The 71,873-nt window shown below is 44.9% G+C and overlaps 1 protein-coding gene, 3 long non-coding RNA genes, 1 other non-coding gene and 1 pseudogene across 10 annotated transcripts; 2 read left to right on the top strand and 4 right to left on the bottom strand.

The window, feature by feature from the left end:
- Positions 1-4,053: 4,053 nt before the first annotated feature.
- Positions 4,054-4,180, bottom strand: LOC111590050 (small nucleolar RNA snoR83). The gene has a single exon (XR_004852340.1). It is a non-coding gene; the product is annotated as a small nucleolar RNA snoR83 (small nucleolar RNA).
- Positions 4,181-17,482: 13,302 nt separating this feature from the next.
- Positions 17,483-19,716, top strand: LOC103634904 (transcription factor MYB1R1). 2 transcript variants are annotated; one of them, XM_020542823.2, is made up of 3 exons: positions 17,483-18,450; positions 18,571-18,845; positions 18,967-19,716. In XM_020542823.2, exons 1-3 carry the CDS (start codon positions 18,048-18,050, stop codon positions 19,408-19,410), a joined length of 1,122 nt encoding a protein of 373 aa, XP_020398412.1. In that variant the 5' UTR covers positions 17,483-18,047; the 3' UTR covers positions 19,411-19,716. The 2 variants fall into 2 exon arrangements, with proteins under 2 accessions (XP_020398412.1, XP_008655699.1); XM_008657477.3 differs by having other exon boundaries at positions 18,649-18,845.
- A 9,157-nt stretch (positions 19,717-28,873) lies between these two features.
- On the bottom strand, positions 28,874-29,687 carry LOC103634906 (pyrophosphate--fructose 6-phosphate 1-phosphotransferase subunit alpha-like; annotated as a pseudogene).
- A 4,525-nt stretch (positions 29,688-34,212) lies between these two features.
- Positions 34,213-45,452, top strand: LOC103634908 (uncharacterized). Of its 3 annotated transcripts, XR_556994.3 has the most exons (7): positions 34,213-34,351; positions 34,704-34,798; positions 43,081-43,205; positions 43,853-43,988; positions 44,233-44,271; positions 44,385-44,498; positions 44,580-45,452. It is a non-coding gene; the product is annotated as an uncharacterized lncRNA (long non-coding RNA). The 3 variants fall into 3 exon arrangements; XR_556997.3 differs by having other exon boundaries at positions 43,081-43,988; positions 44,361-44,498; XR_556993.3 differs by having other exon boundaries at positions 43,081-43,988.
- Positions 45,453-48,027: 2,575 nt separating this feature from the next.
- LOC103634910 (uncharacterized) lies at positions 48,028-52,909 on the bottom strand. 3 transcript variants are annotated; one of them, XR_002264412.2, is made up of 9 exons: positions 51,489-52,909; positions 51,338-51,394; positions 49,774-50,737; positions 49,529-49,680; positions 49,015-49,415; positions 48,876-48,923; positions 48,636-48,693; positions 48,441-48,528; positions 48,028-48,285 (listed from the first exon to the last, which is right to left on the bottom strand). It is a non-coding gene; the product is annotated as an uncharacterized lncRNA (long non-coding RNA). The 3 variants fall into 3 exon arrangements; XR_002264414.1 differs by having other exon boundaries at positions 48,876-48,935; XR_002264413.1 differs by lacking the exon at positions 48,441-48,528.
- Positions 52,910-53,569: 660 nt separating this feature from the next.
- On the bottom strand, positions 53,570-54,019 carry LOC109941985 (uncharacterized). Its single transcript, XR_002264516.2, has 2 exons — positions 53,981-54,019; positions 53,570-53,885 (listed from the first exon to the last, which is right to left on the bottom strand). It is a non-coding gene; the product is annotated as an uncharacterized lncRNA (long non-coding RNA).
- Positions 54,020-71,873: the final 17,854 nt, after the last annotated feature.

Below are 71,873 nucleotides of genomic sequence, written 5' to 3' on the forward strand. Positions count from 1 at the left end.
ACCTGGGAAAACAGTGCTACCACAAGGGTGGTATAGGACGCCCTTGGCTAACTAATTAGAAAAGCTAGTGGAGGACTACCTTACCCGAAAGGGGCAAGGGTAGTAGGGGAGTGGTCAGTGTAGGGAGGTCCTTGGGTTGATTTTGCTGCGATGACGGTCAGGCGAGGGATTCCTGCACTGGAGCTTCCTAGAAACTGTAGCGGGTTTTCTGAAGCTAGTGGAACTTTGTAAAGGCCTCGTAGTGTTACCCTGCCTTGCCTCCTCGTAGTGTATGGGATTGGTCGTCTCTTGGCAGATGGGTAACATGACTTGTGGGTAAAGATGTGCAACCTCTACAGAGTGTAAAACTGGTATACTAGTCGTGCTCACGGTCATGAGCAGCTCGGACACTCACATGATTAACTTATGAAACTAAAATTCAATTTGTCATGTGCATTGCATCGCAGGTGTTGTTATTACTTTTGTTCTACTACTTAATTGGGTTGGTATTTACTTATACTTAGTAATTACTAATAAAATTTTGATCAACTTTAAAAGCAATGCTCAGCTTCAACCATCCTCTTTGGTAAGCCTTACACTTCACGAGAGCTCCCACCTTTGGCGAGTTCATGCACATTATTCCCCATAACTTGTTGAGCTATGAACATATGTGAGCTCACTCTTGCTGCCTCACACCCCCCCACAGGTCAAGATCAGGTACCACAGGATGAGGCGCATGGAGGATGTTGTGATGAGTTCATGAGTAGGGATGGCAATGGGTTTAAAACCCGCGGGTACAGAGATTACAAACCCGTACCCGCGAGATTAATGTTAAACTCGTACCCGCACCTGCTACCCCGCGACGGGTAGCGTATGTTACCCAAACCCGCTACCCGCGGGCATAATACCCACAAGTTGTCATATTATATATATGTACACGCGCGGGCACAATACACCCATGAGTCGTTATATTATATATATACACACACGCGCGGGTATGCGGGTTTGTGAGCACGGGTACAACATTTTCATACCCACGAGAAAAAAAAAACCCGTCGGGTTAAGAATCAAACCCGTACCCACGAGTACAAACTTACACCCAAACCCGCACCTATAGGGTTTTTACCTGCGGGCACGCGGGTAAAATGTGCTCGTTGCCATCCCTATTCGTGAGAGGTCTAGGTCGTCGTCTCCCAGTCAACTTTGGGTTGTTGGATCATTGTATCCTTATGATGTAATTATTTATTTATTTTGTACATAACTCCTATTATATAGTAAAGATGTGACATTCGTTTCTATACCACTATTCATTATATGTGTGAGACTTGGTCCCAGCACACCTGATGTTTATGTTCGTGCCCGGATCTTGGTGCCCCGAAACCCGGGTGTGACAGTGGTACACTGGTGACCGATGTTATGTTTCTACCACCAAGCCATGGGAATCATGACTTAACACACCTTCTTTATCTGTTGCACAGCACCCAACATACAGGTTGCAAGCACTCCAACCTTGAGATGAGGGAAGAAATATGTTACAAACACAATTAATCGACTATACAATGTTGCTTTGCAAACCTGCCAGCAACAACTGGTAAGCTTAACCTCACCTACTGTCAAGTCAGGGTGTGTTGGGATAACTTCGACTGTCAGCACATAGAGACTATAGTGGCTAGTGGTTTAAAATTCATCCTTTTCGGGCAAGTTTGGTAACTCTATTTTTCTAAATAATTCCTATTTTTTCAAGGGAAAAATGAACTAATTCTCCTTAGAAAAAATGAAAATCTTTTGGAAAAATGGGGTTCCCAAACTAGCCCTTCGGAAGGAGTTGGGGTCTTCAGTCTTGGCATGTGTTGGAGCGAAAGCCATCCCCCCCTCGATTGGTTTGCTTTAACATAAATTGGACATATTCTATCACAGACATAGGAGAGGAAGGGTACTTCGACCGTTATCGAAGCTGAGGTCTCTGTCCAAAAACCGTCGAAGGCTTTGAGGCGAAGGGGTCTACCATTTAAAGCAGGGGCGCCTCATGACTTTGCTCGGTGACGCCGCCAACTTGGGCGATTCCGAACCACAGCCTTGGCAAGGATCAAAGACCCGATGTACAAGAAAGAAGAGTGTCACGCACAGGCGAGGACCGCGTCGTCCGATGGCGTGGCCCATGCAGCGTCGAGCTGACCATTCGGGCCCATTTGTAAGCCCCACCCTAGGATAGGGTTTACTGTGGATTTAATCAAGCTATACTTAACATCAATGTAATGACTTGTAATGACCCCATAGGGGGGGAATATTCCGGGGCTGTAGCAGGTAACCGTGGGCATAATTGTATTTAGAAGGGCAAGCACACCCACCTGGTTACCTATAAATACTTTCATATTGTATATTGATGGGACACACTTGACAAGACGCTATAGTTTCCTGCCTACTGTTTTGTTGAGCATCTAAATACTCCCTTATAGTGTTTGGGCTCGCTTGGCAACGTGTCAACCAGTTCCAACATTTGGCACCCATTGTTCGTGCTTCGACAAAGCAATCCCACGATGGCTCCCAAGAAAGCGACTTCCAAGGCCACCACCTCTAGACGACGTAGCGAAGACAACCATCGCGGAGAAGAAAGGCAAGGCAGCCCTTGTCGGCGAAGCTCCCCGAGAAGCACCCGGAAACGATGGAGCAGTCAACAGTAAGCACCCTCACACAGAGAACCCACCCACCTCGAAGGCACCGTTCGCACGTGCAGCTCTGAAGACCTCCCTCTAAACCCTCTACTAGGTTTTACCCCCGGAGGCTGACGATATCATGGAGGATGGCGAGGTCCTAGGCATCTCAGCTGAAGACCATCTAAAATTACGAGCACTTTGCATAAAAAACAACCACATGCAAAAATAGAAGGAGATACTCGCGGCCATTCGCCAGTGCATCAACATGCAAGCCAAACTCGGGCAGATGATCCTAGAAAAAGAGAGAAAACCAGAGAGCTGGAGCAACAAATTGCATAAATACAGGGCGAGGACCCCGCGCTCAACATAAACCCTCGTTACCCCCCCCCCCACATGCCAATCTTCGCTCCAACTGCCTTCCAAGGGTTAAATTAACTTGATGAACGAAGCCCTCTTGCAACACAGCTACATGCCTCCCCTTGGCAGCAAAATTTCAGAGCAAGCGCTTACCCAAAATACAATGACAGTGCAGACCTAACACTAGTTTCCTACTTTTCATTTTTGTCCATTTTGCAAAAAAAAACTAACTCAGCACTCACCATTTTTGTGAGTCGTCAAGTGACTTGTACCGATACCTTCCATACCATATCGCTAGAAAACACCAACACGAAATACTCCCATTGCACTAGATAAAGAAAACGAGCAACTGTCTTAGCTATAAAAAAGAGCATATTTACTTTTCAACTTATATCTTTCTTAACATTTTAGTTAAGATAAAATATGATATATAAAATTTGATATCAAATATGTGCACCATACATCCACTTTATTTTAAAATTATTTATTTGAAAAGGATCCACTTAAATTTTAAATTTATCTTTGGAGCGTCTTAACAAAGCATTAGTATTTTTATTTATTTTGTTATTGTATAAAAAATAGTACACATCAGTTTTTTTGTTGGAAAAAGATTGTTTATTATTTATTTAAATTATGAGTTCATTAGTTCATCGTTTCGTTCAGTTAAATTATGGGTTATGCAGCAACCGTCATCGGCTAGCGAGTTCAGGAGAAGGCCAATACGACGGACACGAAAAAGAAATCGAGAGACAACGGGCCTGTTTGTTCAGCTTTTTTCTGACCAGCTTTTCTGAAAATCTAGCTGTGGGAGAATCTGGCTGTGAGGAGAATCTGAGTATCATTACGATTACGTGTGGAGGAAGATAAAGTTATTCATAGGGCTCAAGATCTAGAAAGTGACGGATTCCTACTATCACAACGACTCAACTGATTATGTGTTTATGTTGATTTTGGATGGTTTTTGCCCCAACGAATTTTATAGAAGCTGTCTGAAAAGCTGAGCGTTTGGCAGTCCGCAGCAGCTTTTGGTGGCCAGAAGCCGAAACAAACAGGCCCAACAAGTGCTTGTCTGGCGAGTTACTAAATGAAGCGCCTCCAGGGGGAGAAGGCGTGTCAGCGAAACTCCCAGGGGACATCGATGTCGGCCTCCCATGAATCGGAAAGAACAGCTAATAGAGTCAATCCGGGATTATGAAGGCCATCGACGCAAATCAGCAGCGAAACTCTTAGCACGGGGCGCAGACCAAACAATATAGCAAATTTCTCATATGCGGAGATCCGCACAGCTCCGCCTCAAAGCACGACCAGATGAATCCGAGGCGCGGGCCGACGGTCGCCTCCAAAACGACACTCTAGGCCTCGCGTGTATCAGACGAGCACGGGTTGAGAAAGGAGTTCGCCTGGGATTGTCGATGGCGACACACGACCCAAGGTCCCAACCCAAATCACCAGGAGCGGGAAAGAAGAGATCTGCGGCTCCGCTCAGTGCTCACATCAAAGAACTGTTCAGGGAGCCCATCTGCCGTCTTCGCAGCGGGACATGACGCGGCGGAGCAGACGGAGACCCAGAACCTGCAACGGTTTTCTCTACGCCGGCAACGGAACCGAGGTGGCACGGGCGGGAAGCCGCCATCCGGTTCTCTCAGCGGCGACGGCTTCCTGGACCTCGTCCACGAAATCTGGGGCACGTATTCGAACGAAGAGGAAAAAATAAAACACTGAGCCATGGCGAGGAACGCAGAAGAATCGAAACGCAACGGAAAAGCGTGGAAATCATGGCGATGGCGCCAGGAGGGACGGCCGGAGGTCCGGAGCCCGCCGAGGTAGCTAGGGTCGAAGCGGCGGCGGCGATGGGCGTGCCGCGTGCCTGCCTCATATAATAAGAAGGCAGTGCGGAATGATGGGCTGGGCTCATGTCGTCCTCTTGACGGGCTGAGCTATTTTGTGTCGCCGTCCTGTTTCCTTTGTGGGCCTAGACGTCCGAGGGTCGCTCGGTTTCGGGCTGCTCGTTTCCGCAGGGGCCGTGGCCGGGGCCGCCAGCAAAAGTCGTCGTGGGCTTTTAGATAGATACATGGAGATGGAGTACCGTCTTCGTTGGACGCCGGGCAGGCTGGGCGGAACGCGAACGACGGCGACCCGTGGTCTGGTCGAAGCTCCGGCGGCCTCCGGCCACCGGCCAGGGCGTGCTGAGTCTGACCACGTTTCCCGGATGTCTTCCGCCCTGGCATTTGGCCGTAGCAGGGAGCCGATCGAGGACACCATATGTTACACGCGGCTTCCTTCCCTCCCCTCCCCTCGGGTCCGCGTTTCGGTCTTGGTTCAGACGGACCTGCGCTTCCCCACATCTGGCCAATTGGCCACCGGTCCCGGTACCCCCACCAACATCCAAAGCACGCGTTCCTTGTGCCGGCCGGCGGCGGCGGCGGCCATGAGCTGTGCTGGCACCACCGCGCGCCGGGCCAACCGGTCGGACACGTACGCACCGTGGTGTGGTCCCTCCGGCACCTTATTATTGATCGATCAGCAGCAGGCAGCAGGCAGCAGCACAGCGGCCACTGAACATGCATGCATGTTCTTCGTTCGTCTGTCTAGACTACTAGAGTCGATACATACTTTCACCTCGGCACGCAGACGCAGGACGGGTCTTCTCTTCCACCGTTCGTCCATGTTCAGACATGCCCCTTTCAGACCGTATGATTTTCCTTGGGTTTTTTTTCGATTTCCATGACAGCGCCAAACCCTGGTCGCAGCTTTGGAACGTCCGGTCAGTCATGGATTGCCGGCAGTTCCGACCCGTTTCGTCTCCTCTGAATCTGAAAGAGAACGTTCTCTCTGTCAGACTGTCACGTCCGGCATCCACCAGGATTTCTTCCAGTCCACGGGACAAGCAGCTCGACGTCTTTGTCCCCCCCTGCGCGCGCGGGCTAGCTCAGTGGCTGCCGCTCGCTCGCCACACCGTCGGTCGCATGCCATACATGTGTGCGTGCACGCTGCCGCGCTCTCGAAATGTCCCACGTCCTTCGCTAGTTCGCTTGTCGTTGGTTTCGAGACAGTGACGTTGCCGGAGAAAAAAAAAACTAGAGCTAGCTCGCCGACGGATGGTGGTGCCGTGAGCCAAGGGTTTCTTTTTAAGCCGTGGGTGGTCCTCCTGACCTGACCGTGAACGCAATTATAATTCGGCCAGAACTCCGGTGACGATATTTTGAGCCCTCATTACCGGATGGCCAGCGCATGCAGCATCGTTTTCGTTTCGTCTCACTTCCTCCATCTCGTTCTCTCTGCGTGCCGGTGCCGCTGCCGCATGGTTTTCCTCGGCTGTTTCCAAGCAAGCAACGCATGCATGCATGCACGCACGCGCGCTGGGCATTGCCACGGCCCACGGTCCATGGACGACGATCCAACAGTGCGTTTGGAGGGAGATGCGTATGGGGTGACGAACGACGAGCTGCTCCTGCTCGGTGGCGCGGGGCGGTCGCTCAAACATCGCATTCCAGGCTCAGAAATCCTAAGGAATCAGCTCAAATCAAGTTTATTTTATAGAAACCAGCTCAGTTTCTTAAGTACTACACAAAAAGCTCTTCAAAATTGTAACCCTCCCAGGGCATATGAACTAATAAGGCCTTGTTCGGTTATTCCCAATACACATGGATTGGATGGATTAGAAAAAATTCTTAAGAAATTTGACTTGTTTGAAATTTAAACTCATCCAATCTCACTCAATCCACATAGATTGAGAGCTAACCGAACAAGCTCTAAAACGGTTTTTCCTAAAGCAAGTTTCCCGCCAACTATAGCTGCTCAATCCGCTAAAATTTGCCAAACTCACAGGCACCGAACGGACGCAAAATACTGTACAAAAGAAAATAGAAGCTGTTAGATTAAAGCCGCAGCTAACAAGATCATGGCGATCGAAAGGAATAAAAAGGGAACGACGGAAAGGAGCAAGGGGTGGGGGCAGTAGATGGGGACGTGGCACGTGCAGCAGGCGTGGTGCTTGCTACTAGCTACCCGAACAGATGCTCCGGCTCAAAGCGCAGTGGATGGATGATACGGTTCTCCTCTCCTTTATTTATTTACCCAAAAGAACGGATAGGATAGGGTAGGATAGGATTTAGGGAGCAAGAGATTCTTCAGTATTACTGGGCAGAACCAGACCGCAGGCAGGCAGGCGTGCTTCAGAACCCCACAGAAAAGACGACGCAGCAGTATTCTGTTGCTGGATACCTATCTGAACTGTACTGGTTTTGTTTTCTGGTTGGTTCGGTTCCTTCGCGATCAATCAATCCACCAGGAGGAGACATGTAACAGTTGGATCCTGATGCCCCCCTCCCTACTGCCCCGGCTTTCCTCTCTCTTTTCGCCAGAATAATCGCCGCAGGCGAGGAGACATATAGCTGAGGCAGAACTTGTAATTGGATATGGTTTGTTTTCCAAGAGCGGGGAGGCTAAGATAGGCAGTTGCCATGGAGGTGCCACTAGAAGAGCTTGACATGGACGAATCGGTTGGATATGCCTTTGATACCATGTAAAAATCAGTGTAAGCACTACAGTAAAAGAGAAAACGTTCGACGGCCAGATTATGTCCGACGCCCCCTAGGCCACCGTCGGACATACGACCAAAGGCGGCCGTCGAAAATAATAGTAAACAGCCGACGGCTGTCAGGCCGGCCGTCGGACATAACCTTATCTCCGACGGCTCGTCTAACAGCCGTCGGACATAAGCTTATGTCTGACGGTCTCTCCTGGACACCGTCGGAAATAAGGAGTTTTAACCGACGGCCCCCGAGCGCGCATCGTTTCATTCTACCGCGCGCAGCCAACCATATGCACGCAAGCCGCCGCCGTCGCCGCCGCCGTGACGCCATCGCCGTGTCTCCGCCGCCGCCAGGCTCCACCGCCCAAGCACAGCCCGTGCCCGTCGACCTCCCTTCCCGCCCCGACGCGCAGCCCGAGCACGACGCCACCGAAGCCACCCCGACGCCACCGGAGCCGCCCCGACGCAGCCCGCGGCCGCCGGAGCCCTCTGCCCCCGTCCCCAACGCCACCGGCGCCCGCCCCGACCCCGCCGGAGCTCGCTTCACCGGTTCATCGTCCGGCAAAGTGAGTAATTTTAAAAATTTTAGTATAATTTTATGTATAAATATATATTGTTTGCTAGTAGCAATGTTTAGTTTTGTTATGTCCGACGGCTTAATTTAATTATGCAATTAAATTATCTTGTTTTAATTTATTTATTAGTGGCTATATAATTTAAACTTTTAATTTCCGAGGGTAATTATTAAGCCCTCGGAAATAAGGTTGTTTTATTTGATTTAGGGTCCCGTGAAATGATTTTTTGTAGTGCTATTGTATTAGTTTGGTTAATTAGTGGCTATTGTATTAGTGTGATTAATTAGTAATCATAACTAATTAAGTTAACGTCTCGTATCTAGTATGGTTAACGATGATTCTAGTTATTCATAGTGTATCGTAGTGTCAACAAACCAAACCTAGGCGTCACTCGTTTCGGCCCAACACACGTTACATGCGACGCATGTGAGGTATGTTGGGCCGGAATTGTCCCTTTATTAGATAGCCTCGGGGTGACCGACAGAGTCCGTGTTTATGACAAAGGCATGTGCTCCTGCTTAGTTTCGGCAGCATAACCCCTCTGTTCTCCAATTGCACCATTTTTAGGCTTGCGATTGGAGAACAGCGGGGTTATGCTGCCGAAATTTCGCACGACCACATGTCTTGTCATAAACACGGGCTCGTCGGTCACGCCTGGGTGGGTTTAGGACCTATCCTTTCCTACAGATGTAGGGGCGTGATTTCTTCGTAAAAACGGATGGTATGTGCATTACTTATCTAATTAAGTTAACGTCTCGTATCTAGTATGGAGGAGAATCGTCGATGGATGTATGAAGGTTGGAAGAAAAGAGGTGCTCTATCAAGTGAGTGGGTTGCCAAGACAGATGCTTTTCTCGACCATGCTTTTGCTCGGTCAGAGACTGGAACCGATGTTAGGTGCCCTTGTATCAAGTGTCGGAACATTAATTTCCTTGACAGGAGGACTATGTCGATACATATTTGCAAGAACGGTTATATGCCAGGCTATGAGGTGTGGGTGCACCACGGTGAGGATCCACCTCCTCGTATTGTATCGGAAGTTCAGTCACATGAAGAGGAGGACTACGATAGGATGGAAGAGATGCTTGATGATGTACGCCATGAGCTTCTAACAGTCGATTGGGAGAACCCCGGTCAACCCACCGAGTTTGAGGATCCAGCTACACCTTAGGTTCAGAAGTTCTTTGAGCTCCTTAAAGCTGCCGAAGAGCCGTTGCATGAGCACACAAAAGTGACCGTCCTTGTATTTGTGACTCGACTTATGGCTATTAAGTCTAAGTTTGCATTCTCAAACAACTGTTACAAGGAGCTTTTGAACTTGATCAGTGATGTACTTCCGAAGAATCACAAGATGCCAAAGGACATGTATCAGTCTAAAAAGTTGTTATCTGGGCTCGGTATGGACTACGAAAAAATCGATGTCTGTGAAAATAATTGTATGCTTTTCTGGAAGGAGACCGCGGGTGAGAAGGAGTGTACTGTATGTGGTGAGCGTAGATTCGTTGAGGTTGAAAACGACGATGGTTTGACCGTGACTACGAAGATTGCACGTAAGCAGCTTCGTTACATGCCTCTTATACCTCGGTTGAAACGTTTGTTCATCTCCAAGAATACAGCCAGACACATGAGGTGGCACAAAGAAGGGGTACATGAGAATCCAAATGTCATGGTGCACCCAGCTGATACAGATGCATGGAATGCACTAGATGCTTTTGATTCCAGCTTTGCTGATGAAGTGCGGAATGTTCGCTTCGGTTTGGCAACAGATGGTTTCTCGCCATTCAATCTAACTGCAACGTCCTACTCATGTTGGCCCATCTTTGTTGTTCCATACAACCTTCCACCAGCTCTTTGCATGAAATATGAATTTATTTTCTTGTGTCTTGTAATACCTGGTCTGGATCATCCTGGAACAAAGATCGATGTGATGATGAGACCCCTGATTGAAGAATTGAAAATTTTGTGGGAAGGAGTCGAGGCGTACGATTGTTACAAGAAACAGAAGTTCAACCTGAGAGCCGCGTTTTTATGGTCTATTCATGATTTTATGGCTTATGGTATCTTTGCTGGCTGGAGTTGTCATGGGATTTTGACATGTCCGATATGCGTTGAAGACACTTCATGCTTTCGACTAAAGTTTGGTGGAAAGATATGTTACTTCGATTGCCATAGATGTTTTTTTGCCAGAGGATCACCCATTCAGGTTCGATATAAACGCTTTTAAAAAGGACACGATTGTGACGAGGGGACCACCCAAGCGTCTAAGTGGTCCAGAGATTCTCGCGAGACTTAATGATTTGAAACTAAACAAACATGGAAATCGTTTTGAAGGTTATGGAACCGAGCATAATTGGACTCACAAATGTGGTCTATGGGAACTCCCTTATATGAAAGCCTTGATTCTAATGCATAACATTGATGTCATGCACCAGGAACGAAATATGGGTGAAAGCATTATCAGCACTTGCATGAATATCACTGACAAAACAAAAGACAACCCTAAGGCAAGAAAAGACTTGGCCTTAATCTGTAGAAGACCAACTGTGGAGATAGGAGAGAATCAGAAGAAGCCACGTGCTCCTTTCAGTATTAAACCTAAAAGGAAGAAACAATTGATGAAATGGTTGAAAAACTTAAAGTTCCCAGATGGTTACGCCGCGGGCTTTAGAAGGTCTGTGAATTTGAAGACGGGCAAGTTTTCTGGGTTGAAGAGTCATGACTACCACATAATAATTGAAAGACTCCTTCCTGTTATGTTTCGTGGTTTTGTAAAAAATGATGTTTGGAAAGCATTAGCGGAGCTAAGCTACTTTTATAGACATCTTTGTGCCAAAGAAATAAAGAAAGAGATGATGGAGAAGCTTGAGCAACAAATATCGATTTTGGTATGCAAACTTGAAAAAAATATTTCCACCAGGTTTCTTCAATCCGATGAAACATCTACTTGTTCACCTACCATACGAAGCTAAGGTAGGAGGTCCTGTGCAATATAGATGGATGTATCACATCGAAAGGACACTAAAGAAGCTACGTGCAATGGTTGGTAATAAGAGACGAGTTGAAGGGTGCATCGCTGAAGAATTCAAATACAAAGAGATAGCATCGTTCACAGGCCTGTACTTTACAGAGGAACACAATGTCAATGCCCATACGTTGCGGTATCATGTCGACGAGCCCCTATCAGTGATATTGAAATTTTTCAATGGAGGGGCAAAACTGTAGGACCCAGCACAACATACTGTTTCAGCAACGACGAATGGAAGACTACTTTACTCTACATGTATAACAACATGGAAGAGATGAGTCAGTTTCTCCTGTAAGTGTAAACTTTATTTTAGTCATTGCCGCTAGAATTTTTGTTGTGAGACTAAAAGGTTTGTTTCCTTGTACTAACAGGGAATTTGATTCTCAAAATTGCATCTCTGGCTGTGAACGTGACTAGATTCGTCGAGAGGGAAAAGATGGGGGACTTAATTTCTTGTGTTGGTTTTGAGATTATGTAGATAAAAATGACAATATACACCTAGACCTTCGACAATTATCCCTAGGAGCAGTAACTGGCAGACGTTGTGGTCGATATGATGTCAATGGTTTTAGATTCCGTTCCACAAGGTTCGAAGATGATCATCCTCTAGCAGCCACGACAAATTCCGGAGTTGTAACTAGAGCTGTCGATGATGAAGGGAAGGTGACTAATTATTATGGAGTCATTAATGATATAATCGAGTACAAGTTTTTTGGAGATAAACAACTCAAAGTGGTGTTCTTCGATTGTGATTGGTTTTCTCCAAACTCAACGCGAGAAAATCAATATGGCATGGTGGAAGTCAAACACAACGATAGATTAAAAGGCCACGACACTATAATCCTTGCCCACCAATGCGAGCAGGTGTATTATATGACATATCCATCTAAGAAAAAGGGTTTGGTTGATTGGAGGGTAGTGTACAAAGTTAATCCTCGTGAACGACTATATGCTCCTGGTGATGCTGGTTATGTTGAAAGTCAAATCGAGCACGAAGTGGGGGCTGCTGAGATTTTCCAAGACGAAGAACTTACAAGCACGTTTAATGTACAAACTGAAATGTTGGAAGAATCTTTATTAGGTGATCAAAATGATGTAGAGGTTCCTCCAAAACGAAAACGAGTGACGAGAAAGAAGAAAGCTACTTGGCGTCCATTAAATCGACGAAAGCAACTAGATCCTGATTTTGATTACGATTACGATTGACGAGTATGGAACATGATTTTATTGCATATTTTATGATTTTGTTGCATATTTTATTGTCGATTTATGTACTAACTTGTTGTTGTTAAAATAGGATATCAAAGAAAATGAAGTCTTTTGCTCGTAGTTTGCTTGGGTCGAGGAGTAGCTCGAGGAGCAGCTCGAGGGGTGAGGATTCAGTTTTTCAGGGCACAGGTTCTACCATGAGCAGACGGAGAGCGCTGGCAGAACATTTGCCTCCACAAGATGTAAGTTAGTTGTTAAATTACATTATTTGAGTTACTTAATATTGTATGATGTAAGGTATTTGTTTCATAGGATGCTGAAATTGAGGAACCAGTGGTAGAGGATCATGCAAGAGATGATGTTGAAGATGATGGTGGAGATAATGTGGGAGATGATGCTGGAGACGATGCTGGTGGGGATTCTGGGGCTGGTGGAGATTCCGCAGCTGGGTCTGGAACTTCTCGAGTTAGGAGAACGAGGAAGCTGCATTTTGTTGGACCACCTCCAGAGCTTCCACCCGAATCTCGGGTTTTGATAAAGCCTAGTGGAAAGTGAGTGACATGTCTTTGCTTAAATGTTCTTGAAAGTTATGTTTTAATTTCCACATTGTTTATACTATTTGCAGGACTTGGATCGACGACTCGTTCACAGGCACAGGACACTACAGGCAAGTGAACATGGTCCTTGGTAATCTTGTTCGTCTGCACTGGCCTGGTGTTGTGACTTTGCCTACTGGCGAGTCTGTCCCCGCCACCACTTGGGAGCATTATCGCTATGGTGTGTGTAGAACGTTTGGCAACACACATGCACTAGTTTGGGATGCATTCTGGGTATGAATTATTTATACTATTTTAGTTATTCCATACATGTTTGCTTTTATGATAACACTAATTTTTTTGCAGAAACGGTACAAGTTGTCGGACGATGGATCATATGATATGAACGCTCGTTACGTGTTTGAGTATAACGCGAACGATGTCGTTGCAGATGCAATGTACTATGCACGAATTCAGGCTATAAAGGCATGGTACAGAGCAAATGCTGATGATCGACCGATGCCAAATACCAAGGCCGAGTGGTCATCAATTTACTTGACGGAGGAGCAATACCTAGAGGTAAACAGGTTCTTGCCTCTCATATCGCACGAAGTCATGTATTTGCTTGCTTTATTTAAAAAATTTCATGTAGGTGTCGGTGCCGTGGATGGCCACCCGATCAGAGGGTTATCGGTCATTCTGCAGATGGTGGGCTTCCCCTGAGTTTCGTGCCATTTCCGAAAGGAACAGGGGAAACCGTGGGACTGAGTCGTTCCACAACTACGGCGGTGATGGTCATGTGCGCTTGGCTAAGCGAATGGTAAGTCACAGTTTGTTGTAACTTTTGAATTACATAGAAATGTGTCATTGTAACTTTTATGTACAGGAAGTCAAATCCGGCCGTACGCCCACAGATGTGGAGGTGTATATGCAAGGGCATAGGGGTTCTAATCCTCAGAATCCTGATGTGTTATGCACTCAGACGGCCACCGACCGTCTAGTGAGTTTTTGATACTCTATTATGTGTTTGATATTGTTTGCAAGGGCATAGGGGTTATGCACTTATATTTGATATTGTTTGCCTCCAGGCTTCGTATGGGCAGGAGATGGTTCAACGCTATGGGCAGGAGTACGATTGGAGGAGCCAGCCAATCGACCCTCAGGCAGCATATGCTAGCGGAGGAGGACAAGCCCACGGACGGTGAGATTATTTGATTTGGATTACAAAATTGTCATCATATGCTTGCGATTCAACTGAGGCATGAGTTACTATACTAAGTGCATGGTTCACCTCTTGTAGGTTGGGTATTTTTGATTCTACGATTGATTCCAGAGAGCTGAGACGCCATGGACGATAGTCCACATCGTCGTCTTCACAGTCGTCCCGTTCACGATCATCCGCCCATGAGATAGAGCTTGCAGTGTTGCGTCAACAGGCAGAGTACCATCAATCAGTCTTGAGGGAACAATTGGAGTACCAGAGGCAACAATCTGAGTACCAGAGGCAACAAGCCGAGTACCAGAAGAAGAGGGACGAGTATTATGCAAACCTTCAGGCCCAAAATCAAGCTCTTCTCTCGGTAAGCTGAAGTAACATTTTGTAGCTTATTTTGCAAAACACTTGATGTGTATCTTATTTGCTCAACAATGACTTGTATATAATTTGTAGCAACTAGCCCAACAAGCGGGCGTCCCGATACCGACATATGGGATGCCGCCTCCGGACTTTGCACTGCCAATGCCAATGATGGCGCCTCCACCTCCGCCTCCGCCTCCGTCACAATTCCCTATGGTATGTACACATATGCGTGTGTGACATGTTCATAGATGTCTTATATGTTTAAATGAACAACTGAGTGGTTACTATTTCATGTGCTTGTGTTATAGGGATTTCAGACACCACCCGCTTCAGTTGCCGCACCTGGTGATGGGTCTGGTCAAGACGACACAACACATTCGTGGGTGAACAACCTTTTCAACACGCAGAGTCCAGCCGGAGGAGGTGGCTACTCGAACCATCCAGGCGATGGATATGATTGATGTGCCGTGATGTTAATTTATGAAACACTTTGCAACACTTGTTTGTGAGACACAATGTCAGTTTGCAACAACCGTCGGACCTATATGTTGATGTTAAATTTGTGAATGTTAATATTTATGTGAGAATATTTGTGATTGTGAATACTTATTTGAATGTGTATATTTGTGATTGTGAATGTGTATATGTGCATGAAATCTGTTTTTGTTTTGTAAATGTCAGATTTTTTTTAAAAACAGAATTTTGTGTAAATTCTGTAATTTATTATGTCCGACGGCCTAGTGGTAGCCGTCGGATATAAGGCTTGGTTATGTCCGACGGCATAGTAGTAGCTGTCGGACATAAGCCTTGGTTATGTCCGACGGCATAGTAGTAGCCGTCGGACATAAGCCTTTGTTATGTCTGACGGCTTAGTGGTAGCCGTCGGACATAAGCCTGTGGGCCCCACAGGCTGACCGGTAAAACGGTTGTTGTACGTTATGTCCGACGGGCAGATGCGGCCGTCGGAGATAGCTTATGTCCGACGGCTGCCGTCGGACATTACTCTATTTCTGACGAATTATCTCTGACGGCTTAAAGCTGTCGGAGATAGAATAATGCCGTCGGACATAAGCTATCTCCGACGGTTTGAACCTTATGTCCGACGGCTTTGGCCGTCGGACGTTGTTTCGTTTACTGTAGTGAAGTGTTCTTACCTTAGGAGGCCGTATGAACATATTAATGAGGCCAAGAAACAGCCCATGACATGGAATTACATGGAAGGGGATATAATCTGTGATTGATTGATCGTACTGTCCTACAATACAAGATATTGACACACCATTACTAATAACTACATCTGGACACTATCAATTAATCACACTTGTCTGATGGTTTACATAAGAGAGGAACGTTTCTGACATGTTTGACATGTATCTTTTTAGGCTATTGGCTTTTAGGTGTTGGTTTTTTTTTCACTACTGGTTTTTATAATTGAACCTGGTTTTTCAGCACATCAAAATCCAAAAAAATAAACTTTCTCTCAACCTGTTGTTTTAGTTTATTTTCTTGAAAGCTGGCTTTTTTAAAAAACTAGGCCGATAGCTAGACTCTTTGTTCTAGCTTTTGAATCTTAATCCAACTCTAACCAAACAAGTCCTTGCGTATTTTCTTTTATGCGAGGAGGCAATTGTTCCTCAAACATCACCCAGGAAAAAAAAACATCTTTCTCAAATATTACACACATATTGCTGGTGTGCACCACCAACGGGACCCAAAAGGCATCTTCAGCTAACGTGAAATAGACAAGGATGTCTCATACAAGGTTTTTTTTTTCTTTCTTTCTTTCTTTCTAGTACAGTCGATTGTCAAACACCTACCTAGCCAAAGTTTTTATTCGAGCAGTGCTGCTCGTGCCACCGCAAACCATTGGAAGGGCTTCGCTTTCATGGGTACTAGTACGTACTACAGCATCATGCATGATGCTTGGGGAAAACAAAAAAAAAAAAAAAACTGAATGTGTGACCCAAGAGGCGCAAGTGGCGACGTTTTGCCGTCCATAGCAAATCAAAGGCCTCCGATCTCGTTCAGCAGCTGCGGTTAGTGAAGCACAGCGTGTAAACAAAAGAAAAAGTCTGAGAGACTCTGACCTTTTTTTTTTTTCCTCGCTGAATCAATTCATAATAAACAAATAACATTGAATGTTAACACATATGTAGTACAAAACCGGTAGGGATTTTCTAAAGCTATATATATACACACACACATTTGATAAGTCTTCCACAAGGTACAAAAAGTACTAGATATCTCCCTGCTGTGGTTGTTGCGGCGATGACCATTTTTTTCGACGGTGTGTACCTTGGCACACCTAACCTTGAGAACAATGCTTGCTTGCACACCAAGGGCTCCTCCCCTTGACTTGTCTACTGTTCTCGTTCGGCCAATGCTGGTAATCTTTGGTACAGCAGAAGCCAGACGTACGAGTACGACTGCCGACTGCGTGATGACAACATCGATCCTCACCGAACGCCAGCCTCATTACATTTAATTTGTCGTTTTGCTGATCGCGTTGCATTTTTTTTCCTTCTATCGTGTCTCTGTTCATTCAGTTTCTTATCGTTGAACTAGAATATTTTCTATCGTAGTCTCTGCATCAGCAACAGCCCAACACGCTGTAATCGCGCTTCAAGTAGAACAGCTAGCTGCATCGACCTAAAATTGGGGGGCACCTTTCATCCAGTCAAGTAACAGCAGAAGACCAGCAGGTAATGCCATAATGACACTGCTAATTACCATGCCCGGACGGCCGGACCAATTTGTGGTGTACACGTTTTACCTTGCTGCACGTCATGATACAATTAGTATATAATATACATAGTGGATAGATAGATTATAGATAGTAGATAGATAGATAGATAGATAGATAAGAGAATAGCGGCTGCTCTGTCTATCTATTTTTCTTTTTATATACGTGCCACTGCCACAATAATGGTAAGCAGAGAAACCTGCGCGCAGCCTTTTTTTTTCCCTCCCCATCCCATCCGGTTGACCCTGTCGGAATAAAAAAAATCAGTGGCGAAGATGCACGCAAAGATTGCAACCAGATTCCTGATGTGAGCCACACAATAATAAACATGTGTACAGGCGGACAGCGACTGCAATATTATTGGAGCGGGAGCGGGAGCTCAGCAACACCAGCACAACGCCCAGAGACCCCAGGGGGCTGGGACTGGGACGGCGGCTTGCAGATTCCTGCGGATTCTTAAGTAGGCGCAGTTGTTAATTAATCTGGGTTGAATTGTCAAACGCCATGATGGGGGACGGACGATGCCAACGCGTCGCCGTCATGGGGGGGCGTCCAGGTGTGCGCTCCCCAGCGATTCGCTAATCGCTAGTCCTATAGGCAGCCGGCAGGCCACATCTTTTTCTTCCTCCCCAGTCCCCAGTCCCCCATTCCCATATTAAGCAGAGCCGAGGCGAGCACCCCCACCCACCGAGATGCAATGCAATGCAAACATCCTCCCTCTTCTCCTGCTCCTCACAGACATCTTATCCTAGCTCCCGGTCGAAGGCCGTAGGTAGGATTCCCTTCTATTCCTCGCCCGCTTCCTCCTCCGGCAGCCGGACCTAGCTAGCTAGCTTTCTTGCCGTTCGCCGCCCATATGGCTAGGAAGTGCTCTAGCTGTGGGAACAACGGCCACAACTCCAGGACCTGCGGCGGGCACAGCAGGACCGCGGCGGCCTTCGAGAACAACGGCGGCGGCGTGAGGCTGTTCGGGGTGCAGCTGCACGTGGGGTCCTCGTCGCCCGTAGCCGTAGCCATGAAGAGGTGCTTCAGCATGGAGTGCCTGTCGCCGCCGCCGCCGCTGCCGCCGCCGCCCGCCGCGCCGGCGTACTACGCGGCCGCTCTCGCCGCCGCCAACAGCAGCTCGCCGTCGGCGTCGGCGTCGGCGTCCTCGTCCTCGTCGCTCGTCTCGGTGGAGGAGGCACAGGCACCCGAGAAGATGGCCAGCGGGTACCTCTCCGACGGGCTCGTGGGCAGGGCGCAGGCGGAGAGGAAGAAGGGTGAGTTCCGCCGCGGAATTCGCGAACCCTATATATAGCTGTCTCACTCGTTTACTTGTAATTATTCATCAGACGATTAATTATACTAGAATAATTAATTAATTAATACTCCTATTTCAGAAGCTTGTTTGAGCTACGTAAATAATCTATCTAAAAAAAAGGTCTTCTTCTCTGGGTTTTCCGACCGGCCATCACCAGGCGTTCCGTGGACGGAGGACGAGCACCGGCGGTTCCTGGCGGGCCTGGAGAAGCTCGGCAAGGGCGACTGGAGAGGCATCTCCCGGCACTTCGTCACGACGCGGACGCCGACGCAGGTGGCCAGCCACGCCCAGAAGTACTTCCTCCGGCAGAGCAGCCTGGCGCACAAGAAGCGCAGGTCCAGCCTCTTCGACGTGGTACGTCCGATCCAACGCCATGCCCATGCTCGCTCCGTTTCCGTTCAACACCCATCCATCCACCCCGCCCTCTGCCGCTAGACTGGCGTGTCTGAAGCGACCGGGGGTCTTCCGTTTTCAGGTGGAGAACGCAGCTGAGAGGGCGACGACGACGAGCTCCAGGGAGCGCCCGAGGCTCACGGTCACGGATGCGATAATCGCGACCGCCTCTGCTGCAGCACCCGGAACAACGACGGCAGCACTCCCGGCCCTGTCGCTCGGCATCCGACGGCCAGCGAGGCCTGAGTACCACGCCGCGCTGCCTCCGAACAGCCTGTCCCTGCAGCTGCCGCGGTGCTCGGCGGCAATGGGTAGCGCGTCGCCGTCGCCGAGCCTGGCGCTGGCGCTGGCGGGGCCGAAACACAAGCACCCTTCGCCTTCGTCCCTGACGGCGGCAAAGGCTAGTAGTAGTGGCCAGGCACCGGACCTGGAGCTGAAGATCTCGACCGGCCGGCAGAGCGAGCACCAGGTCCAGACGGGCTCGCCGCCGAGGACGCCCTTTCTGGGCACCATCAGGGTCACGTAACCGGAAAGACGGCGGCGGCGGTTAGTCGGGAATGACCTGCTGGTAAAAGAAGAGCTTGGCCGGGGTGGGAAAACTGAAAAGGAGGAGCTTTTGGCAGTGGTGTTGGTGTGTGTGTGTTGCTGCCCCTGCCAGTGGCAGCCGAGACGACGATGCGGTCGTTTATCACGTGGGTGTGGTGTTGTACATCATCCATCAGAAAGATGGAAACTTTACTTTAGTGGCCTAATTAGAACTCTATAAACTTTACTGTCCTAATTTAGCATTCGTTTGTTTCTTGCAAATAAAGAACGCCGTTGCCATTCGCTACTCTGCCGTCTCGTCTCGCTCGACCTCTTCATGATGTTGCTGACACAGTGGTCGATGGTTAGAGCTCCATGTTCAGCTCAGTTGCTTGTCTCTATTATTAATAATATTAGTAGTACTAATGATAATATAAAAGATTGGTTTGCAGGTGGATAGTTACAAGGATACGCAACCTGCAACCATCCATGCCTGCCAAGTGCCAAGAGCTCCTGTAATCCTGTTCCTACACGATGCTTGATGCGAAGGCGAAATATCCTCTGCAACTGGCGCTTGTAATAATTCGTTGAACTTGAACCTTTGTTAGGTACAGGTTCGGTTTCCAGCGACGAGGATATCTACGGTCCCAAAGCAAAGACACGTCGAACAGGATCTGCGTGCTGCCGTTAATGCTGTAACCGACCAGGAGCAGCAGTAACAGCTGGAGGTTAGTGGTGGTGGGCATAAACTAGCATGTGCCCAGCACGACCAAATTAACCCTGGACCACATCTCACGATCAATGGCTGATGCAAATAATTATCTATATGCTGTATTGCTGTATCGCATACATAATATAATGTTATAAATATATTAATATATACCTAATTCTTTCTATATATTAACATATATTTAGAACATTTGAGAATATGATAAATACGTATGTGCAAAAAAAACTAAAATAAAATATGTCTTTAATATAAGTGTTTATTATAAAAAAGGACAAGATATAGAGAGCGTCGTTATAAAAACAAGATATAGAGTATAAATTCTTTTAGATGAGGCTGTAAATAGGAGATACCGAGAATGGATATAGAGAATGTTGTTGGGATAGTCTTATGTGGTAGGCTATAGCGTCCATCATTTCTGAGGGAACAATTTGCCACCACGTAGGAGAGGTACCCTAGTTACAGGTAACGACAATATATTACGTATCTTTTTAATTTAATTATTGTTTAGTATTAATGTTTTTAGATGTATCTTAGGTGTTTATATTAGTAATATCTTTATATAAAAAATTAGAAGGTTATATATTTTAAGTCTTGTTATGGAACCTAAAATCTTAGGATCGGCCCGGCTTGGAGACGATATGATGTCCAACAATATCTTCAGTTTGTGTAGAAAGGAAAGTATTATTATTATCATTCAGGGGCGGATCCAAGGGGTGGGCAAGGTGGGCCATGGCCCCACCTCAAATTTTTAACCCCTTATACCTAGGTTTAGGTACATAGCAAAATAAACAAACTTTTATATAGTTTACGTGGACAAATCTAATGAAAACTAGGTTTTGATCTATTTTTCTGTCGTCGCTTCACTGCTCAGTCCACTCTTTACCTGAGCCATTTGATTCTCTTCCCTAGAGCAAGCCCACTCACTCGTGGTTCACTCGCTTCTTCGGTCATCGACTGACCAGTAAGTCGGTGACCTAACCCGCCCGCTGCAGCGCACCTTGCCTTCTCATTACTCATCAGCTCGTCGACTCGTCGGGATCCTACACACAACATCGATATTTTGCCTCCTAGTCCGCACCAACAGATGAGCAAGATATTGGTGGGACCATGGCGTCACCTGTACCTCGCTAACTTATTAGGGTCTCACCGCGTTGTCGCAACACGACAATGGCTTTCGCTTGCCATCACCGTCATCTATTGCTACCTCGCCTCCTGCACTCGCTCCTCCCACCTGTCATCGTCTCACCAACGCCATCTCACAACAAATTTGATGACTCGCTAGAACGACGCGTCGATGCGGCTGCTCCGCTCTAGTGTCTCGTCCTCAGTTAGTCCACCTATTTTCTCTCTCTAGTTCTCCTTTAGGTAGCCAAAAAGGTTTTTGGTATTGATATCATTTTAGAACATTAGATATTATCATTCAACATTTATGTTATTATCATTAATCTACATTTATGGTCTAGTCTGTTGATTTGTCTCTTGCACTGTTGGCCCCACCTAGAATTTTGTTCTGCGTCCGCCACTGTTATCATTAGCGTAGACAAGGAGACGGACGGGGCCATGGCTAAAATAAAATTGTTTGCTTAGAATAAGTTAATATTTATTATATACTTAGCACATATGCCTGCATGCTATAAGCTCGCTTTTTGGATTAACAGATTGAGCATGAGATGAATAATAAGACTAGATAAGTAGATAATGATTATTGCTTCGTTTTGTATAGATATGAAACTTAAATTGTATGAAACACTAGTTTTTTTAGGGTAATGCATGATTTTGTCATGCGTTTTTTTGGTTCCCCCTTGGATTCTGGTCGTGCGATGCATGTGCATTACATTTCATGGTGAAGAAGAAGAAGAGCGCTGGTGGGTTAACACTAACGTGAGAAACGCGGGGGGGGGGGGGGGGGGGGGGGGGGTACACAAAGGATGGATGGAAGAAAGAATAATCAAACGGATGGGACAAAGCTAGGTGGTGCGCGATCTTCTAATCTTATCTTTAAACCGGAAGATTTATTATATGGTAGGGTAATAGTACGTGTTTCTTTTCTTTTCAGTTCTGGCAGGTCTTTTTCTGACCGACCCACGTAGTCTGTTTATTCATTAATTCCCCGTTCACAGATATATGATATCAATTGACTTTTATTTTAAATTTTTTGACCACACGTATTATTAAAAAAATTATTTAAAAATATAAAAAATTATGTAAAACACAAACTACCTTAAATAATAAAACAAATTACATAAATAAATAAATAAATAATTTATTATTATTATTTGAATAAGGGAGTACTACTGTTGCAGTGCAGAGTCAATTCTGACACAGATCGCTGGGAGTTGTTAGGAATTGTCTCCGTTCTATCTTTACCCGTCCAATCCAGTGACATTTTCTGAAGTGGCCCTTTTCGTTTTCTCTCGGAAGAAGAACCCAAGCTCGGCTCGGCTGGGCTGCTCCTGTGGCCTGTGGTGGCGGCGCCTGCCAGGCGCAGGTGTCCTGTGGTTGCAGCAAAAGGCACGGGCGGCTAGGACGGCGACCCGCCCCGCCCAACCACGTCAAAAGACACGGCGACGGTTGGGAGGCAGGCCACCGCACCCCACCGCACCCCGCATCTCATCTCAAACTTAGCTCTTGTTTCATTTGGTCCGCCCCTGGGAGGCTGTGAACCTGGCAGGTGTTGTTACAGGCTCCGCTCACCGCCCGCCGGCCCGACTGATAGCTGAATGGAACAGATGGATGGCAAGCGAGGAAGCTCCCAAGGAGACCAATCAGGCACACTGCTCCGATCCGCGCACGCACGTCATCTTAGCAATCCAGATGTTTTCATGCGCCGCTCATCATTGAACTGACCGTACGTATGTATGTACACTAGGGGTGTGTTTGGTTTGGCGCCTAAGCCGCCACACCGCGCCACACTTTTAAGCCACAAGTGTGGCGGTCGATTTGGTCGCCACACTTGTGGCTTAAAAGTGTGGCGCGGTGTGGCGGTTTAGGCGTCAAACCAAACACGCCCTAGGTATGTGCCCGTGCGATGCCACGGAACACAAATTGACGAGCCTCCAACAGATACGGAAACATCAATCATGCATGCAAGGATCCTAATTAAGGAATATAATCATGCATGTGCTACAGAAAGGAAACAACGGAGTAAGAAAAAGGAAACACGATAATCAGGCAAAGGCACTACAGGAATTCACTTAATTCCCGTCGGCCTGAAACCGACGGGAATAAGCCCTAAACCGACGGGAATAAGTAATTCCCGTCGGTTTAGGGCTTATTCCCGTCGGTTTCAGGCCTTTATTCCCGTCGGTTTAGGGCTTATTCCCGTCGGTTTCAGGCCGACAGGCGTCCCTTGTCGGGGATAAGGTTATCCTCGTCGGCGGCCGACGGGAATAATTAATTCCCGTCGGCTAGATAGTGGCCGACGGGAATTAAGGCTAATTCCCGTCGGTTTTGCTGGCCGACGGGCATTAAGGCTAATTCTCGTCGGTTCCCCAGGCCGGCAGGAGTTATTAATTAATTCCCGTCGGCCACGTAGGACCGACGGGAATTAACTGGGCCGACGGGAGTTAGTAATTATTTCCCGTCGGTTCGACCATAGCCGACGGGAATTAACTGGGCCGACGGGAATTACTCTATACTGCTACAAAAACAGCACTAAATTATGTCACTATTTCTACACACATAACATATATCAAACATAATATAAATCACATATAACAGCCACATTACAAACACATGTAGAGATACGACATCCACAAACACATGCATTTAGACATAAACACTTGCATTTATAATTAAAACATCCACCAACGTGTACGACATAGTATTCAAACATAACATCCACCAACATCAAACAACGAGTACGACATAGTATTGAACATAACATCCACCAACGAGTACGACATTTCAAACATAAGTTTAAGTGTTTAGAGATAACCACCACTTGGGTGGTTAGAGCTTTGACCGTTGCCGCCTTCACCACCAGGAGGAGGGAACGCGAAGAGCGAGTCAACAAATCCAGTCCCTACTGCTGGATCAGACCCACTGCCACCCGCTTCAGGCGTAACCTATGCAAGTTAGCAAATATCAACACGTTAAATGCAAATATCAAAAAGTATACAAGTGTATAAATTAATGGAGAGTTATCAAACGTACCCTATCTCCAGGTACAGGTATATGTGTCGGAGGGGTGGTGAACTGTGGTGGTGGAACTGGTGTGTTTGCAAATTGGCTCCATTGTGGTGGCGGTGGAAAATTTGATGTCATGCCCTGTTGCTGCATTAACTGTTAAACACATATGTGTTACTACCGAAGATGTTGTATTGAAATATAATAATTTAGAGTTCGAATTATGTGTACTCACTTGATACATCGCTTGGTTATGTGCATTGCAAGCCTCCATAAATTCGCGTTGTTGTCTCATCTCTTCACGCATCCTCATAATCTCCAACTCCTGCTCGTTCGGTCGACGAGAGCATGAGCTACGGGAAGATGAACCCGTCCTCTGAGATCTCACCGACGACGAGTCAATAAATCCGTCGAAGAGTGCGTATCTATAAGTTATTCAAAAAAATGTGATTACTGTATAATCAATTTAGTGTCAACCATATAATTTCATAAGTTAGAGCTTACCGTCCATGCGCTTTGCCACCACCACTTGCGTACACCACCGAGGGATCCACCGGTTCATGGCGCCAGTCGAAGTCAGGGCCATGGCGACGAACCATCTCCTCCCCATATGCCGCCTATACATCATTCACAACCTTACAAATGCAGGAATTTATATACTTTGAACGTTTGAACTTTTGAGCCAAAACTCACCAAGCGATCCGTGGCTGTCTGGCTGCAGAGCTGGTCAGGGTTGTTCGGGTCTGGTCCTTTGTGGCCCTCCTGGTAGACCTCAATGTCACTAGGCTTTTGGCCACTCGTAGCTTCCTGTATAAACAAAAAACATTCATAAGCAATCATATTATTTGTTGATCGACATAGAAAGATCAAACTTACCATTCTTTTAGCTTTTCGTATCATGTCGTCACCGCCAAACTTGTGGTTAGGATTGGTTCCTCGACATTGTCTGTGATGCGCTGACGCTTTCTGGAAGCCTTCAGAAGCCCAATATCGACACCAAGCATAGTACGCATCAGGCACGGGCGCCATCCATGGAACCATCACCTGCACACACACAATGTTACATATTATATCAATCACAACAATAAATATAAAGGGTAAAACAAATTGAATACTAACCTCACGATATTGATCCTCAGTCAAATATATCTTTGAGGACCCTTCCTTTTTATTCAAGGGGCCTGCTTCTTCTGGATGCTTTTTCAACTCTTCAATCAGTGGTTGAAGCATCACATTGAGGCGTACGCCAGGATGCTCAGGACCAGGTATAACAATACATAGGAACATAAACTCGTATTTCATGCAAAGAGCAGGTGGAAGGTTGTACGGTATGGCAATGACAGGCCAACATGAATGCGACGCAGCGGTCATATTGAACGGCGTGAAACCATCAGTTGCCAAGCCGATACGAACGTTTCTTACATCGTTGGCAAAATCTGGATCAAATTTGTCAAGAGCCTTCCATGCATCACCATCTGACGGGTGCACCATTAACCCATCTTGTCTGTCCGTACAATCTTTATGCCACCTCATGTGCATAGCGGTCTTCCTCGAGAGAAACAAACGTTTCACTCTAGGAGTGAGAGGCATGTACCGAAGCTGTTTATGTGCAACCTTTGTCACCACCTTCTCCCCATCTTCATTTACAAGCTCCACGTACCTCGACTTCCCACATTTTAAGCATTTCTGTTCTCTGCCATGTTCCTTCCAAAAAAACATACAGTTGTCTTGGCAAACATCAATCTTCTCATACTTCATACCAAGACCTTCAAGCAATTTCTTGGACTGGTACATGTCTTTCGGCATCTTGTGACCCGTAGGAAGAACCTCGCTAATCAAATCCACAAGCTCCTTGTAACAATTAATTGAGAATGCAAACTTGGACTTGATTGACATCAGCCGGGTCACAAATTCCAGTACGGTCACGTCAGTGTGCCCGTGAAGAGGCTCTTCTGACGCTTTGAGTAGGTCGAAGAACTTCTGAACCTCCGGTGTAGGTGAATCATGATGATCTGGTGCCAGTTCAGGCTGCAGATCCTCAAGCATCTGGTCCATCCTATCAACATCATCTTCACCGTCATCAACTTCTACTTCTGCTGCTCGTTCAACATCTTCACCATGGAGATACCAGACCTTATAGCCTGGCACGAAACCATGCGAACACAGGTGTAGTGTGACCTGCCTCTTGGTGTGGCTCGTCATATTTCTACATTTATTTCATGGACACCTAATATTATCTATTTGTGACGAAGCAGCTGCATGGTCCAGAAACATCTGCGTCTTGGCAAACCATTCACTTGTGTGACACCCACCCTTCTTGAAACCTTCATACATCCAATCAAGTCTATCACCCATTATTGCGGCTGTGTGTACGAGTAAAGAGTGCGTGTGAGACATTCATGTTTCTACACGTCACACATACATCTATAGGTAAGTAGTAAAACTATATATATATACATAACATCACCTTCAACACAATAACATGATATTCATTAATTAACAATAATGCAACATCCAAATTTAGATAAACAATATTTGCAACATTTTCAGAACATCAAATTTGCAACAAATACCAATATTAAATAAATTGTAATCGCATTACAGTTAACTCCCGTCGGCCATAAAAACCGACGAAAATAAACAATATTTGCAACATTAAATCCATTAAATTAAATAAAATTTTCAGAACATCAAATTTATTAACAATAGCATCAAATTTATCAATATCGAAACCTTCATACATCCTAATATTATAAGTTAAATCTAATCAATAAACAATTAACAATTTTAAATTAACTCTAATCACATGAAACTTAACTCTCGTCGGCCATAAAAAACCGACGAAAATAAACATCTACACGCATATTTAACTATTATAATCACACTCGTATTCACAATTTAGGATGTATACCTCAACGACAAGGCGGTAACGGCGCTCGGGGAAGCGGTCGGGACCGGCGGCGGCACTCGGGGAGGCGATCGAAGGCGACGGCGGACTTGGGGCTGCGGCGATGCTCGGAGAGCCGGTCGGAGCGATGGGCGGCGGTGGAGGAGGCCGACGGGGGAGGCTATTGCGGCGGCGGTGGGGTCCGGCAGGGGCGGCGTGGTGGTTGGCCGGCCGTTAGGGGCGGCGCGGGGCCGGTAGGGGAGTGGCGGCGGCGGCGGTGGATGGGGCAGGGGCGGTGGCGGACGGGGCTGGGGCTGGGGCTGCTGCGGACGCGCGGGGTCGGGGCGACGGCGGGGCTTGGGGAGGCGCGACGGTGGGGCTTGGGCAGGCGACGGCGGGGCTTGGGGAGGCGCGGCGGCAGCGGAGCTTGCAACAGGCGATGGCGGCTCGGCGGTTGAAGACAGAGAGAATGCGTCCGCGCGGGTGAACCCGCGCTCATAAACGGCTAATCCTCGTCGGCCTGAGCTTTGGCCGACGGGAGTTACGTAATCCACGTCGGCCTACGCTCTAGCCGACGGGAGTTAAGTTAACTCCCGTCGGCCTACTTTCGGGCCGACGGGAGTTAACTTAACTCCCGTCGGCTGCGTTTTAGCCGACGGGAGTTACATTATCCCCGTCGGTTTTCTCCCTGGCCGACGGGAATTACCCTGGCCGACGGGAATCAATAGGATTCCTGTAGTGAGGGGTCGTGCATGCACCAGATCCTAATTAAGGAAATGTCAATCATGCATGCAACAGATCCTAACTAAAGAATATAATAGGTGTATGCCCATGCAGATAACGATTACATGCAGATAACTATTTGTCATTCTATGCTCTCGTTATTAAATGTTAGTGCATAACGATTACATGGAGATAAACAATACATAATTTATCATCCACCTCAATATCTCACATTATTTGATGAGAAGAGATAAATCATAATAGTACATATACATATTGAAATCGATAAACATGACACACATGAAAAGGTTAATATGTGTAATCATCAGTCCAAAAAAGCAATCTCAAGCTCGTGTAAACAAACAGCTCAACATGAAGCTACTGTCATGACCAATATGACACTCATATAGGATGTCCTTTTTTCTCGTGCACTGCTAATTAGATGAGTGTTTTTGTACTGACGGATGTGAAGAGTCACCCTATATGTGTTCACCGGAGATTGTAAAAAGTGCTCAACCAGCTTAAACCAAAATGAATAGATGAGACTTTTGTCTAACTTCAATGTAGGAGTTTACAATGCAGAGAGGATTGAGATGCATTATCGATATACTCCTCACCAGTATAAGTTTTGCTTGCTCGCATGAATAGATGAGACTCAAGTGTGGCTTCCTGTGAGTCTAAAGCAAAAAAATATGCAGGGGGAGGGGCATCAAAACTACCTTCTTCAAGTATTCTTGCAACTTTTTTATTCTGCCCATATAGTCTTGATCCTCAACGCACAATGAAATAGGATTTGAATCGACACCTGGTCCTTCAAACTGGAGCGGGCCTGGGTTTCTATAGACATCTTCCAACAAAAAGCTGGAAGAATTCTGTCTCAACACACTGCACAAATGCAAGTATTATTGACACCAAAGGCCATATGTACAAGATACTTCTAGATAAGAAGCTAAGGCAGATGCCGAAGACCAAGAGTAACTACGTAACTCTTGGTACCTAGGAAAGTTGAGCTGAATCATCAGATTCGGGATGTAGTAGTAGCTGCATTAGAGAAACAAAGATGTTGAAACAACTGAACTCTAATGTGAAGTACAAACATCCTATAATTATCAAATGAAACAATACATACCTGCTTCCTTATAAAAGGGGGCAAAAACTCAAAGTGCAGATGCCCATGGTGAAAGCTGAGAAGAGATATTCTCAACAGAAACACCTTTGGCATGGAGGCCATGGATTTCCTATAAACAAATAGCTCTAGTGAGTAAAATTATAAATGGGTAGTCATAAGACGTGTAAACGTACCTAAAGCAGAGCATATAGTTCAGGAATATTCTCCACAAGACCCTCAGGAAAAGAATAACCACATGGTTCTTGTCTAGGAAAGGTACAAGGACGATCAATAAATTGTCGTTATAAAGATAAAATAACACATGAAACATCTCATCTTCTCATAGACAAGAAAGATGTAGACCAACCTTTTCCAGCCCTTGCCTGAACTACATCACAAATCTGCTTTGTAATATCAAAAATTGTAAGTTTGGAAGCAGCCACCTCCTCTCCTAGGATAACCTGAGCACATGATACAAGTTCGAAATAGTGTGAGAAAAAAATGTGACAGGTCACAGGCAAGTAAGGAAAAAACATACCATGTTTGGATGTGATTGAAGAGCACATTCCAATGCCACATGAGAAGCCTTGCGTCCGATCAGGCGAATAAAGTAGTAATACTATCATTTAGAGTAAAGACACAAGGTGGATCAGAAATTAGATTCAATAATTCAAATTCATAAGAAAAAACTTTTGGTAGCATCGTCAGTAAAACTTGATTATATTTTTTGCATATAAAACAGACATAAAACAATCACTTGATCATCGCTTCACAGTCATCATAGACTGCAGGGATAGACATGGGTTAGACGCTACATTCTTACTTTTCCTAAACTATTAGGCGTATCAACACAAATCTTACCGAAATAGGAGTCGCACCACATCGCCACTTGTTCACTGGATTCTTAAGATTTGTCACTGTAGCCATGTATCCGTTCAATCTGGCAGCTATGATGTGGTAGCACACATGTCCCAAAACCTGAGACCAACAACCCACATGTTAAACCAACAACAATCAATATTCTTTATTAAATGAACTGGTGAGGGACTTGCGTAGGCATAATCGCAATCAAACTTTAAAGGCAGCTCTCCCCTAGCTTGGTAGCCCAAGAAGTGACAGATTTCATAGGACACTTTCCTTTGTAAGTGTCCTCCTTCTGCAAAAATGGCTGAGAACATTATGAACTTACAGTGATAAAGATCTATTGTTTGCTTGTGTACAACAGAGTCCAAAGAAAGCATACCAAACGTCTGTTCATCTCAGTCTCAACTAACTGGGCTAGCAGCTTTTTAGTCTCAATCTGCACAAGTGCACAGAAAAAAGTCGAGGTCAACCAGAAGCTTTAGCTCAGTGTGGGAACTATACTAATTTTTACTCTAATAAAAGCATTAGTAGCTATTAGACAATATACTCTAATAATATGCACACGCACAGGAAAAAAACTCGAGGTCTACCAGAAAGCATACCAAACGTCTGTTTTTTGCGCAAAAGCTTTAGCTCTGCTGGTATTTTTTTGTAATCTCTACCCTTTTCTATTACCTTGTTAATGTGATGGATGCAAGTATTTATGACCTGAAACTAAAAACTGCATTCGACCTTTTATTTTAACCCAACAAACAAATCCTGAAAACTGCATTGCAGTGTTCACGGCGCAGCACATTAATTTTTTCATATTATTTTATGCATATATAAAATGTAACCAGGATACAGAGAGATGAGGACAACACAAGGTACTTGGAGCATTTTTTTAGCAGCTAGCAAGTTATTTTAGTCAATCCAAACAGGCTTAGCATGGCAAACACCCCATATACATATGATTCGGCTAGATCATTTTTTGGCACCTCGTGGATTCGTGTGCATGACAGGTATTGAAAGCTAAATGTTTTCAGTTATTGGAAATGTGTGTCTCTCAGGGCCTTAGCAAAGCTATAGCAAGCAGGGGCATCAGTCAAACATAGTAAGTAGGAAACCCGTAACAACACTCATGTTGCTAAGTGGGTATTAGTAAGGGATAGCATGTTTTCTTACCAGCGTCTTAGCAGGCATGTTAAGATCAGCCGTCTCTGGAGCGCTTACTTACTTCCATATTCCACAGCTACTTTAGCTGTCCATCCCTGCTACAAATGGTAGCAAGAATCACCAGCATCAATTCCTGAATCGAATCATACATAAAACAAGTAACAGTAGAATCCAAGGCAGAAACTCAGCCCAGTCCAACGGCATTAAAAAAACGGGCTTTCTTTTACAGCCTGGACGATGAAGGATACAGAGATAAAGTTCACAGCTAGAATCCAATGTGTCCACAATGTAAACTAAAATCATTCTGGTGCTCCGAAAGGATTAGGTGGTTCCTTCTCATGCCAAAGCTTACCAACAACTCGAAATTGGATCGGAAAATCGAGTAAATCTGAACCGTGCAAAGGCGCTCAGCTCACAAATTCAGTGTAGGACGACTGTTGTTGCATGTACAACTCGAGCTACTGAATCTGGCAGGGAGTGTGGCGGTGTTATCTCTTCTTGCGGCGCTGGGCGTCAGAGTCGTCGTCCACATGATTACGCTAGGGCCGGGCAAGTCCAGGTTGAGGAAGGTGGTGAGATGGAGCAACCATCGCCTCTTGTGTCCACCCCCAGCTGTAGAGCAGGGGCAGGTTTCGGTGGCACGCCTGAGATCCTCATCTGCCAGCGCTTCGTACCTCGTTGTGGTGTCGGCAGATGCAGGGGCGCGTGGGAATCCGAGGCACAGGGGGATTTTTGAGCAGCGTGGAGAAGGCGGGGATTGGGCCGGGGTGTTGGGACGGCGGGGGCGGAGGAACAGTGGACGGGGCTGCGTACCTCCTGGGCGTGATGCGGGGATGGGCAGGCGCGCAGGGTGACGGCGATGTCTCGGCGGGGGAGGGGCGGGCGTGATGGCTGAGCCCGCAGTGGATGGCAGCAACGACGGGGGAGGGGCGCTCGGCGAACTGAAGCGCACGCGGCGGAGCCACCCTCGCCCAATACCATGGCTTGAGGAGGAAGGCCCCCAGATCCGTGGAGGCAATCCCTGGAATGGTGCCCTTCCATCGATGGAGTATTGGGCGAGGGCGAGAATGGCAGGGCAGCCGCGGAGGCTTCTCTGAATTGCGTGATTCCATGGATAGAGAGAGCGGGGTTGACGGAGGCTGGGGCGAGTACCGCGGGATCAACGGAGCGCGGGCGAGAGGGCGTCGGAGGCAGAACAGGGTGTGGACGCCTACACTACAGCAGCCTTATAGAGTAGTAGAGATACGTGCTACTCCTAGGATGGAGACATTGTTCGAGTACTTCCATACACATGGATTGGATGAGGTTAGAAAAAAATAATAAGTTTAATTTGTTTGAGATTTAAACCTATATAATTTCACTTAATTTATATAGATTGGTAACTAACTAACCGAACAAGCCTTTTATACATATACATTGGATGATATTAGAAAAAATTAATAAGTTTGATTTAATTAAAAATTTAAATCTATATAATACCACTCAATTCATATAGATTGATAATTAACCGGAAAAATCCTTGTCCGTCCGGACGAGACGACGTGAACAGAAAACCTAATTTTCAGCGAAGCAGGAGGCCACACAGTACGTAGTACCTGGACGCTTTTGAATGAATGGTCGTGTCGTGCAGCCATGCTCCACACGGCGATCGACGACGACGACGACCCTGCATCACCTGCACGCCGCACGCATGTCTACCCTTAGCTACAGGCCCTGTTTGGCACAGCTTATTTTCAGCTTCTTCACAAATTTAAGCAGAAGTTCTGCCAAACAGCTAGCTTCTACAGCAGCTTATCAGTTCAGCTGCTTCTCAGAATACACTAAAAGCAGCCAACAAGCAGAAGCTGCTTTTCACCACCTTATCAGATAAGCTGCTTTTTCAACAAGCAGCAGCTGTGTCAAACAGGGCCACAGTACGCCGAGAGTGCTCGGCCAATCGGCCCAAAAAGGATGCCTCCGCTAACAAACAGTCGGCCCACAAAGGGAAGGGGAAAGAACAGCTACCGCGAGCCCTGTCCACACCACCGAACAGAACAACAAGCTTGGCAGGGCCGCGCGTTTTTTTTTTTTTTTTGCCTGGGCTTGGATCCTTGCGCATGGAAATGCCTCGTGTCAGTGTCACAGTCTCCTAGTCTTTCTTTCCAGGACCAGAAGGAAGGCCCCACCCCACCCCACACGAATTTATCCATCCTGTTATTATCGATCTGTTTGGCCACCAAGTCGTAGTAGTTCAGATCGCCTCCACCGACACACGAGGCGTAGTAGTGTTCATCGGGACTGGTTGGTTCGTTTTTTTGTGGTCAGTTTTTTGAGCTTTTTTTAGAATGCAGTTGTGTAGAGAATCTGCTTATGAGAAAAATATGAGTATGGTGAGAATTATGTACGGAAGAAGATTAAGTGGTCTAAAAAGTTCAGGATCTAGAAAACGACAGTTTTTAACTATCGTGACGACTCGATCTATTCTATATTTATGTTGATTTTAGACATTTTTTACGAAAACGATTTTTATAGAAACGGACTAAAAAGATACAGAGTTTCGGGTCTACATTTTCTATATTACAAAGCCGGTTAGAAACGGCGTTGATTAAGGTATCCACGTCACCTCATTTGATATCAGCCGTATGATCTAGATCTACTGGACGCGAGCCATCCTGCCTCCACCCTGCCGCCAGCCGCCTCCACATAAATAATTTTTTCCTGAATCTCCATACTACCGGAGTCTTCCAGTGGCTTCCTCCTCCCCAAATTCCTCTCCTCGTGACCTCGTGTCCTCCCTCGCTACCACGCTTGGGTGAAATGCCCTCGCCGCCTCTCCCCGTGCTCGCCCAAATCGCCGCCTCTCCCTCCCTGTCGCCCCTGCGCCACGGTGCTTCACGCCGTTGAAGTCACTTCACTCATCCCACCGATGCTGTCGCCCACACCGCCTCCTCCCCTCCTCCGCTCAAGCCGCACCGCGACAGCTACACGCCGCGATGTCAGCTGCCAGCAGCGCCCCCCTCTTAACAACGTCGCGACGTCCTCGTGGGCTAAACCCCCTCCATCACTTCTTCCCGTCGAGATGCACAACACCGCGAGATCCATCCACCTTCTCCAGCACCCTCACCCCCACTCAAATGGTGTCGCGATGTCCGCCACCAACAGCGCCCCTTCCCCCCTCTCAAACAACGTCGCGACGTCTACGAGTTCTGTAAGGAATGATGAATAACTCCCAGTCGTGATTATTCTTCTTCAGCCTTCTATCCTTCCGAGTTCTTTTTGGTGCAGGTGCATGTGGGGTCATCTTGGCACGATGTGCGGCCATCGATGAAGTAGCCGCTACCTTCCCACAACGTCACTATCCGCCTCCTGTGTCTGCCAGTAACCCCACCCCTCCTCAAACATCATACTAATGGTCATGATCAGGCATGTCGTCTAAAAAATTTTAGCAGACATTTTAATCCAAAAATCATAATTCAAAACACAAAGAAATGAGAAATTTAGAATTATGCCATTATAGAAACTGGACTTCATCCAAATGTCGTCATGTGAGAATGGTTTTCGCTAATACACCATTCTCAAACGTGATCTTCCCTACAAAATAAAATTTAGTAGTTATTTAGTAGTCATAATTATTTTACCCCTGCACCAAATCCTCGGTACTTCCATTTGGTTGAGTGTGTGCTAAATTTCCTTAAATCTCACATGTGTGCACCTGCCTAGATTGTGGCAGTCGGGTGATTGAGCTTTAACCTTGAAGTCCTAGGATAATGGTAGCAAACCTTTCTTCAAGTGTATTAGAAATGAATGAAAAACGTGTAAGTATTGCATCTGTCAGCCTTCATGTTATATTTTTCCCAATAAGTGTCATTTCTTTAGCCCTATTTAATAGTGCTTTATCTACGCTGTTGTCTGTCATTTTACGTACCTGTTAGGGACTTGTTCTCAAATGCTATGAGTTAAGAACAAGGCAACATAGAAAAATATTAATCGTTAAAGTCCTTCGTCCTTCGAAGCATTATTCCTCTCAGGATATAATGATTTTCGGACGAAGGTTATGAAGGGTGTACCTTCATAAATACAATGACGGAGGATGGATTATAAGGAATATAAAGAATATCATAGACAATTGCACATTATTATTATTAATTTATCTTTGCATTATTATTATGTAAAAACAGAAATAACATTGAATTACAAATGTACCTTCAGCTTGAAGGAGATGAAAGTACAAGCGTGACGCAAAAGCGATTGTCAGATCAGCGTGAACAGTACGGGGGTACTGTTCACCTATTTATAGGCACAGGACACAACCCATACAAAATTACATTTATGCCCTTTACATTTGATAATAATTCTATAGTAATCTATCGAGGTCTGAATAGCCTTTTCATCTTTAAGTCGGTTTCATTTGTTGCTACCACGCCGAAGCTTCCCGGTTCACACCTTCGGCGCTGTATCAACCTTCGTATTATTCTGGTCTGCTGTGACACCGACTTGAGTCCGAAGATACCTGTTCACACATTATACTCCAGCAATACTGTTAAATCCTGTTTTTGAGGACCTTCGTAAGCCGAAGGCCCCCAACAGTAGCCCCTCGCAATGTTAATTTGTTAAATCAATAAATTCAGATTGCGACATGGACGAAGGCTTTAAGCCGAAGGTCCGAAAAAACACCTTCCCTTTGCTAGAATAGCAATCATTCACTGACAGGCGGGGTCTTTCAATTTTGAACGCACTGGGCGTATATATATATGATCATACCGCAAGCTCATTTGGCACGCTCTCTTGCCACCTGCTCCTGCTCACTCAATTTTTAGCTTTCGCGCACCAAGATTTGCTTAGCTTTTAAGTTTTTAAGCTTCGGCACTGAAAACAATTTTTTAGTGCGTCCGAAGATGTCTGAAGATAAGAAGGCTGCTCCCGAGATGAAGCTTAGTCTCTCTGAAGAGAAGAACCTGGGGTTTCTTATAGCAATGTCGAAGACTAATACAGAAAAAATCACCAAAGAAATTTTAGAAGGTTTATCTGAAGATACTGATGACAACGATAGTTATGATGTGGACAGTGGTGGTGAAGACTCCGAAGATCGCCCCTGGCGACCAAGCCATTCATTTTTTGGCAAGTCAGTTATCAAAGAAAATCATCTTGCCAACATGAGGGGAAGATACTTCCGGGATTTATCCATTGTGAGGGTCGACGAAGGAGAGAAAACTTGCCCGATCCCTGAGGAAAATGAAGTCGTAGTGTTCCGAAGCTTTTTGAAAGCTGGACTACGATTTCCCCTGAGCAACTTTGTTGTAGAGGTGCTGAAAATATTCGAAGTCTACCTTCACCAACTTACCCCCGAAGCAATCATAAGGCTGAATATCTTCGTGTGGGCCGTGAGAAGCCAAGGTCTGGAGCCTGATGCAAAAAGTTTCTGTAATATACACGAATTATCATACGAAACAAAACCTTGGGGTAAGGAACAGTATCACAATAATTTTGGCTGCTACAGTTTCGTTTCTCGATCTGGGTCAAGCTGTCCCGTGCCAACCTTTCGGAAGAGATGGCCTGGCGACTGGATGACAGAATGGTTTTATGTGAAGAATGACCTGACAGTGCGGGAAGATATCAAAGGTATAATCATGCGCCCTATTTGGCAAAGCTTTGGCCTGCGGAGGCCGAAGGTTGAAATGAATGAAGCTGCCGAAGAATGCCAAAGAGCCTTCGGAGTTATCTGTTCTTTCATTGGAACGAGAGATTTGGTTCAAGAGCACATTGCCTTCAGAGTATGGCCGCTCGCAGAAAAATGGGACATGCCACAAGAAACCATAAGGGAGGCCGACGAAGGTGGACTTATCAGGCTGAAGTATACTTTTAAGTTCGGAGATAAATTCGTTGAGTCAGATGATGACTGGTTAAAAAGCATTGAAAATTTAAGTGATGAACTGCTCGGGACTTATACGAAGGCCGAAGATACTGCACTGTCAGCAGCCTTCGGAGGCCGAAAAAAGAAGAGGCTGAATTGGGTGTTTGATGCAATCGGGTTCGTCTACCCTGACTATCGTTATCCCATTCGAGGGCAGAAAAGAAAAAATACAACCTCTGCGAAAGAAGAAGTTGCAACTGCTCCTAGCGAGCCAGAACCGAAAAGAAAGAAGATAAAAGTCCTCACACATCGGCTGCGCTATATTGAACTAGCTTCGGTGCCTGAGTTCACCGGAGAGACTCCTTTGGCCACCGAAGCCGAAAAGCCAATCAAGCCAACCGTGCTGCCAGAAGTCGCAGAAATGGCCGAAGCGCCAACAAGGATAGAATTGAAAGAACCGAAGATTTTGTTACCAGAAACAAAAAAGATGGCCGAAGCGCCATCCACAGAAAAAATGGAAAAAGTGAAAAAACCAACTGAGGAAAAAACATCAGAAGTTTTTAGTCCTGCAGCAAATGTTGAGACAGTAAAAAATCAAAAGGTGCCAGCAGTGACTCCAAAAAGAAAGAGAATGGCTAATGTGCTAGATGTTCTGGAAACAATTAAATCTTCAAGCACACCTCCGAAGAAGACTGTTGCCGTTCCCGAAGCGAAAATTGAAATCTCTGATACAAAGGTTCCAGAGCAAGAAACTGAAGCTGAAGCTGGGCCCTCAGAGCCCACGAAGGTAAAATCCTTAGAAACCGAGGAAGAAAGAATAACAGAGCAAATTCTTGTTGAAGAAATCAATGCTATTGCCCCCGAAGCATCCCCCAAAGTCCTTGATTATATTGTTCGACATGCTTCGGGGAAAAAATTATCAGAGAAAGAAAGGCAAGAAGCCCAGCTTTACGCCCAAAAACTGAAGTATCCAAAGGGGGCGTTGATATTCAATGGCAGCGGAGAAGAAGACTTCTTGTACTGTCTCCCGGACAGCAAGGAGATTTCTGTCTGCCGGGAGATGAGCAAGAGCTTCGGATTCCCAACATTAGAAGACGGACTCTCGGTGCTGTCGAAAGACGAGTTGGCCGACAGCTTGGCATACAATAGTTTAAAGGTACAAAAAAATTTTAGACCTTCGTATTTTTGTTGAGATCAAAAATTTTCCGTTTGCTTAAATCTATTGACGCACACGCATTTTTCTCTGCAGGGCCTTATACTTAGCAATGCCCTCAGGGCCCAAAAAGATGCCGAAGACGAAGGGTGCGCTATAGCCCTGAGCAACCTTCGTTCCGAAGTAATTGAGCTAAGGAACGAAGGTCTCGAAAAAGATAAAATATTACACTCATTGATAAATAGGATAAAAGAAGACGAAGCTACCTTCAAAAATCAAGCTGAAGCTCAGAAACTTGAAATCGAAGATCTTCGAAGACAACTGGCCAGAGCCAAAGAGGAACGTATGCTTGAAGAAACAAAACAAGAAATTAGCGACCAATGGGCAAATCATTTAGAGGGAACTGTTGAAGAGTTTTGTTCGTCCAAGAAAAGATGTTATAATAAATCTATGGAGTGTGTAAAGAAGTTGAAAACTAGCTTCGCCAGTGTTGGCGCATTTTCAAGTGAAGAAAACTTTACGAGAGGCAACCCCGAAGGCCCTATTGAATGGATTAGCCACGAAGCTGAGGCCTTCGAAGAAATTTTAAATAGCCGTGGAGATATATGTGCTTTTTCGGGTGCTAGGGGAATTGCTACCATTTTGGAGAAAAAGGGCTGTGAACATGTAAAGATTTTGGCGCGATCCGAAGCCACCCTGCTCTCCGAAGATGCAAAGGATCCTTCGGCCGAAGCTAGCATGGTTGGTGGAAAATTTTTCACCGATATCTGGGACAACGGTGGCCGAGAAATGGCCCGAGAAATTATCCAAAGAAGCGAAAAAGGCATTCATGACGCTAGAAGAGTAGCAGAGGCTGCTGAGAAGAGCGCAGAGCCCGAAGGGCAAATAGGTATTAACTAGTGGTTTTTATTGTGTTGTAATTTTTAATTTTTAACTTCGTTCGCAACTTGTAATAGCAATGTGGCCATATCCTATCCTCCCTCAGATCCTACTAAAGCGTCTCCTGGTCCTTCCCTGAAAGATGACGATGAAATTAAAAAGATGGCTGAAGCTATCATGGATCAAGTTGTCGATCGACTCCTGAACGAAGCTGCAGAAGTAGTACTTAGAGAAGACTGAGTGCTACTGTAAAAACTTCTGAAATGTAATATGTGTAATATCTTGTAACCTTGAATGTAATAAACTTGTTTTTTATGATTTAATTCTTTACGATGCATGAAATCTTACATATATACCGTTTTTGAGTCTGACGAAAAAATACCTTCCCTTCTTTTCATGCTTCGTGAAGAAGAATTTTCATTTATCGCAACAATACCCAGTGTTCTGATGAAGATCATCCAAACTTCGTGAAAAAATTTTCCGAAGCTGCATTCCGAAAATCAATATTGTATCCCCTTCTTTGTGCTCTATGCAGAATGATGTATGATGCTTATGCTATGCAAAATGATGTGATGATGTTATGCTATGAGAAAAAGGTATTCGTTCCGAAGCTTCACACACACATCCCTGCAATAAAATACATAATCTTTTTTGTATCAGCGTTGACTTTTCGCTGTAAGCTCTGCATTTCCTTAGGAACGTCTTTGGAGCTTCTTCGCCTTTTACTTTCGGCGGAATCAGCGTTGACTTTTCGCTGTAAGCTCTGCATTCCCTTAGGAACGTCTTTGGAGCTTCTTCGCCTTTTACTTTTGGCGGAATGAGCGTTGACTTTTCGCTGTAAGCTCTGCATTCCCTTAGGAACGACTTTGGAGCAAAAAACTTACACTGCGTTCTTTTTAGAACGACTTTTTATTGCTTCGTAGAATTCATACCGTGTCTATTGTAAATTAATTATCCGAAGGTCCTCTTTGCTATTGCAAATTTTCGAGCTTTGACAACTTAAGCCTGTGTAGAAGATATGTTTTCCTTGCGGCAGACAACAAAACTTATTACTTGAAATTTAAAAAGTGTCCTTTACTATACAGAAAATAAAACTGAATGGAAAAGACTGCTATCGAGGTAGGATATTTGTCAATAGATATGCTTCGACTCTGGCACAGTGCTATTGACTGTGCGAGCTTCGGATTGTTCTCTGAAGTCCCTTTGATGTGGAGCATATTGGCCCCCTTCTGGCTGTTGTCCTTGTTGCAGCGGTGGTGGAGGCGGAGGCTGTTGCCAGGAAGCTTGAGGTTGACTCGCCGAAGCAACAGAAACTGCAGGGTGGTTGCCTACATATTCTGGGATGTAAGGCGAATGGTACGAAGCAGTATGCATGACCTGCTTCGGCTGAGCTTGTTGTGCTGCAGCTTCGGCTATCTCCTTTTGCTTCTGGATGGTAACATGGCACATCCTGGTAGTATGGCCCTTGTTTTCACCACAGAATAAGCAAAAGATTCTTCTCGGTTGATCACCAAATCTTCCGCCGAAGCCCCTGGCGCCTCTGCCTCTCGGAGCTGGTGGTCGGAAGGAGCTTTGCTGTTGCCCCGAAGCTTGTGAGGAACACTGTGGCCTTTGCTGTTGGCTCCCTCTATCATCATTTTGGGTAGAGTTATGAATTGATCTAACGTGCCTCGGATAGAACCTCCCTCCGAAGCCCCTGGTCATTTCAGAAAACCTGAAAGCCTCCTCCCTTCTTTGGCGAAAATCATTGTCGGCACGGATATACTCGTCCATCTTCTGAAGCAGCTTCTCCAAAGTTTGAGGAGGCTTCCTAGCAAAATACTGAGCTGAAGGTCCAGGCCGAAGTCCCTTGATCATGGCCTCAATAACAATTTCGTTGGGCACCGTTGGCGCCTGTGCCCTCAAACGCAAGAACCTCCGGACATACGCCTGAAGGTATTCTTCGTGATCCTGTGTGCACTGGAACAGGGCCTGAGCAGTGACCGGCTTCGTCTGAAACCCTTGGAAGCTGGTTAACAACATGTCCTTGAGCTTTTGCCATGAGGTAATCGTTCCTGGTCGAAGGGAGGAATACCAGGTTTGAGCAACACTCCTGACGGCCATAACAAAAGATTTGGCCATGACTGCAGCATTGCCACTATACGAAGATACTGTTGCTTCGTAGCTCATCAAAAACTGCTTCGGATCTGAATGACCATCGAATATGGGAAGCTGAGGCGGCTTGTAGGACGGAGGCCAAGGTGTAGCCTGCAGCTCAGCGGACAGAGGAGAAGCATCATCAAAAACAAAATTTCCATGATGGAAATTGTCATACCAGTCATCTTCGTTGAGAAAACCCTCCTGATGAAAGTCTTAGTGTTGAGGCCTTCGGTGTTGCTCATCCTGAGTAAGATGACGAACTTCTTCAGAGGCTTCGTCTATCTGCCTTTGCAGTTCAGCTAGTCTGGCCATCTTTTCTTTCTTCCTCTGCACCTGTTGATGAAGTATCTCCATGTCTCTGATTTCTTGGTCTATCTCATCCTCTGGCGGTGTCGGGCTAACAGCCTTCCTTTTCTGGCTTCGGGCCTCCTGAAGGGAGACAGTCTCCTGATTGTGGTCCAGCGGTTGCAGAGCTGCAGCCCCAGTTGCTGAAGCTTTCTTCGGCGCCATAGCGAAGGTTTATGATCGCCGAAGGTGTTCAAAAACTCAAAAGAGTGGAAGTGAGTTCACCGGAGGTGGGCGCCAATGTTGGGGACTTGTTCTCAAATGCTATGAGTTAAGAACAAGGCAACATAGAAAAATGTTAATCGTTAAAGTCCTTCGTCCTTCGAAGCATTATTCCTCTCAGGATATAATGATTTTCGGACGAAGGTTATGAAGGGTGTACCTTCATAAATACAATGACGGAGGATGGATTATAAGGAATATAAAGAATATCATAGACAATTGCACATTATTATTATTAATTTATCTTTGCATTATTATTATGTAAAAACAGAAATAACATTGAATTACAAATGTACCTTCAGCTTGAAAGAGATGAAAGTACAAGCGTGACGCAAAAGCGATTGTCAGATCAGCGTGAACAGTACGGGGGTACTGTTCACCTATTTATAGGCACAGGACACAACCCATACAAAATTACATTTATGCCCTTTACATTTGATAATAATTCTATAGTAATCTATCGAGGTCTGAATAGCCTTTTCATCTTTAAGTCGGTTTCATTTGTTGCTACCACGCCGAAGCTTCCCGGTTCACACCTTCGGCGCTGTATCAACCTTCGTATTATTCTGGTCTGCTGTGACACCGACTTGAGTCCGAAGATACCTGTTCACACATTATACTCCAGCAATACTGTTAAATCCTGTTTTTGAGGACCTTCGTAAGCCGAAGGCCCCCAACAGTACCTTTACTCATTACTGTTCTGAATTAATTTGTGTACATTCATTCCAAATACGTATTTACATACATGGACATCTACATGGTGTTCAATAGAACATGAGTGAATCGCTACAATTAGCCAAAGAACATGAAAAACAAGATACATGTTTTATTTTTTTATTGAGAGAGGCATACCTTCTACAACAATTACTCTTGAAGTTATAATATATACTCTTACAAAATCCATTGTAGTGAAAAAATTATCACCTATTTACATTTGCAGATTGAGTCTTCAGTGTTTGGGTAAGCCTTTCATATTCTGGTCGTTAAATGCATTGTTACTTTCAATTGTATAATTCACAACCAGTTTCATGTTTTTTAGTTGATGTTAGATTCGTATGATTCACAATCAGTTTCATAATTTTGAGGCAATGTTAGAGTCGGTTTTCTATGCGTGTGTGGGGGGGGGGGGGGGGGGGGGGCAACCAAGTACAACAATAAATTGTAACTGACATTATTGAACACATTACACATGGCTGGTGCCTGGTGCTGAACTGTTGATGCACGGTTGTTAGCGGTGGCAGACAAAAGGAATTTAGAAGCAACTAAAATCTTATTGCTACCTTGCTTCTAGAAAGTCGGATTGATTCTATAAATTGCGACCGCAAAGTCGGATTGCTACCTTGCGTGAATGATGCAGCCTGCCTTAATCTGTTAACTTAAACTTTAATGTTACCAAACTCTGGAGGCTTAGCGCTAACCGGCACAGACTAGGCACTTACAATGATGCATGTTCGGGAGGGGTGATCATAGATGGAGCTGATCTTCACAAACCTAAAAAAACTTTGCAGAGTACCGGCTGACAGCGGCTGCGGCGAAGCTATCTGAGCGGTAGCGGAGTACTAAGGGGGTGGAGAGAGGGAGCACTGTCTCATGCATGAAAGAAAGTCTCCAAAACAAAAGATTTGGTCCAGAGGTAAAAATGTCTGACCAAAGGCTGGCATTCAGATAAATCAGTTTTATGTTTCAAATAACTCATAAATGGCATTTAAATTCTAGCAGTGCAAAGAACAAAATCAAACAAGATAATAATCAGTTTTGTCATAAATTATTTTTTAGAATAAAAACATGTTTAAGAACTGTATAAGCACACCTACAATTAGCAACCTCTGAAGATTTGTATGAACTAATATTTATGTGTAACCATGACAACATCACACGTTAGACCCTTGAAAGAAGCCATATCATGTTTCCAAATATTAGGCTAAATGTCTGAATAAAAGAAGAAAAAACACTAGGTACAGTTTTTGCCAAGATAGTGCCGACGAGGAAACAACAGACACATTGTAAGTGATTCTTGCAGTACCAATATTCCCATGAACTTATTACTAAAGAAGATGTCTTTGTGATGGTACATTTGTCCATATTTCTTAATCATATATGGCACACTGTACATTTTCCCTCCTAGTGTTTTGGAATCCTTATTTATGGTACTAATAAGTAGCATTCTAATCTGCATATGGTTGTTTTGTTACAAAGTCATATTCTGTCACCATAATTTATTAAAGAGAAAAATGTTTGGTTGCACAATTACAAGCTTGCTTTGTTTGATTCTACTTGCAGCGCGGCCACACGGGCCCAGCAATAGCAACGTCACATGGTGGTTGCCATCGTCACGTCGAGCTCTCCCTCTCCACCAACTAATAGTTCCTGACGGTGGAGCAGAAATTCATTAAGAGCATATAGGGATTCACAAGTGGTACATGTATTTTGTCTTTCTTTCTTTCTTAGTATTATATAAACTACATACTGTATTTGGACATGCATTGTTTATTCTCTGCAATCGGTTAACCCTGGACTGCTTGCAACTATCCCCAGTTACAAAATAGTGCTTCTTTTCTGTCATAACTTTTCAGGCGTGAAATGAAATTGGTGCATATATTTGAGTTGACTAACAATGCGATAACTAACCTGCAATTTGTCGATTTCCTTTTTACTGCTAGATTTTGAGCCCAACAATCTTGCTGCCATCGATACTCCTGGTTCGTATATTTGGTTACTCAAAACATGAGATGATCCTCTGAAGTAGAAAGGGAAACACTGAATATGCTCTTGCTGAAATATTCTATAGAAAGACACAATTCCATTTTGGCAGATGCAAGTGGAGGATTTGGTGACATGTTTTGCTGTGAAGTTTGCGAACCATGGTAAACCAACACCTATTGCTTTGATATAATCATCTCGATCACTGGTTGATGTATTTGAACAGGTATCTGAAAGCCTCTGTCACCTTGTCAAAAAATTGTCTCTTTAGTATCTTTGTTGACCGTCTTGCTTGTGTTGTTTATAGGACATGAATGATGGCAAAGTTGTATGCGTCGTTGGATTTGCCTTTCTGTTTGCAGTTGATGTAAGGAAATGCTATGTTGAAACTTTTGCCACTTTTGTGTTATCATGATTAAGCAGTGCTTCCCGGCTGGGAAATGAAAGTCTTGGATTGTCTTTGGTGGCAGGTGACATCAAATCCTTGTGTTTCTTGTGAGATTAATTTCTTTCACATGAAAAAATGGCGGGCTACATAGATTATTAGTTATGCACCAGATAGGAAATGCACAGACTTTGTAGGTGTGACAAAGAGGCAAGATAATATATTTTGTGGATGTATCTTAGATTTTACAATGCTGATGAGGTGGTGCCTTGCATTTTGTGACATGGTTAGTGGGTCTTTCTACGTGGATTGCATTATGCAGGGACGACTAGTTCCTTACCCAAATGTGGTTAAAGTTAGGAACAGTCTTCTCCCTGAAATTGATTTAGTGATTTCAAACAGACTTATATGTGTGATGCAGGTATGGTTATTCTGCTCATGGAAGATCTACAGGGAAGGTATCTTTTGTTCTTATATTTTGGTTGCTTAACAAATACCTTATGTAGAAACTATAATCTTCTCTCTAACCATATCTTAGTGGAAAGTTTATTCTTCCATTGAACATCCCACTGAGTGTAATGCATATGCAGAAATGCATATGCAGAAACTGAGGTAGCATATAACTGCCGCAAGGGAAAATATGGTGTAGCAGATGAGGATATAATCTTATATGGTCAATGTGTTTGAATTGGTCCAACCATTGATATTTCTTCGCGGTTGCTAGACTTGAGAGTCGCAGTTTTGCATAGTCCTATATTCTATCTGCACTAAGAGTAATATATACAGCCAAGCGGATGTTTGGTTTAACATTTACAAGGTATGTTTGGTCCTTTTGTTTTTGGAATTAATGGTTGTCCGATGCTTGCCATTCATATGAGTTCTAATATCATGCCCCCTTAAAGTACTCATCATCAAAAGTTTCCATGTGAATGTTTTAAATGTAGATTTAAAGGGTTGAAAGACATGAAACAGTTATTCAAACAGGATCTTAAGTGTCGTGAAAGACTACAGGTGAGGTTCAACTTGGCAAATTGTTTTTCTAGTAACTAAGGAGCAACAATGCTATGTATTTTAGCTTGACTTATATATCTAAGTACTTACATTTTTGGAATCGGGCAAACAGTGATAGTTTGAATCACATGTTTTGCCAAAAGGAATTATTAGAACTGTTCAAAGTTGGGAAAAAATACATATTTATGCTTTCTTATGCACAGGTAAATTGCTCTGTTCATATATATAAAAAATAACTGTAGTATTATTGCTTATATTGATTTTAAATGATGATCTTATTAGATGTGCCATCGAGACCACATATATTAGCATTTTGTAACTAAATACAATGCATGAATATATATAGATAACCTTTACATCGTGCTACATGCTTCCTAGAAATAAGGAACCATTACAATATATATATTTTTGATGATGTACAACTTCGTCATCGGATATACTGTTCCTTCTTTTTTACATACATTTTGATAAGAATGTTAAAATGTTAAAAAAAAATAGCGCGCTTATGGCGCGCGTTAGACACTAGTTACCTTTTTAGTGACCAGAAGCCGTAAGAAGCATCATTGCCCGCGGCTGTGGTGCCGCTGTGCCAGGCTTGATTGGGCCCCCGAGGGAGGAGTGGACGAGTGGTACGCGATCGGGGAGCAGTCAGTGAGTGAGTGCGTACGCCGCCGGCGCGGCTAGCAGCAGGCCCACGGGCTCGTCGTGGTTACTCCACGCCGGCCGGGCGGTCGGTCTCCGTGTCGCCAGCCGGGAAGCAGGCCGCCGCTGCTACGGAGCTATAGCTACCCCAACTGTGTGGTGCGGACGCTTCTAGGCGCTCTCTCTCTCCATTGATTCCTTTTCCCGGCCCGCGCCCGCGAATCCGAGAGACCTTTCTCCCCTCCTCCTCGCCGTACTGCCCGCCGCGCCTGCGCTGCGCGCGACGTGTCCCGGTCGCTCCACGTGCCACGGCCACCCCCACCCCTCTATCGTGTTCGAGGCGCACATGGCCCGTGCCCGTGCCAGGCGCCCTGGCCTGGCGCCGCGCACCACGTCGCCGCCCGGTACTGTAGTAGAGTAGGCGCGAATGCATGCGGGGAGCCGGCGTGCGACGTGGCCCGCCTGCCCTCCCTCGCACATGGAGCGCGCATGTGGTCGCTGCCGCGCCCGCGCACCACGTACGGGTACGGCCGGGGCTCCTCGTCGCCTTTCCCCCCAACCCACGCGGCGCTCTGCCGTGTGCCGCAGACCCGCAGTTATACGTGCCGCCGCTGGCCAACCGCCACCGCCGCGCTCTCCTCGAATCTTGGACCAGCTTAGGCTACAGTGGTCGTTGGTCAAATCCAAACCGTCGATATGGTACGTGATCTAATCCACCCGGCTTTGCTGATGAGTGATGATGAGCATCTTTTTCCTTTGTTTACGTACTAGCTAGGCTTCCTGCTGTACACCGTGCGTACGTGGTTGGATCAGGGCTCCTCATCCACACTGGCGTCTGCTGCTGCTACATTATTACTAGTCTCGGACGGAGTGTGGCGTCGTCACCAAGTTGAAAGGTCGCTCGAGAGGCTGAAGAAGAAGGTGTAAACGTTACACGAGTACTACGTACGTATGCCTGAGGGCAGGGTAGGCTACAGGCGAGTATATTGTGTTGTAGTTCGGTTTCGTGTCCGTGCATGCAGGCAATCTGGTTCTTAGGTGTACTGCGTGACCAAGGAGCTAGCAGTGCTATGGCATTGTCATTCCAACGGGTCTGGTTCTTATCCGTGCGAGAACTGCTCACCAGAGGTCTCCGTCGTCGTCTCCGCTTTACTACTTACTAGTCAGTAGTCAGGCGGGGCCCCGACCACGATCTGCGCGCTAACCTAACCGGCCCTAACCGAACCCTTTTCCCTCTCTCTGACGCGCCGCCCGCTTTGCGTGGATTGCAATCCATAACGACGCTTTTGTCCGTGCATTAGCGTTGGGCATTAGTATTACATACCTGCATGTCCGGATCAGAAATGACTGGTTTGAGCCCCTATCTACAACTCTGCGTCGATCTCGTTTGGCCCAAAGCCGCACGCGCGTACTCGCTTCACGCTTTGTTGCGACCAATTATTGTGTGGCCGCGCGCTAAACCCGGTTGAACAAGCTAGAACAGACACTGCTGTCCTGTCCTGCACTAATACCTTTAATTAATACTACTAATATATATGTAATAGCTAGATAGTCATGTACGTACGAGTGCTAGAGTAGGCTCGGTAAAGCTGTGGTTCTATATATACTAGTGTTTAGCGCGCGCCCAGCGCGCGTGAGCACATATAGCTTAAGGGTTTGGCGTGACTACCCAGGTATGTAAAACAAATATTTAAACATAATATGAGTATATAATGCGTAAGGAGGAAACCAAATATAAGCATATGACGTTGTTTTTATATAATAGTTGATACCAGCTGTAGAGTGGATTTAGACTACAATACATACTAAGTAGCATTCAACTACCATACATCAACACTTAGCAACAATGTGCTTGCAGGTGTTAAGTCAATATGTACATATCCACAAATAGTATAACAGTAGGTTCATATCTATAGGAAAGCATTCATGATCCAAAAGTGATGGTGCTCCTGATAGGTGCGCAAAAAGCAAACACCTGTGCACAAAGGAGAAGAAAATATTAGAGTTTTGGAATTTTTTTCCCAATAGTTTGTTAATGTTGCTAGGTAAAACGGTGAGTGGAATATATTATGTAGATTGTGTATAAGGATATTTGCGGTGTATGAATAAGGTTTGCACATGGTGTTATACCTTCACGAAGTTGATGACGATTTAGGAGCTTTTCTTTTTGGGGTTTGTAAGATCTGGTATGCCTTTGCTAGTGTGGCTATGTTTTATCCTATGTAATATCATGAATGTTGTATTAGCGTGGAAATAAGATCTAGCATTTAAAAGAAGGTCGTCGTTGCTACTGCTATCATGTCCAACTATCTTTCTAATACATACCATTTTGGTGGTGACGATATCTCTTGCTTGTTGAGTTCACTTATGCGCTGTCATCACCCTGTGGTTAAGTGCATAAAATCTATGAATGTAGTTTGCTATGACAAAGTGGAAGTTCATTTTGTCTTGGTTTATTTATTTTGTGTGTATTGTTTGTATTAATTTATATCTGGTATTAAAATTCAATAGATATGTAACTCTGTGAGTGCATGAAAATTAAGTATTTAGCAGTACTAAAGGTACCTCTGTGTCATGTGGCATATCTGAATATATTAGAACACGTCATCGTGCCTGTTGAATAGACTTTATCAAGTTGTATGCATGAAGAAATGAGACGTTTATAATATGTTGTACATGGCAAGAAAAACAAGAAGTTTCATACCTCGTTTCTTTCGTTGCTACAGGTAGATAGTTTTGCCATTGATGTTGCTGGAGAGTCTTGTGTGGCCGACCGGAAGGCTAGGTACTTCATCTTGTGTATACAACTCTTGTTGAGGATGGCTAGGCATGTTAGATGGTATGAAGGTCTGTCTTCCATGATTTGTTAAAATAGATAGAATAGAGAATACTCTGTTCATGACATAGTAGGCTGACATATTGATGGCAACTGCAAGAGTAAATTTCAGACACACAATAGCGGCTAGGGCTGCTGGGACTCTCAGAAGTTGTAACTGCTGTAACAAGGTTGCCCTAAGGTTCTCCTACTATTTTTCTGGCTATGCTATCAAAAAAAAGAACTCTGCTTCGCATGTTCCATCAGTAGCAATGAAGCTGAGCTTGTATCTGCCAATTGAAATTATGAGTGCTTCGAAGCAACAATTAAGTATGTAGTAAAGATAAGACTTTATCAAAACGAAATAAATGGTGGTAAATCAAGTGTGTGTGCTCAGCTTTACCTAAACTTAATATTTGTGCAGCCACATGATGTGCAGTGATATCCAGTTGAGATTTGAGATGAAGATTTGTGGCACCTGGAGCAAGATGGGTACCACCATCTGCTATTTTGCACGATGCGTGATATAGTAACAATACATCTATAGCCTTCTGCCTACATTATAAAAGAGAAAAAAATATACGAAGTTAGATAAGCATATTATCTGTGTTAAAGAAGTGAAACATAGGAGGATTTAGTAGTGAGTACGGGAAACATATCCGGATCTATGTTGAGCAGCTTTTCAACGGTCTTGTCTTCCAAATTTGGTGGTTGAGAAAGCTGAATTTCTTCTTCAGCTGTTGTGGGTTGTATTAGTTGGAGGTCATTGTTTTGCAACCTTCAAGTGATGTCACAACCATGATCAGATAAGACTTAGTTTTAGTATTTTTTGTTAAAGTTCCTCTTATATTTTCTATTTTGGCGTAAACAGTGTGATGTGAACGATTGGCTCAACATCTAAATATTTTTTTGGTTTTTTAAAGAGAACATGGTATCCTAAGAGTTCAATCAAAAAAGGAGAGGGTGTGTACCTTAATTTGTTTTGTATTGAAGTTGTGCATGAGTAGTATGAACAATACTTTTATTTAAAAAAATTTGAAGACAATAGGATGTCCTGTAACCCGCTTTAGGAAAAAGAGGATAGCATGTATCATCATTTAAAAAAATTGAAATAGTGTCTAAGAAATACAAGCAATTATAACACCGTTTAAAAATGAACTGTTTTGTAGACACTGATTCTAGTCAGCTGCGATTTTTCTTTTGCAGTAACATCTATCAGTGATTTGTTTATAGAAAAAACGAAATGAAACCGTGGCTATTAGTTTTAGTTAAAAAATAAATATAAGTATTGAATATTGTCTGAAGAGGGAGACCAAACTGGTCTGAATGTAATATATAAAGAGGTAATGGTAAAAAACAAGGTTTATTTACAATTTTAGTTTAAATATTGCTACTGCTAGCTTAGTAGACTGTTGTTTATTAAACTGTTAGCTAACTATGGGTATAAGATTAGAGAGGAGCAGATTTGAAATGTGGTATAAAAATAGTGAGTGTTAGAAGGAACTGTATCCAAAATTTATTTTGTTTTGCCTGTTGTAGTAGGTATGCGCCTCAGGAATTCCAGGCTTGAAGTATCATGAACTTGTTGTAGTACCCCTTAGGTATGGTTGACCTACATTGCATGTAGAATATGTGTTATCATATTTGTTGGAATAAATAATTGAATTGTTCTTTTAAAAAGCTTGGATTATAACATTTGAATTGTTTAACAAGAAATCCAACGAGCAGTATGACAATAGGCTAGTTGTTGCTTTGATTGTAAACATCGCGAATAGAAAAGTTTGATGCTTGATTTCCCCAAAGAGTAATTTTCAGAGACATGTCACTAAAGAAATAAGAACAATGTAGCTAGTATGAATACATAGTCTGATATAAGGATTAGTGGTGCAAAGGTTTCTTAGTACTTATCATGCATTTTAGGTGGTAAGATTGTAGCAGTAATACATAAAGGAAAATTTTGTATCTTATATTCTTGATGAAGACGTATCTGGTGATGGTTGAGTTGTTGTAGCCATTTTGGATACCACGTTGTAAATGTGGTTGTAAAAAAATTATGTTAGCAGCATACGTTGTTTATGATATGAATCTGCAATTTACTAAGATTATGTAAATTAACTATATGGTTTAGACACATGAGATTAGTGCGCGAAATGAAATTGTAATCATCGCACAACATGTAGTACAACAATATTGCTGTTCAAGTGCTAATTACCTTGCCAAACAAAGCTCCAATGATTAGAGATAGTAGTCCTCGTGCCTAGATGACATTCTGCCACAAAAAGATGCGGCAAGGAAAACATTAAAAACATAATCTTAACCCTTTTACAAAATATAAAACACAATAAATTTCATTAAAGGCCTACCTTTACGTAGCAACAAACACAACCTGTATGTGTTGACCTGGCTACACGTATTGATCTAAGGAAACTCACATAAAAACAATGAGAGGAGGAAATTTGTGTGGAACGAGCAGGAAATTGTATCTAATTCTATGAAAGTCGAACAAAGACAAAAAAAGTGAGTTCTGAGGGAAAGATGTTGAACTCTAAGCAATTTAGTAAACCCAAACGATAAAAACATGAAGTAAAACGTGAGAAAGTATCAAATTGAAACTAATTTGGACAAAACCGAATTTGGTTACTTTTCTTTCTCTAAAAAGCAACCGTGCAAGATGCTATCTTTTATTAAAAAACTGTGCAAATAATTTCCTTATTTTTAGAGCTTTCCAGAAAAAAAAAGCGATGCGGCAAATTTACACACCATAGTATGGAGTTGGGACCAGAGAGGAACAACTTTTAAAAAAATATCAGTTAAAACTCTAAACCCTAAAATTAGGGCCGTAAAAGGGATTTCCTCATTACTAAACCAGCGAAGAAAAATAACGGCGTGTTGGAATCTTGATGCGTCCATAAACAAAATAAAGCGAAGTCTCAACTTCGTGCAGATCATTTCACCCAAAGGAAATTAGTTGTCCACAAAGTCGAAATGGTCGACAAAGGAAGAATGAAAACACAGTTGGAGGAATGGAAACACAGCTAAAAAATAAATGCACCCAAGAGCAAGCTGAAAGCAGAACCGTTAAAAACTAAAAAGAATGCAACATGCACTTGATGCGAACAACTTTACCAAAAGAAAATAGTATAATGAAGTTCAATAAAGTACAAACAGAACGTCACCTGCACTCATTGAAATTAAATGAAATAAAAAAACATTTGCTTGCTGATCTACATGTACCAAAGCAAGAGGATACGCCAAAAACAATAGAATCCTGGCAGGTCCAAGCATGAATTTGGAACCAGATCCCTTTAAAAAAATTTGGAACTAGATGTCCACTTGCGAAAGACTTTACCAAAAAGAAATACTTGCCTTTTCAGTTTCAATCTCCAAAATAGAGTTAAATGAGGTAAACTGTAGAAGCACTTTCTGATCTATCTGCACATGCCAAAACTACCAAAGAAAAATACTTGCCTTTTCGGTCCCAATCTCCATCTCAGAAAAAAAGCAAGACGATCTCGACGAGAGGAGCGTGGATCTAATCCACGAAGGAATCTGGAAAAGGATGCCTACCAAATGGAAACTCACAACAAAGGAGAAAGAGGAACACATCTCACCAAACAAACAGAACCGTTGAGCAAGCTGACAGCAAAAGAAATATTTGTGCGGAAGCGGAATTCCCGACACCGACGGTAACAAAGAAAAGCAGAGAGGAGAAAAAGCGAGAAAGAACTGGGAGAGGAAGGGACACCCGACGGATGGAGAGAGATATCCCTGGAACTCTCTAGAGGCAGCTGTCATGTTCTCTATTTTTTATCGCTCGTCAACTGTTGCAGCAGCACACAGGCAACGTCGATTCAAAATCGTGCCGTCCAGATATTCTTGCCGACGTGGATACCCTAACCATTGCCGTTTTGTACCGTCTTTAATAATAAGGAAACTACTCTAGTAGTTTACGTACGTTCTTGCCTGTCTGCTTCGCGCACACCACTACAGTAAACGAAGAAATTTCAGACGGCTTAAACCGTCGGACATAAGATTTAGACCGTCGGAGATAAGCTATCTCCGACGGCATTAACTTATCTCCGACGGTTTTAAGCCGTCGTGGATAACTCGTCGGAAATAGCATTATGTCCGACGGCAGCCGTCGGACATACGCTATGTCCGACGGCCCCATCGAACCGTCGGAGGTAAGGTGGCGTAACCGTTTTACCCGCCACCTGGGCCCACAGCTGTTATGTCCGACGGTTTAAAGCCGTCGGACATAACATATAGCTTATGTCCGACGGCTTCATATATCTTATGTCCGACGGCCTATACTAAGCCGTCGAACATAACATTTTTCAGAAATTGCACAAAAATCTGAAATTTAAAAAATCTGACATTTGCAAATACAAAACAGATTTCATACACATATACACATTCACATTAACAAATGTACTCACATAAGTATACACATTCACAAATATAATCACATAAGCATTCACATTCACAAAATTTAACATAACAACATAGTTCCAAATGGTTGCAATAAGTGTTTACATAAACATAGTTGTCCAAACTCCCAAATGAACATTATTCGACGGGTAGGCTTTCACATGAAAGGTTTCAACAAGTGTTTTACATCATTATCACTCATATCCATCGCCACCTCCTCCGGCTGGACTATGTGTGTTGAAAAGATTGTTCACCCACGAATGTGTTGTGTCGTCCTGACCAGACCCATCTCCAGGTGCGGCAACTGAAGCGGGTGGTGTCTGAAATCCCTATAACACAAGCACATGAAATAGTAACCACTCAGTTGTTCATTTAAACACATAAGACATCTATGAACATGTCACACACGCATATGTGTACATACCATAGGGAATTGTGACGGAGGCGGAGGCGGTGGTGGAGGCGCCAACATTGGCATTGGCAGTGCAAAGTCCGGAGGCGGCATCCCATATGTCGGCATCGGGACGCCCGCTTGTTGGGCTAGTTGCTACAAATTATATACAAGTCATTGTTGAGCAAACAAGATACACATCAAGTGTTTTGCAAAATAAGCTACAAAATGTTACTTCAACTTACCGAGAGAAGAGCTTGATTTTGGGCCTGGAGGCTTGCATAATACTCGTCCCTCTTCTTCTGGTACTCGGCTTATTGTCTCTGGTATTCAGATTGTTGCCTCTGGTACTCCAATTGATCCCTCAAGACTGATTGATGGTACTCTGCCTGTTGACGCAACACCGCAAGCTCTATCTCATGGGCTGCTGATCGTGAACGGGACGACTGTGAAGACGACGATGTGGATTGTCGTCCACGGCGTCTCAGCTCTCTGGAATCAATCGTAGAATCAAAAATACCCAACCTACAAGAGTGAACCATGCACTTAGTATAGTAACTAATGCCTCAGTTGAATCGCAAGCATATGATGACAATTTTGAAAACCAAATCAAATAATCTCACCGTCCATGGGCTTGTCCTCCTGCACTAGCATATGCTGCCTGAGGGTCGATTGGCTGGCTCCTCCAATCGTACTCCTCCCCATGGCGTTGAACCATCTCCTGCCCATACGAAGCCTGGAGGCAAACAATATCAAATATAAGTGCATAACCCCTATGCCATTGCAAACAATATCAAACACATAATAGAGTATCAAAAACTCACTAGACGGTCGGTGGCCGTCTGAGTGCATAACACATCAGGATTCTGAGGATCAGAACCCCTATGGCCTTGCATATACACCTCCACATCCGTGGGCGTACGGCCGGATTTGACTTCCTGTACATAAAAGTTATATTGACACATTTCTATGTAATTCAAAGTTACGACAAACTGAGACTTACCATTCGCTTAGCCAAGCGCACATGACCATCACCGCCGTAGTTGTGGAACGACTCAGTTCCACGGTTTCCCCTGTTCCTTTCGGAAATGGCACGAAACTCAGGGGAACCCCACCATCTGCACAATGCCCGATAATCAAATACATTAATACAAACATACAATTCTAATCAAATACATTAATACAAGCATACAATTTTAATAAACAAAATTGCTAATTAAGTATACTCACTTAGCGGGTGTGGAGAGCCGACCGGCGATGGGCGCATGGGCGGGCGGCGGGCGCACGGGGCCGTTGGCCGGAGCACGGGACGGCGGCCGAAGCACGGGGCGGCGGCGACCGGCGAACGGGGCGGCGGCGGCGGCCGGAGCACGGGGCGGAGCTCGAGGCGGTGGCGGCCGGAGCACGAGCGTGGCGGCGGCAGAGAGAGAGCGTGGTGGCGGCGGCACGAGCGTGGCGGCCGGAGCACGAGCGTGGCGGTGGGGGCCGGAGCACGAGCGTGGTGGCGGCCGGACCAAGGTGCGGCGGCGGCCGGAGCACGAGCGTGGCGGCGGGCGGGACGGCGACCGAGCGCGACGAGCGTGGCGGCGACGGCGTGCTCTATGCGGGACGACGGCGGCGGCAGAGAGAGAGAAACGGCCGGGTGAAAATGAAGGCGCGCGGGTCGGATCCGCCCGTTAAAAAGCCTTATGTCCGACAGCTCGGTACGAGGCCGTCGGAGATAAGGCCTATGTACGAGCGCCGGTTGTGGCCGTCGGACATAACCTTATCTCCGACGGCCTCGTACAGAGCCGTCGGAGATAAGGTGGCCGTCGGATGTTTGTTAGTTTACTGTAGTGCACAGCAGCCGGCCATGCATGCATGCGTAGCGTAGTAGACCGCCGTAGACGCTTAGCCATGCATATGCATGTCTCCATCGACCAACCGCTATACATAGCTAGTGTGTGTGTGTGGGTGGGGGGGGGGGGGGCATGCATGCATTGTTGTTGATAAATCATCAGCTCGTGTCGCTGTTACTTGATCCACAATTCACATTCAGTTACTCCACTTGCACTTCTAATCCATCCAACCAAGCGCATGTATCGTAGTACTACCAGCAGGGTCCCAATATCTTAGATTAGACTAGAAAAGCTTGGCATATCTCGCTGGATGGGCAAAGAAGGCAGCAGGATAAGGAAGAATCATGCTGCCTTGCCTCACCTTATGGGCAAAGCGGGAGCAAAAGAGCTGCCTGGTTTGTGACATGGAAGGAATGGATATGGGGGGCCTGCATGCAAACTGCTGGCTAGACTTGGCATGCAATGCAACAGCGGTGGAGATATGCTTTTGACTATAATCGTAATCTAGCTAGGGTGGACAAAGTGTGTATAAACTAACTGCACGGAGTACATGGCCATGTGAGATGGTGGGAACTGGGAAACAGGACAAAGCCACGCGATGCTGCTGCAGAGGACGACGACGGGGAGGATATATAGAGATGGTGGGCGTCTTGTGCTTGGGAACCCCCGGTCAAAACTTGGGCTCTAAGCACCGTAGTGTTGTCTAATCTCTACTAACTATTAAGAAGATAACGTAGACCAAGAGTATGCCCCCGCTTACCTTATCACGCGGAGCATGCACCTGCTCTCCCACTCACGCTGCATGCAAGCATGCAACTATGTAAGCTACGGATGCCTCCCTCATCCACTCATGCTGCATGCAAGCCGCCGGAGATAGAGCCCGTGGCTCCCTCCGCTCATGCTGCATGCGTTCTTGTCGAGTCAAATTTTTGCATGTGTTCTTAATTAAAATAAAAATTTGAAAAAGCTGAGTGTAGCTCAGTTGGTCGACAGTATGCATGTACGCCCGACCCGACCCCTCAAGTCCAAGTCATTGTCGAGGCAATTTTTTGGATGTGTTCTTAATTAAAAACCCTTCTATGTTATTCAAGTTTTTTTAATAGATATACCCAGATTCTTAGGCATACTTCTCTTTGTGCACATATATAGAAAATGGTGACTAACTATCAACTACCGTCAAATTTACTCAATCATTTCCACAACACTTTTACAACATGCTGCTTATAACTAGCAGATATGAATGCTCATATGTGAAAAGTAAGGATATGAAACTAATACCAAATATCGTGTTAGCTACTCACAGGACTACATTATTTATCTCCCAGATTGTTTGAGCTATTTTAACCTACTTATCAATGTATATATCTATGCTATGCTAGCTTGATGGATGTTCAATTCGGAAGGATGAGCTGAACCGTGTGTATTTGGTTCTTTCTCGTCCTTCTAAATTGGGTTCTTTGTTGTGTTCTCAGTTGCATCTGGGCAATGAATGATTAATCAAGTTTTCCCGTTAAATCTTCGACTGTGAATAGATACCAAAGCATTCAGTCTATATTTAGAGTATAAATTAGTGTTAAGGTGATATTTTGCTACACGGATTTTACATATCATAGTGACAGTTGTCGTTACATATCATGTTTTATACAGATTTTTAACTCTTGTGGCAACGCACGGGCACATATCTAGTAAAATACTATGCCACTTCTTCGGTACGAGGGCCTAGGGCATATATAGGTAACGGGGCAAAGCAAGATTGTATTACGCCTACACAAATACTAGGAAAAATCCTCTACATGTAATTGGATTTTATGCCCATCCTTTTATGTGCCACCGAATAGCATTTAAAAGATATTTTTGTATATGTATGACATGTGGGCCAGTGGCATACAAGTGATTGGTATAATTTCTGATGGCATACAGGGGATTGTCCCCAAATACTAACACTACTTTACTCAATGACAGAGAGAGCCAATGAGGTAGTAACTAGGGATGGCAACAGGACGCGTCGGGGCTGGGGAGTGCTCCTCGTCCCTACTCTGATCCTCGAAACATAATCCATATCTGGGCCTTGAAATACTTAACACAGCGGACCTGATTCCCACGAAGAACTCGTGTGGACCAAATGTTGAGTATAAATATTATGGCATAAATATATAGATCATGCTCGTCACATAGGTGAGAGACAACAGAGTGAAGGAAATGAGGGTCACTGTTAGCAAGTGACGTTTTTGCATCTTTATACAGGGTCACACAACCTTTATAGGTCGCGCGAGAGATGATTTAACTCTTAATTCGAGTACCCATCCGATCCTTGCGCTGGAAATTCATCGTCATCCCCACTCTGTCAAGTTTTTAGGTCCCCAACTTGTCATCCCACACGTTGGAAAATTTTGGCCTCATCTCCTTCTCGTTAGGGTCCGGTCCCCAAGGGGACCTGCCCCAAGGGCAATATTGGCTTCCTTAGACCAACTCCAGCAAGGATGGATCCACATCCGTATTTCACGCACGCGTGTGTGCGGATGGGTGGCTGCTTTGAGTTGTGCGTTCGAGCAGCATCGCATCGCTTGCAGGTGTTAGTTTGACGGCTAGGTCCCGCATGCTGTAGCTTTTTATTGCCCTTTTCTCAGACTTATGTGGATAAGAGAGATATGATGTGGAGAAGGAGAGTGGAATTGTCGTCATGAGTTATAAGAAGGATGTGAAGTTTGATGCGGATGCATAGCGCAATAGGGTGGCTGGTAGTAGAAGGTACGTATTGGTTATGACTTGCCATCCTTGCTTGCTTGGTGCATGGTTTTCTGCATAAGTTTTGTTCTTTAATTCAAGCGATTAAGATTAGAAAGACTGTGGTGGGAAACCAAACGACATTTGGTTGACTGATGCCCTGGCCTGAACTTGACAGGCGAATCAAAGTCGGGTGTTGACACCTTTTTCGGGCACCAAACACTCAACAAGAACCGGGGACGGTGCTCTCTGCACAGAAGCGGACGGTCCGAGGCCAGGGGCCGGACGGTCCACGACCTGGTACAGGGGCTGGCGTTCCCTGCCTGACGGCCGGACGGTCCGCGCCCTGGGGCCGGACAGTCCACGCGTGCGCAGGGGGCGGCGAGGGTCACCGGCGGCGTCTGGATCTCGCTCCCGGGAGGGACCCTATCGGGGAGGAGAGATCCTAGGGGTTGTCTAGGCTCGGTATGCCGACCTAGACTCCTCTAATCGACGTAGAGTCAAAGAGAAGCGGAGAATTTGGGGGATTGGAATACTAAACTAGGGCTAAACTAGAACTAGACTAGAACTACTCCTAATGCATAAGGTAAAAACGAGTAATAAACTGGATTTGATCGATTGTTGGGGGGTTTCAATCGGCCGTAGCCCTTCATCTATATAAAGGGGGAGGTCTGGATCCGTTCCCAACTGTTTCCCGAGTTAATCCCGTGGTTTTAGGTAACAAATCCCGCGAGAAACTAGGAACCCTAACTGACTCTGCGCACGCGCGGACCGTCCGCGCCACCACCGCGGACAGTCCGGACCGCGGACCGTCCGACCTCAGGGCCGGACCGTCCGCACGACCTCTTTTTGGCTTCTAACATATGCCCCCCTGCCTTTTGGTGAAGTTTGATGAACCAAAAGCATATGAACTAAACCTGATGTAAGTCATCGACTTTTCAAAATAGAGATCATTCAATAAAGCACCAATGTATAAAGGCCATTTCAGATTGCATCTTTCTCGGCCATGACCATTTGATCAATGGATCAAAATGAATAAAATGGAGGTGCCCCCCAGCCTGGATAGACAAAGGGACTATACATGTACCATGGATTCATCGTCATGTCATTCCACATTTGGGTAGGACAATATACCGACGATGAATAAATGGGTGGAAAGTACCCTGGTCTCATAGGATGAACAGACGATGCTTGTCGTGTCGCCTTTTGGGCCGTTTTGTTCGGCCGTTTCGTTTTAGTAGGTGACCGGGGTTTCTTTGTTGACCGATCACGTGGAACGGTCTTTTTGCTAGCATTTTTGGAGAGCAACTGATCAAAAGTAGGGTCGGCTTTGATCAGCCGACTATATGTGCTTTGACCTTGCGTCTTTTTCCTTGCTTCGTGTAGAGGTTGACGCCTTTGGTCATAGGTGGACTGTCCGGCTGAGTTAGCCGGACCGTTTGTCTGAGCACCGGATTGTCCGCACGTAGGTGCTGGACCATCTACGATGCTCGGGCTAGGCTGATGTGTTTGGTTCATTAACTGTGCCTGCCCCCCGGCGTCTTCGGACTTTTTAGCCTTCTTGTCCGAAGCCTTTCGAGCAATCTCCTTTTGTGATATATCTGACATGCGAGGATCTCCAATGACGATGCCCTTGCCTTTGCCTTTATCGGCCATTTCGGGCCGAACCAAGACCTTTTTGCATGTGAGTTCTATTGTATTAACAGGAAAGGGTTGTGTGTCTACTTGCATCTCCTGAAAAGCCAATCGACCCTCATTTATGGCCGATTGTATCTGTCGACGAAAAACATTACAATCATTGGTGGCATGAGAAAAGGAATTATGCCACTTACAATAAGCACGCCTCTTTAATTTATCAGGAGGAGGAATAGTATGAGTTAATTTAATGTTGCCGTTTTTCAGTAACTCGTCAAATATTTTATCGCATTTGGCAACATTAAAAGTAAACTTAACTTCTTCTTGTCGATTCTTTCGAATCGACTGTAAAGAAGAACACGCTGAAGGTTTAGCCTGTCCTGGCCAAACCAGTTCGGCGGTGTATACATCCGTGGATTCATCGTCCGAATTATCATATTCCACTAGATGCATCTTATGGCTAACCGATTTTGATGTTTCCTTACTTCAGCTTTCACAGGTCATAGCCCGCTGGTGCAAGTGCACTAGCGAAAAGAATTGAGCGCCATCTAATTTTTCTTTTAAGTAGGGTCGCAACCCATTGAAAGCCAGCCCTATTAGTTGTTTTTCTGCGACATGGATCTGAAAGCATCGGTTTCTAGTGTCCTGGAATCTCCGGATATAGTCATTAACCGATTCTTCAGGCCCCTGTCGGACTGAGGCTAAGTCAGCCAATTCTAATTCATGTTCTCCTGAGAAGAAGTGTTCATGAAATTTCTGCTCTAATTCTTCCCAAGAGTTAATAGAATTTGGTGGCAAGGCTGCGTACCATGCGAATGCAGTATCAGTAAGGGACAACGAGAATAAACGAACGCGGTAGGCTTCCCCATCAGCCAATTCTCCCAAGTGTGCTATGAATTGGCTTATATGTTCATGTGTGCTTTTCCCACCTTCACCAGAAAACTTAGAGAAGTCTGGTATTCTAGTTCCCTGTGGATATGGCATGGTGTCGAATCGGTGGCTATAAGGCTTCCGATACGATTGCCCTGTACCTGACACACTAACACCGAGTTTGTCCCTGAACATCCCGGCTACCTCGTCTCTGATCCTGAAAGGGAATTAGGCTTACACCTATTTCCTAAATTGATTTTGGTGGTTGAATTGCCCAACACAAATATTTGGACTAACTAGTTTTCTCTAGTCTATAAGTTATACAGGTGCCAAAGGTTCACAAAAGGCCAATAAAAAGACTAAAAAAAGGGTTCAACAAAAAGAGCAAGGGATAACCGAAGGCAGCCCTGGTCTGGCGCACCGGACTGTTCGGTGCTGAAAGCTCTCTTGTGAGTTTTGGTGTTTGGATGACAACTCAATTAAAGGACTAACAAGTGTACTAAGTGTTGAACAGGTGCTTAAGGTAAAGCCTACAGGGTTCAACACAAGTGAACAAGTGTGATGGTCCAAGGACTATATGATGATAGATAATGGGCATCACAAGTAAGATGGACATTGCAAAAGTGATACTCGGGTGCATAGCTCGGAGACAACTGATCAAGCCAAGGACGGAGGCAAGAAGAGCTTCGAGGTACCAAGTGCACGGGAGAAGGTCAAGGAGGTTGAGGAACCCAAAGCCAAGGGTGAAGAAGAAGGCTTGCAAAGTCAAGGGTGATCGAGTTGAGAACAGCTACGGCACATCAAGGATCACTACATAAGGACGTGACTTACAGCCAATGAGGTAACAACTACAGTTATGTGGTGTAAGTCATAAGGCTCAAGATCAAGCTCTAAGAAGGAGATCAAGGTCACTAGAAGGAGAACAAGTGTCAAAACCAGAATTGGAAGCAGCCCAAAAGAGCTAAGTTAACCTTAATCTTTAGTTTGGGTTGGTCCTATGTTTGGAGATGTTCTATGTGACCTTTGCAGGATGTTGGAGCCAAGAAATGTCAATCTAGATCAAGTCAAGCAGACTTGATGATTTATGAGTCCAACATCAAAGCTCAAGCATGTGAAATGCAATAGATGTAATAATTAAGAGAAGGTATGTTTCTAGACTTAGTACATTGGTGTTTGTGTACTAATATACTTGTCTAAGTGTTAGAAACAGAAGGAAGAAGAAAAGGAAAGAGGTGCAAATGGCTTGGCTGTGTACAGCCAAGACTCAGCTCAGTCTGGCACACCGGACTGTCCGGTGGTGCACCGGACAGTGTCCGGTGCGCCAGGCTGGCTCGAGCGAACTGGCCGCTCTCGGGAATTCACCGGCGACGTACGGCTATAATTCACCGGACTGTCCGGTGTGCACCGGACTGTCCGGTGAGCCAACGGTCGGCCGCGCAATCTGCGCGGGACACGTGGCCGAGCCAACGGCTAGATGGAGGCACCGGACTGTCCGGTGTGCACCGGACATGTCCGGTGCGCCAACGGCTCCAAGACTGCCAACGGTCGGCTTCGACATAGAAGGAAAGAAATCGGGCACCGGACAGTGTCCGGTGTGCACCGGACTGTCCGGTGCGCCACCCGACAGAAGGCAAGATTTGCCTTCCTGGATTGCTTCCAACGGCTCCTAGGCCCCTTGTGCCTATAAAAGGGACCCCTAGGCGCCTCAAGCAACACACAAGCGCAGCCAACAAGTGTAGACTTCACTCGAATCAATTCTCACTCTCCCTCTTGTGTGTAACTCTATAGTTTGTGTAGAAGGCACAGCTATAAGCCTTTAGAGAGAGGAGAAGTGCTGCTAAGAGCTAGAGCAAGGTCTTGAGCGTATCGTTACTCTGCCGAGGTGCTGCCAAGAAGTTTGTAAGCAGCCACGGTGTTGTTGTAACCCAACTCAATAGTGAAAGGCTCTATCTGTCATACTGACAGATCTGAGCAAACGGAGGAAGGAGTTGAAATAGACTCCAAGCCCAGGTGTGGCTAACTCCAACGAGGACTAGGCAAGCATTTCAGGCTTGGCCGAACCTCGGGATAAATCCTTGCGTCTGTGTGCTCTGTTCTGTATTGTATCCTGACTCTCTGTCTTACTCGTCTTTATATCTGCACTTCAATACTTATCTGTGGTATAAGCTTTATTTGAAGTGCAGGACATTTTGAGACAGGATCTTCTATTCCGCTGCAACCTACTCGAAGAGTCTTCTCACTCCACTGCGTACTAAGTCTTCGAGTAGAGTAAGAATTTAAGTTTTTAAAGTAATAAGTTTTATTCGCCTATTCACCCCCCCTCTAGGCGACATCCAGATCCTGTTCCCGGGTCAAAGGGAACTTTCAATTGGTATCGGAGCTAGGCCTCTCCAGTGTGGGCTTAGCCGTCTGGAGATGACGATGTCGTCACAAGAGGTAACTGTAGAACTTCTTTTAGGCGATGGTTCTAATTACAAGTCTTGGTCTATTTCTATTTATAGTGCTTTCATGAGTGTTGATCCTGATTTGAGACAGATTTTTAGTAGAAGTATTTTTCCCTCTAATGTTAGTAAAAATCCTTCAAATGATGAACTAAGATGTCTATCTTTAAATCACCATGCTTGCAACATCTTAGTTGATTCTCTTTCTAGAGGTGCTTATTTCGCAATCATGAGTAGTGATAGTGATCTATTTGTTGATGCTCATGATTTATGGAATAGAATTAAAGAAAAATATTTTGTGGCAAACTGTGATGCTCCCACTCCCTATATTACTTGTGATACTAACCATCCAAAGGGAGAAGAACAAGAACGATGGCACCCAAACGATGAATCCACCTCGTCGACAGGTTCGTTCTCCACTAGTGATAAATGTTTTATTGCTAACAATGATGGTGGAGACGAAAGCCACAATGAGGAGGAATATGAGGATGATAGCGAGGATGAATATTCATCACAAGAGGAGATTCGCCATTTCTACAACCATCTCAACAAAGCGGACAAAGCTCTCTTGGTTAAGTTGTTGAGAAGGAAAAAGGAACAAGGCGAGACGCTTCTCAGGCTAGAGGAATCCCTCATCAAAACCAACAACAGCCTGGAGAAGATGACCAAAGAGCATGAGGAGCTAAAGTGCTCTCATGATGATTTGGTCCAACGGTATGAATCTATTTTATTTGAGCAAAGTAATAATAATGATGCTTTATCTTGTGTTGCTCAACTTAAAATAGAAAATGCCATGCTTGAGAGACAAGTAGAAATTCTAAATTTAGAAAAGCTTGCTCTAGGTGAAGAGTATGATATGTTGTCACATTCTCATAATAAACTAGTTGATGACCATATCATGCTTGATATTGCTCATGAAGTAGTAATTACTAGTTTTAACTCATGTGAACCTCATTCTTGCACAAGTACGCATTTGGATAATTTATCACCATGTGCTAACCCCAGTTGTTCAAAAGAAAGCAAATTTTTGAATAAGCATCAAGCTGCAGGGTTACAAAAGAAATTGTGTGGGAACAAGAAGCAAAGACAACTAAGGAGAAGACACATTGCTCAACTCTCTCAAGATATCCACGGGCGCGTGGTGAAGAAGCTTGAGAAAGGAAAAACTGCAGCAAGTGTTAAGCTCAATAAGAAGGATGTTCCTAACGATGAGGAAATCAACATGAGCCTGGAAAAAGGTAAAGACTCAATAAATCATGTTGTTTGCACTAACCTTTTCTCTATGTCATCCAAGAACAAAAAGAGAAAAGGGAAAAGGAGGTGCTTTAAGTGCAACAAGTCAGGACACCTCATTGCGTCGTGTCCATACACCAACAAGGGTGAAGGGATAAGGAGATGCTTCGGATGCAATGACAAGAACCACACGATCACTTCTTGTCCTCTATTGACGGATCAAGCATGTGCAGTCTCCAAGATGACTCTCACCAAGAAAAATGACAAACAGCAAGCGCCATGTCAGGGTGAGCGACGCTTCTGCTACAAGTGTGGTGAGCAGGGTCATCTATCCAAGGTATGTTATAAAGGTAAGAATCCTAAGCAAGTGAATTTGTGTCAATCTTATTCGCGTAGGAGACCCAAATCATACACTTGTGCTAGATCTATAACGATATCACCTAGAACTAGCACAAAAGCAATTTGGGTACCAAAGGCACATTTAGATGATCATTATGGACCCATCCCGAGATGGGTACCAAACTGTGCTAACTAGACCATGCAGGTGCCTTGAGATGGACTGGAGACCATGGGAGAGCCTAAGACGGTTATCTAAAACTCTATGCTTAAGCTGTTAATTGTTTTGGTGTTTATTGACCCAAGGTTGAATTATTGTGAAACACTAATCCCATGTTCATCTCAAGTGAAATAAGGTGTATAGGTCCTTAATCATTATTGGTGAATCAAGTAAAGGACTTTGATGAGAATCTACAACTTGCTCTCCGAAGGACGGTACCCCGCGTATTTTAAGTACATAATTGCAATTTAGTATTGCTCTTAAGTTGGCTTGTTGTGCTACCTGTCTTTGGAGTAGTTATGCTTTATGATTGCCTGTGTTAAATGAATCATAATGATGTTTGCTTAATCATGACTGGTGCTATATAGGATATATCTTTTGAATCATTCATGGGTAGCTCTTTCATTTGTTATATCCACAACGATTAACTCTCTTGGTGAATATGGATAAACCTGCAACTTTTTGCAAGTCATGCTATGTGCAATTATGACATTTTGTTTAGTCCATGTTCACATGATTACCCTAGTTTGGTATTGTGTGAATTTCAAATCCATGTCGTGCCCTTTTGAGCTATGAGGTGCATGAGCAAAAGGAGCCCTGAATTGGTGATAACAAGTGCTCTCATAAAGGCAAAGGTATGGAAAATGGAACTGTGCAATTTTATTGAATATCTTGAAGTTCCATTGATAGTGATCATAGCTGTGTTCTTGCATTTTCATTGGTAGCATCGTGGCTTAGAAGACTTATACCTTAAAATGATGTTTCTTTTGATGTACCTAAAGAATCTTCTTAACTTTGATGTGCTTAGACATGATCATGTTGTTTTTCAATTAGTATATGTGATGCAATGATAGTTAAGTATGAAGCATGTCTAAGCTGCGTGTAAATGTTATACTTCCTGTGAGTATTCAATTGGCTTAGGTGCCACTGAGGCATGCATTGTTGTATTTAGTCAACCTTTCATTTAGCCTTCAATTGGTGTTAAATGGCTTTTCATTTGATATTCAAATTGGCATCTTTGTGTGATGAAAGTGATAGAGTATGCCTTGACCAAGGTATGTGGTGATCCCCTCTAGTTCTAAGGAAGCTAGAATGTGCAAAGTGCAAGTCATTCAAATACTTGATGCACAACTTGAGGGGGAGCACACATAACTTGTGTCTTTTGAGACTAACGGTTTCTTGAGCAATCTTGTATAGTCTCTAGGTGAAAAAGAGAAGATGTGCAAGAAATGGAGCAATCAGAACTTGGGTACCTCTGTAAGTCAAGGAATTGGTATCTCAAGTCATGAGTAAGTGCATATTTTTAGATTGCTCATGCTCTATAATATCTGGTGATAATAGATGCTTATTCTTAAATATCATGGAGCTATGATAATAAATGAACTTTGAAATTGGTATCTTTCAATTGGTAGCCGTGATAGTCTGCTTCAATTGACATCTTTTGATAATCATTAGAATAGAAGTTTCTTCTTGTGCCCAATACTATAACTTGTTCTAAGTTTGGTGTCTTAGCAACAAGAAAAAGTTAGGAGAAAGAATCAGGCACAAGTGTGGAGAAGCTCTCGAGAGATTAAATACTTTCAAGATGGGAAGTACACTACAACATGGTAAAGGTACAAAAGGAAGTATTAATCTTTTTGCATATATGTATCTCACCTAAATGTTGATAGTGCATATGTTCAATAAGTAAGGGGGAGTTTTGATAGTCGTTTTTCCTCCTTGACACCCTGCTGTCCCTTGACATCATCCTATGTTCTTGCTTGAGTATGGTTTTTGGTGTTTGATGTCAAAGGGGGAGAATTTGTGTATTAAAGCTTATCTCAACCTGAGAGGAAAGCTTATCCTAAGGGGTGATGCTTTAGTTTAAGCTTTGCTAGTGTGTTATTCATATGCTTCCTGCAGTATTATATGTGTTGCATCATATGGACTAGTGTTTCCGCTGCGATGAATTATTTGGCTTCTATAGTGTAATAGATAGTCATGTGGTTAATGGTGCTTTAAGATTAAAAGTGCTTTAAGATTGTGCTTTAAGATTGCTTTAGATTGGTATCTTAGTTTAAATTGGTATCTTAAAAGTGAATAGTGGTAGGTTGATATTCCTGTGATATATTCACTAATTTGAATGGTGTTTAACTCTAATTATGTGCATTTGTGTGTTATAGCATCATGGTTTGATTCTTGACACAATGCATCCTAAAAAGTGCTAAAGTGTAGAAATGCTTCAAATTGCCTAAGTATGTGCAAATTGGCGTCTGAGGCCAAAATTATGTTTTTGAAGTAAGCACATATTTAGGGGGAGCATTCTATAAACTTAGAATTCAAAATTTGTGCTTCAAATCTTATTCTTATGTAAGCTTTAATTGTGTTGTCATCAATCACCAAAAAGGGGGAGATTGAAAGCTCTCTTGTGAGTTTTGGTGTTTGGATGACAACTCAATTAAAGGACTAACAAGTGTACTAAGTGTTGAACAGGTGCTTAAGGTAAAGCCTACAGGGTTCAACACAAGTGAACAAGTGTGATGGTCCAAGGACTATATGATGATAGATAATGGGCATCACAAGTAAGATGGACATTGCAAAAGTGATACTCGGGTGCATAGCTCGGAGACAACTGATCAAGCCAAGGACGGAGGCAAGAAGAGCTTCGAGGTACCAAGTGCACGGGAGAAGGTCAAGGAGGTTGAGGAACCCAAAGCCAAGGGTGAAGAAGAAGGCTTGCAAAGTCAAGGGTGATCGAGTTGAGAACAGCTACGGCACATCAAGGATCACTACATAAGGACGTGACTTACAGCCAATGAGGTAACAACTACAGTTATGTGGTGTAAGTCATAAGGCTCAAGATCAAGCTCTAAGAAGGAGATCAAGGTCACTAGAAGGAGAACAAGTGTCAAAACCAGAATTGGAAGCAGCCCAAAAGAGCTAAGTTAACCTTAATCTTTAGTTTGGGTTGGTCCTATGTTTGGAGATGTTCTATGTGACCTTTGCAGGATGTTGGAGCCAAGAAATGTCAATCTAGATCAAGTCAAGCAGACTTGATGATTTATGAGTCCAACATCAAAGCTCAAGCATGTGAAATGCAATAGATGTAATAATTAAGAGAAGGTATGTTTCTAGACTTAGTACATTGGTGTTTGTGTACTAATATACTTGTCTAAGTGTTAGAAACAGAAGGAAGAAGAAAAGGAAAGAGGTGCAAATGGCTTGGCTGTGTACAGCCAAGACTCAGCTCAGTCTGGCACACCGGACTGTCCGGTGGTGCACCGGACAGTGTCCGGTGCGCCAGGCTGGCTCGAGCGAACTGGCCGCTCTCGGGAATTCACCGGCGACGTACGGCTATAATTCACCGGACTGTCCGGTGTGCACCGGACTGTCCGGTGAGCCAACGGTCGGCCGCGCAATCTGCGCGGGACACGTGGCCGAGCCAACGGCTAGATGGAGGCACCGGACTGTCCGGTGTGCACCGGACATGTCCGGTGCGCCAACGGCTCCAAGACTGCCAACGGTCGGCTTCGACATAGAAGGAAAGAAATCGGGCACCGGACAGTGTCCGGTGTGCACCGGACTGTCCGGTGCGCCACCCGACAGAAGGCAAGATTTGCCTTCCTGGATTGCTTCCAACGGCTCCTAGGCCCCTTGTGCCTATAAAAGGGACCCCTAGGCGCCTCAAGCAACACACAAGCGCAGCCAACAAGTGTAGACTTCACTCGAATCAATTCTCACTCTCCCTCTTGTGTGTAACTCTATAGTTTGTGTAGAAGGCACAGCTATAAGCCTTTAGAGAGAGGAGAAGTGCTGCTAAGAGCTAGAGCAAGGTCTTGAGCGTATCGTTACTCTGCCGAGGTGCTGCCAAGAAGTTTGTAAGCAGCCACGGTGTTGTTGTAACCCAACTCAATAGTGAAAGGCTCTATCTGTCATACTGACAGATCTGAGCAAACGGAGGAAGGAGTTGAAATAGACTCCAAGCCCAGGTGTGGCTAACTCCAACGAGGACTAGGCAAGCATTTCAGGCTTGGCCGAACCTCGGGATAAATCCTTGCGTCTGTGTGCTCTGTTCTGTATTGTATCCTGACTCTCTGTCTTACTCGTCTTTATATCTGCACTTCAATACTTATCTGTGGTATAAGCTTTATTTGAAGTGCAGGACATTTTGAGACAGGATCTTCTATTCCGCTGCAACCTACTCGAAGAGTCTTCTCACTCCACTGCGTACTAAGTCTTCGAGTAGAGTAAGAATTTAAGTTTTTAAAGTAATAAGTTTTATTCGCCTATTCACCCCCCCTCTAGGCGACATCCAGATCCTGTTCCCGGGTCAAAGGGAACTTTCAGGTGCACCAGGGGACTTCAAGCTGAACTTCGCACCTTCGGGAATTCTCAGAGGCGCCGCGCTATAATTCACCGGACTGTCCGGTGTACACCGGACAGTGTCCAGTGTACACCGGACAGTGTCCGGTGCTCCAAGGGGAAGCGACTCTGAACTCGCCAGCTTCGGGAATCCACTTCGCTATAATTCACCGGACATGTCCGATGTACACCGGACTGTCCGGTGTAACGGTGGAGCAACGGCTACTTCGCGCCAACGGTCACCTGTAGAAGCAATTAATGCGCGCCAGAGCGCGCAGAAGTCAGGCACGCGCGATGTGGCGCACCGGACACTCTACAGTACATGTCCGGTGCGCCACCGGACATCCAGGCGGGCCCAGCAGTCAGAGCTCCAACGGTCGAACCCTAATGGCCGGGTGACGTGGCTGGCGCACCGGACAGTGTCCGGTGTACACCGGACTGTCCGGTGTGCCACGCGACAGCAGGCTTCACCAACGGCTAGTTTGGTGGTTGGGGCTATAAATACCCCCAACCACCCCTCATTCAAGTCATCCAAGTTTTCACACTTCTACAACTTACAAGAGCTAGGCATTCAATACAAGACACACCCAAGTGATCAAATCCTCTCCAATTCCACACAAAGCCTTAGTGACTAGTGAGAGAGATTTGTTGTGTTCTTTTGAGCTCTTGCGCTTGGATTGCTTCTTTCTTTCTCATTTGTTCTTGTGATAAAAAACTCAATTGTAACCGAGGCAAGAGACACCAATTGTGTGGTGGTCCTTGCGGGGAAGTTTTGTTCCCGGTTTGATTTGAGAAGAGAAGCTCACTCGGTCCGAGGGACCGTTTGAGAGAGGGAAAGGGTTGAGATAGACCCAGCCTTTGTGGCCTCCTCAACGGGGAGTAGGTTTGCGAGAACCGAACCTCAGTAAAACAAATCCTTGCGTCTCACTTCTTCACTCACTCGCGATTTGTTTTTACGCCCTCTCTCGGACTCGTTTATATTTCTAGCGCTAACCCGGCTTGTAGTTGTGATTAAATTGTTAAATTTCAGTTTCGCCCTATTCACCCCCCTCTAGGCGACTTTCAATTGGTATCAGAGCCCGGTGCTTCATTAGAGCCTAATCGCTCGAAGTAATGTCGGGAGATCACGCCAAGAAGGAGATGGAGACCGGCGACAAGCCCACTACAAACCACGGGGAGACTTCATCGGAAGAGTCCCGCAACAAGAGGAAGGAGAAGAAAGACTCCTCCAACAAAGGGAAGGGGAAGGAGAAGAAATCCTCTTCCCACAAGTCGCATCGGAGAGGCGACAAGCATAAGAGGATGAGGAAAGTGGTCTACTACGAGACCGACTCTTCATCACCATCGACATCCGGCTCCGACGCGCCGTCCGTCACTTCTAAGCGCCATGAGCGCAAGAAGTATAGTAAGATTCCCCTACGCTACCCACATATTTCAAAGCGTACTCCTTTACTCTCCGTTCCATTAGGCAAACCACCGGTTTTTGACGGTGAAGATTATAACATGTGGAGTGATAAAATGAGGCATCATCTAACCTCACTCCACACAAGCATATGGAATGTTGTTGAGTTTGGTGTACAGGTACCTTCCGTAGGGGATGAGGACTACGACTCGGACGAAGTAGCCCAAATCCACCACTTTAACTCCCAAGCCACCACTATACTCCTCGCCTCTCTAAGTCGAGAGGAGTATAATAAGGTGCAAGGGTTAAAAAGTGCGAAGGAAATTTGGGACGTACTCAAGACCGCGCACGAGGGAGACGAGGTGAAAAAGATCACCAAGCGAGAGACGATCGAGGGGGAGCTCGGTCGCTTCATGCTTCACCAAGGGGAGGATCCACAAGCTATGTACAACCGCTTGAAGACCTTGGTGAACCAAGTACGCAACCTCAGGACGAAAAATGGGATGACCATGAGATGGTCAAGGTTATTCTTAGATCCCTCGTATTTCTTAACCCTACGCAAGTTCAATTAATTCGAGGTGATCCTAGATATAAGCTAATGTCTCCCGAGGAAGTAATAGGAAAATTTGTGAGCTTTGAGCTAATGATTAAAGGCTCAAAGAAAATCATCGAGCAAGGCACCTCCTCCACGCCCGAGGCACAACCGGTCGCATTCAAGGCAATGGAGGAGAAGAAGGAGGAGTCTACATCAAGTAGACAACCAATCGACGCCTCCAAGCTCGACAATGAGGAAATGGCGCTTATCATCAAAAGCTTCCGCCAAATCCTCAAGCAAAGGAGGGGGAAAGATTACAAGCCCCGCTCCAAGAAAGTTTGCTACAAGTGT

Source organism: Zea mays, chromosome 8 (assembly GCF_902167145.1).
Source record: "Zea mays cultivar B73 chromosome 8, Zm-B73-REFERENCE-NAM-5.0, whole genome shotgun sequence".
In the NCBI taxonomy this organism is placed as follows: Eukaryota; Viridiplantae; Streptophyta; class Magnoliopsida; order Poales; family Poaceae; genus Zea; species Zea mays.

Excerpts from the sequence above, each read along its gene's own strand:
- LOC103634904 (XM_020542823.2), top strand. The coding sequence starts at position 18,048 with ATGGCTAGGAAGTGCTCTAGCTGTGGGAACAACGGCCACAACTCCAGG. Across the intron at positions 18,451-18,570 it reads GCAGGCGGAGAGGAAGAAGG|AAGCTTGTTTGAGCTACGTA; the intron begins GTGAGTTCCGCC and ends CTCCTATTTCAG. Across the intron at positions 18,846-18,966 it reads GGTCCAGCCTCTTCGACGTG|GTGGAGAACGCAGCTGAGAG; the intron begins GTACGTCCGATC and ends TTCCGTTTTCAG.